Below are 60,948 nucleotides of genomic sequence, written 5' to 3'. Positions count from 1 at the left end.
GAGAAAGTGCGCGAAAACTTTCCAGAGTTCTACAAGTTGCCACTATTTAGTATGACTTGGCCACCAAACTTCTGGGAATGAAGAGACATGGAGATTAAGTTAGGACTCTGCTGTCATAGGACAGGTGATTAAAGGACAGAGCAGCCTCTCTGTATTTCCACCTGTGTAAATGTGCTACATTGCAATAACCTCACACCTGGGCAAGTGCACAGCCTTTTAAAAGAAACATGCTTTACTTGCACCAAACTGATCAGTTTTGAGAGATGGCTATAGCTCTTGAAGTGACTTTTGTGAATGTGAAGCAAATGGTGAGAATGTGAATTGGTCCTTTTTATGATAATATGGAAAGGAAATCTGTTAACTGTAGCAAGTAGTGTTCATGTCCTGATTTTATATACTTGCATTTATCAAAACATTTTGATAAAAATGTTACAGACTTGCATTTTTGAAAAATAAAAAGAACACTTAAAAAGCAGAATCAACTGCTGATTAAGAGACAGAAAATCTTTGGTGAACATCAGCGTGCTATGAAAAACGTCCGTGGCTACTGTAAGAGCTAAAAACATTTGTCAAACACTAACGGGGAAATGACATTTCTGAATACATAAATACATATACATAGATAGAGTGCTATATATATTTTCTTTTTTAATCCTGTAATGTAGGAATTAATGTGCCCGTTTTATAATTGAGAAACTAGACTCAGAGATGCTAAGTAATTTTTCAAAGGACACACAGCTAGATAGTGAGTGGTAAGTCAGGACGTCTGAGTTCAAAGTTCATCTTTTCTGCTATGCTCTGCTTCCTCCTCAATCGATTAAACACATGCCTGTTGCTCTCCTTTTATGTGCAGGAATCTGTGCTAGGTTCTGGGCCTACAAAGGAGCATAAACCAGAGATTCGGCTCTCCAGGGCTTAGGGTCTAGATGGGGGACCAAGGTATGTTCTGAAACAAACTACAGTACAAGGAAGTAAATGGTAAATGTCATGTGGGTGAGGTAGTACACACATCCTAGAGAAGTTCAGTGGAGAAAGATGTGTGTGGGCTGTCTGGGTCAGGGAAGGCTTCCTGGAGGAGGGCACATTTTATTTATTCATTTGCATTTATTCGTTCGTAGCCTACTCTGTGCCAGGCACGGTTCTAGGCACAGGGACAGAGCTGTGAAGATGTGACACCCAATGTCTGTTTCCTTGAAACTTACTCTGTGTGATAGTCAGAAACACACACACACACACACACACACACAGAGAGAGAGAGAGAGAGTGCAAGAGGAAGAAAAAAAAAACAAAAAAACAAACAAAGATAAATTAAGAAAGTAATGAGTGCTATACATTTTTTTAAAAAGTGATTGTGGTACTGGTTTAATTTGTTCTCTCTGAGGAAGTGACATTAAAGCTGGTACTTGAAAGACAAGAATCTATCCATGGACTTACATATACTACCAAATGTAAAATAGATAGCTAGTGGGAAGCAGCCACATAGCACAGGGAGATCAGCTCGGTGCTGTGTGACCACCTAGAGGGGTGGGATAGGGAGCGTGGTGGGGAGACGCAAGAGAGAGGGGATATGGGGATATATGTATACGTATAGCGATTCACTTTGTTATAAAGCAGAAACGAACACACCATTTTAAAGCAATTATACTCCAATAAAGATGTTAAAAAAAAAAAAAAAGAATCTATCCATGGGAAGAGCGGGCACTGGACATTCCAGGCAGGGGGAATATCATCTCCATTCTCCTAAAGAGCGCATCTTCTATGCTCAGCAATCTATTGAATGGTTGGAAATATGGCAGCTATTGCTGCCTAGAGGATTGTGATCAACACGTTCTCAATGATGGTAAGGCTCAGGGTGAAACTCACCTGCGGAATCTGGCAAATGCGGGCGTGTGCTAATGTGCTATGGCAGGGGAACCCGGCCAGAGCGAGCATCGATGACTATTGGTTTTTACAGAGAAGGCATCTGAGATAAGACTAATGACCGCAATAAAGGAGTCTTATCAGCTTCTAGGGTTATTTCAAAGGTGGGTGAATTGAAAAAGTACTGAATGGAACACCTGGGTTTTTATCCCAGTTCTTCCACTATCCACTTCTGTGTCTGTGGACAAGTTACTTTACCTCTTGGACCTCTTTGGTCACCTGTGAGATGGGATTATAGACTATATCATATTCTAGGTCTCTTCCACTTCTCAGGCTTTGCAACTCCATGCTCCCAAGAAAAGTAGCACCCTGTTTTAGCGTTTGTGACATGTATCAATACTTTGGAAGAAAAGAAAATGTCCCTTTTATCTCTCTTCTCCACCGTCTGTGCTCAGAGCCTCAGGAGCTATGGTGCAACATGGTTTAATTTCCTGGAGCTCATGAATGTCTGTAGCATTTTAATGTTATTATATAGGAATATGGAGCTCCTTTGAAGGAAACTCTTACTACTGTAATAAATATTGATCATTTACTCAATTTACATCCTCAAAGAACTTGAGGCAACATAACTATAATAATAAATAGAAGGTTGGGAGAGCCAGGAAGGAGGCGTGAAAGAGTGACAGGGTTCAGCTCACTTCCTGAGGGTCAGAGAAGACTTCCTGGAAGGGGAACCATCTGAGCTGAGAAATGAGTACCTGTGACAGGTGGGGCATGGAAGGCAAGTTTAGGCTATAAGCAGGACGACCATATCCTAGTTTCCCCAGGACGGTCTCAGTTTCTACCTCTGTCCTGGTGTAATTCTCACCAGTGTCCCTTGTCACTCTCAAAAAGCATCCCAGTTTGGAAGATAAATTACACAGTCGCCGTAGCTATAAGTGACACTCTCTCAGAGGCCTGAATCTCCCCATGGCTGACAGGATCTGAGAGAAGAAGAGAGAAGCCAGGAATGACTGTAAACTTGCCAGTTGGTTGCTTGGTAAAACAGAGGTAAGATACAGGAAAAAGTAGCCTGAGAAGGAGTTGTCAACTAGGAGGAAAGATTATGAATTCAGTTTTAGATTGGACAGATAGAGCTGGAAGGCACAACACTGGGTCCAACTCTTCCTTTTGAAGATAAAGGGACGCGGGCAAAGGATATGAGTCAGGACTGGAACCCGGGCTTCTCCCCCGACAGCCTGCAGCTCTAGCCTCTCACCACCATCACCCACCCCCGTCTTGAGCTCAACAGTTTTCCTCCAATATTCATGTCTGCTCGGAACCTGTGCCCTTTTTAGAAATATCTGTGCAAATATAATCAAGCTAAAATGAAGTCACCCTGGCGTAATCCAATGACAGGTGCCAAGGAACGTCGAGGATTGCAGGGGAGCCGCCAGAAGCTAGGAAGGGGCAAGGAAGGATCCTCCCTTAGAGCCTTTGGAGGGGGCATGGCCCTGCCAACACCTTGATCTTGAACTTCTAGCCTCCAGGGCCATGAGAGAATATACTGCTGTTGTTTCAAGCTGCCCGTTTGTGGTGTTTTGTGACAGCAGCCCTAGAACACTGATCTACCATCTGAGCTTCACATGGAGCTGAGAGGCACGAGAACATATGGGGCTGGAGTGCAGAGGAGTGGTCAGGATTGAAAACAGAGCCTGGGCTGGGAATGGGAACGTGGGAATGGAAGCGAGGACCAAAGGGAAGAGAAGAAAGGAGCTCTGAGGACAGACTGTCAGGAGGAAGGAGAGGCCGAGGAGGCAGACGGTGCTGCCTGAAGGGCAGGAAGAGAGCGGAAGTGAGGGAGGAATTCCTGAGGAGGCGGGCTTCAGAGGTTCCCGCCAGGAGAGGCGGGCTGATCCGGCAGTGAGATCATTGGTGACCTTTTCAAGAGCTCCTTTCGAAAAGTGCGGGAGTGAAGAACCTAGGGGTAAGACGGGAATAAAGACACAGACCTACTAGAGAATGGACTTGAGGACACGGGGAGGGGGAAGGATAAGCTGGGACAAAGCGAGAGAGGGGCATGGACATATATACACTACCAAACGTAAAATAAATAGCTGGTGGGAAGCAGCCGCATAGCACAGGGAGATCAGCTCTGTGCTTTGTGACCACATAGAGGGCTGGGATAGGGAGGGTGGGAGGGAGGGAGACGCAAGAGGGAAGAGATATGGGGGTACTTGTATATGTATAGCTGAGTCACTTTGTTATAAAGCAGAAACTAACACACCATTGTAAAGCAATTATACTCCAATAAAGATGTTATTAAAAAAAAAGTGCAGGAGTTAGAAACCACGGGAAGGCTTCAGGAGTGAATGCCTTGTAAGGAGGGATGGCCAGGGGCGATCATTCTTTCTGGGGCTTCAGAATGGAGGAGAGAAATAGGGCAATAGCTTAAGGCGTGGAACGGGGAAGAGGGATTTTATTAGGCTATGGAGGATTGAGTATATTTGTGGAAAAAGGTGAGGAAAGGGAAAGATGACAGATGGAAGCTCTTTTGGTGGGTGGCTACGGATGGCCCAAGGTCACCCATGCAAACACACAGATGTGGCACACCCTACCCACAATTCAGCCACTGCTTGGCCTCCACTGGGGCCTCAGGGCTCCTCTGCTACCCATTCCGTCCACCTCTGGGGCCTTGAGACATCTGCTAGCTGATGGGTTCTTGAGTGAGAGTGGGAATGACGGCAGTGCAGAGACCCTGATGTGAGGAGGGTATGGCTAGCATCGTTGGGTCTCATCTGTGAAAGTGCAGGGGGCAGCTGCCATGGAGGATAGCACACGCATCCACAGGACAGGAGTCAGGGTGGGGGGTGGCTGTCGCACAGCAGGGGGGCCCAGCCCTATCACAAGGGACTCAGCAGCAGAGTCTGCAGCAGTGCGAGCCCGGCAGGCTTCTGGGAGGCAGAGCTGGGCAACACTCCTCTCTCAACCCGCTGATCAAACTACCAGCTCGGACCCTCTCTTGTCACCACCTTTCATAAAAGGAAGCCCCGTAAACTGAGGCAGCTCTGCCTTCTCTGTGCCTGGTGGCCCACCCCCCCATCCCTTCCTTATTTGATGGGGGGCTCTGGAGGGAGGCTAGCTTTTGGCCTCCATTTCTTCTGTCTCAAGGAGGGACTCATCCCTAAGGATGAATCACAGATAGAGCCTTTAGGGGACACAGTGCTGTCTTTAGGAAAGCAAGAGGTTCTGGGATTATAGGGTCAGATGTGTAAATGAGGGAGACACCCTGCATGTCTAGAGGCCCGCGCAGCCCTTCCAACGTATACACTTGACTTAAAGATAACGCAGATGTGGAGGAGTTCACATTGTGAAAAACAAAGGCAAAATGCACACCCCACCTGGTACCCAGCACACGATGATCTAGGAGACACCACACCAGCTGCAGTCCCTCCATGGTCCGGGCCTCCCTTCTGTTAGAGGAATTCTGGGGCTCCAGGGGGAGACACAGCATTGGCTAAATTCTGGGTAGGGTGTTAATATATCTGTGTGTTGCATGGGTGGGCAGGTGGATGCCAGGGTTTAAGTAATTATTGTGAAAAAGGTAGGATTTTGGAGGAAGCCTGGACCTCTTAACTCTATACTCTTAACTCCTTTCTGTCCTCTTTCCTCCCAACACCCCCAAATTGTATGTACTTCACCACGAGCTTCTATTCTATTTTTTTCTGTATTTCATTCACCATGTGTTAAGTGGCAGTGCCCATGGTAAGCGGGTGAGGAAGCATGCCAACCAAAAGGGCCACAGCCACATAGCTGCTAAATGGTGGAATCTGGGCTTGAACAGGTCCATGACTCCAACTCAAGTGCTCTTCCCCCTACACCCTCTGTAACTTCCCGTTTCTAAGCGGAGCTTGACTCCCGGCTGGGCTAAAGCAGCATGATGACGTCTTCAGAACTTCAACATTCGGGAACTTTATGTAAGACTCGGCTGGAACCAGCAAGCCATTCTGAGTCTCCTGGTTTACCCCACAGGGCAGGATCTCCGCTCTGCTCCTGGGTCCTTCCAGTGCTGCCTCCTTGTTGGCAGTGTGGTCAAAGCACTGGGTTATGGTGTCTGGGATCTCACCCCTCCTTGCAAGCAGGCCTTCCTCAGAGATCTAAGACCACGTCTGGCTGCTGCATTCTGACATCTAGGGAAGCCTCCTTCATTATGATGCCCATTTGCTACTATACAGAATATTGTTGGGTGGGAAGGAAGAGCTGAAACCTAGGCGGGGACTCCAGAGATGATTCTCAGACCCACACCTCCAAACTGGCTTCCCAAGGGAACCTCCACCGCATCCTCAAAGGTGAAGGCCACCTGTGGAAGCTATGGTGCTGCCACCATCCCTGCTGCCACTCCCACTGCCACAATTGCCTCTCAACATTCATGAACTTGGTGTCCGGACCCTGCAATGCTATTGTAACAGGCAAGCCACTGCCCATCCCAACTGCTCCTAACCCTATGATTTCACTAGGCAGCGTATAACTTCAAAGCAGCAGGAAGGTGGTCTCTATCTGCTCTCCACTTCCCAGATCTCCCTAGTTCACCTAACTGGCAGAATATAAATTATATCTAGACTCCTAGTTGCAAAGGAGTCTGAGAAATGTGTTTTAAAATTTTCTGGTCACTACAGTACAAGGAGAAGTTTAAGATGGACGCTGAGGGCCAAACCACCGTATATATTGGTGAGAAAAAATACTGAATATTCAAAATAAATATTCCAAAGATTTTCTAAATGCTTCTGGCTTAACGTTTGTTTAATGAAATTTAAAAAAAGTCTTAGGTACCTGAAGATTATGGGCATGTTCACAAGTGCCAAGAGTCCTCTTAACCATCCACAAGCTTACTTTTCTGCACCACTATCACCATTGCAGAGTTCAGGGCGTTTCTCATCCGTTGGGAGATTAGATCCTAAAAAGAATGATCCATTTTCATTCTTTCCATTTTTTCAATTATAGAAACAATACAAGCATTGTTTGTCTGAAAAATATAGTAAAAATACGTCTAATCCTATGTCACTATCACAATAACCACTTCACTCTTTTCCTCTGCATATTTACATCTTTGTGAATGTAATGTTCATAGAATTTTGTTTTGTTTTCTCACATAACATTGCATCATAATTATTTCCCATGTCGTTGCGTAGCCACAATTTTAATGGCCCCATAATATTTCATGAATACAGGTATCATAATTTGCTCAGCCAATGTTCTCTAGTTGAACATTTTGGTTGTTTCCAATTATTTATTACTATGAATAATGCTTTGAAGAGCGTCATGCATATTCAGACAGTTGTGTCACATTCCCTGAAGTGGGACGATGAGTTAATATGTACTGGTTAAAGGGTATCCATTTTTACACGAGTATCAACAGGTTTTGACCAACGTTTCTTCAAAATCACCTCTGGCAAAAGCAATTACTAAATTGTTCTCCAGCAATTACTAAATACAGAGCGTGTTTCTACCTAGCCCATCCTTAGCACCGGTCTTGGGAGCAACTTTTGGCAGCTACCAAAATTGGGGAAATGGTGCCCTTGGCTATGAAGACTCTATTGACATCACTGAATCTCAAATCCCAGAGAGCTGCCTGGGTTGTTATGACCCAAATCTTGGGACCAGGGTGAGGCCAAAGAGGGTGTGCAGCATCTTCAGGGTCTCCTGCACCTTTTCATATCTCAAGGCACAGCTTTTCTGACCAGAGAAGCCTTCTTTGGATAAGGTGCAGTAAAAGTTGATCAGCTCCAGCCAAATCTTAAGCCCAGAACATGCACATTTAGATGTGCAGATGCCATGCTTTCAGGGAGCCTTAGATAAACAGGCAGGTTACTCCCCTACTTTTTGATTACTCCCCCTTCCCCCAGATGGAGAAAGACAATATTATTTAGGTTAGAATAAAACAGTCTGGGTTACACTTTATTTAAGAAGATAGCTTGGGATGAGTTTGAGATCGAGAAGACCAGAGTCTTTAAAGATAGGCAGATGCAATCCTGCACGATTTCACTCTCTTGGCCACTTTGCACCCTACTGTGAGACCAGGCTTCCAGAGCCCCTCCAGCCCCAGGAAAACGTGCTGAAGGCGCCTACTCAGAAGGGCTCCATCCTGGTGACTACTTATTGCCCGGTCCAGGGCAGGGTGGATTTAGCCTCTTGGTGAGAATAAGGAGGCACAAGTTTTGCTCTATGTATTATGTGTTTTCAGTGAGACAGAAAAATTCGAGTAAGTGGCCGTTCTCCTCAACGAAGCAGCCTGGCCCAGCATCTTGAGTTTTCACTTTGTTCCCTCCACGGGACATGCTCTCGAGCTGCACAAAAGGAGGTGCACCCCTCATATCGCGCAGTGGGTCCTCAATTCTAGAACTCCACTCCACCTCCACGTGTGCCTCCACCCCTCCCCTCCTCCAGCCACCATAACTGCTCCATAAATGACGTTCGCAGCAATTTCCCCCCTCCAGGCCTGAGGAATGCCAAAGCTTGCTGAGCAATACTGTTTGCAAAATCCCCGGCTCTGGGGGCAGATTTTCCGCTGCTCCGAATCTCCCTCCAGCCTCAAGCATTGCCCAATCCCTACGGTCCGGCTGACCCTCCCCAGCGACTGCCCCAAACCAGGCAGCACCACCCCAACAGGAGGTAAGACAACTTCCCGGGACACCCCAACGTCTCCTTTCGCCCCCATCCGGTAGCTTGGAAATTTGCACTGGGCAGTGACGTCACACTGGGAGGCGGGTCCCCACTGTCCCGCACACCAATGGTGCGGCTGCGGCCGGCCTCTACTTTCCCAGTGATTGGTGCCCCTCTGCTCCACCCCAGCCCGCCATGGCGTCAGGCGCCGCAGCACCCGGGAGGTGGTTCCCACTTTAAAGAAGTGAAGTTTTTCGCCCCCTCCCCCTCCCCGCCCGCCTCCTGCAGCCTCCCGCGCCCAGCGGAGCCGGCGGATGGAGCTACGCTGCGGCGGCGTAGGGAGCCAGGCTGGAGGGCGCAGGATGGATGGGGACAGCCGAGATGGCGGCGGCGGCGGCGGCTGCAAGGACGCCGGGTCGGAGGACTATGAGAACCTGCCGACCAGCGTCTCCTTATCCATCCACATGACAGCCGGAGCGATGGCCGGGATCCTGGAGCACTCGGTCATGTACCCGGTAGACTCAGTGAAGGTGAGGCGCGAGGGGACTTTAGGGACGGAGCGAGCGGAGAGGAGAGCGCGCGCGCGTGCGTTTGCATCCCGCGCAGGAGCAGCCTGGATGCAGCTCTCCGAAACCGCGCTCTCCTCGGGGCCGCGGCGCCCCGGGTCTCCTGGGTCTCACCGGGAGTTGGCGCGCGTAGCCGGGGCGCCGAGGAGCGCGCTGCGCAGCTCCTTCCGCTGTGCGCCTGGGCCCTGGGGGCACCCCCCGCGCCCACGAGGGTGCCCCAGCCGGCGCCCCGCTCCGCCGCTCCCGCCGAGTTCCCAGCCCGGGCTGCTGGCGGCGCTGCGGCCGGCGAGGAGGAGTGGCGAGCGCCGCTGGCCTCGGTGGTGGCGGCGGGGTTCCCGAGGGAGGCGGCCAGTGCAGCTTTGCACAGTCTTACCACTGTCTGGCCACGCGATCGGAGAGTTTGCGGTCCCGGGTCGTTGCGGCTCCAGCTGGCGCTCCCGGTGTCCAAGCCGTGGCGAGCGGCGTCCGCCGGCCGGTGCCGGGTGGCCGAGGCTGCCCACACGTGCGCTGTCCCGGAGGGACCCGCCGCCGGGAGCGCTAACCACGCTCGCGCCGAGGAACGTGTCCCCGGTCCGGCCGGCCCGGCCACCCGCCCTCCGGCTGTCGAGCCACTGAGAGGCAGTAAGACTTGCAATGACATTTGCCTTCTCATTTTGTTGCAGGGAGGCGGGCAGGCAGGGAGAGCGTGTGCTATACAGCCTTTCTTACGGTTTGTGTAATAGAGGTTCAGTTGGCCCGGTACTTCCCGGGTAGTTTTAAATGCATTTCTGTAAGGAGGCAGTTTTAGCCAGGCGGATTTTGCCTGAGGTGACCTCAGTCAGCCTGTTCAGGATACCGAATGGCTAGGGGATAGAGTGCTGAGGGGGAGTAATTCTAGTACTGACACATCGCACTTTTGTGGGCAGAACTCATCTAAAACACACAGCAACCCTGGGGATTAACAGATGAAGAAACCGTGGCACAGAGAGGTGAACAGATTAGCCTGCCCGGGCTCATGAGCCACTGTATCCTCCGACTCCAGCCTCAGTGTGCTTTGGGAGATTTGGGGACCTCTCCGGGTGGCAGTTATCTTGGAAGGCAGGCCCAGCAGAGTTCCCCAGTTAGCATCTGTATCTTGTTGCTGATGCTGGCCCCATGTGAGTGGCGTGAAGGCCAGAATGTCTAATGCAGAGGGTTTTCCCTGCCCTGGGCAGCTCTCAGAGCTGGCAGTCAGGGGCTGCACAGACACGGGTCCAGAGAGAAGACCATGGGCATTGGCAGTAAGGTGAGCCCAAGTCTTATATTGTGCTGCTGGGACTGAGCCATCACCCCTTCTCTCCCTCCGGCATCCCAGTGGGGAATTAAGGGAATGGTCCTTGCCTGCCAGGGTTACAGAGGCCACAGGGAGATCTTGTCTTTTAGGTTTCCGAAGCTGCTCCAGGAAAGACCCTGGACAGATACCAGGTGGCATTTGTGTAGGAAAGAATCCCTCACATGTAATAAAATTCCCCATGTTTGAAGTTGTTGTCTCAGGCGCCTTGGACAGAGTGTGGGAAAGTTAGGAGCAGGGAGATGTTATTTGAGCGGCACCAGACCCACTGGGTCGTGGAGATGAATGTTCCAGGGACCTGTACCACTTCTGAGGCCCTTGGTCTCTGCTGTGAGTTTGGTTCAGGGCATCATTTTAGTTTATCTTTAGGATTAGGAATAGTCAGTCATGCCTTTTGAGCTCCCTGTGACACTCTGAAGAGGCATTAATCTCACGTGTTTAAATGTTGTGATCTGTGTTTAGTTTCCTCCCTGCCCCTCCTTCTGCCCCATGGACGCTGGTCTGTTTTGATCCATTTGTCACTGTGTACTTAGTATTACTTTCCGTAGCGGTTGGTTTTCACCTGTGACCAGGTTAACGTGGTGTGTATGATCGAAGGAGCTGGTCTTACTGTCCTAGGCAAGTCATTCTGTGGGGCTTGACTGTAAAATGAAGGCTTGGGTTAACTAACCAGGAAGGTTTTCTTGGTTCTGCGATTATAATCCTAGCTCTGAATAACGACCCTTAGGGGTTCTTCTGGTTTTGAGCATGCAGGTTTGGCTTTAAAGCCCCTCTTGTTTTTTGGCTACAACTTTCTTGGATTACTCTTTTCACTTTGCAGCAGGGATGAAAGGCACAGAGTTAAGTGGTATGAGCCCCGCTGTGTGACCCCAGTGAGGCTGTGGCAGAGTGCCAACGTGTGCCAAGACCAGCATGGTTGTCATGTGTCCAACATGAGATATGCGTCAGTCACGGGATTGCTCTACTTGGGGAGACCTTCACTGTGTTCTTCTTAAATATTTGGGAAGATGAAGACTGTGAGTAATTGAATCAGGAGCCCTGGGCTGGGGTTCAAGCCCGGCCCCTAACTTGTTTCATGCCTTAGGCACTGTTCTGTGTCTTAGTTTTGTCACTAGTAAAACGGAGGCTGTGGACCAGTTCAGTATTTCCCATTTTTAACCTGTCCCCCTTTCTATGAACACAGAATACTCACCCTCTTTTTTTTTTTTTTGTGGTACACGGGTCTCTCACTGTTGTGGTCTCTTCCGTTGCGGAGCACAGGCTCCGGACGCGCAGGCTCAGCGCCCATGGCTCACGGGCCCAGCCGCTCCGCGGCATGTGGGATCTTCCCGGACCGGGGCACGAACCCATGTCCCCTGCATCGGCAGGCGGACTCTCAACCACTGCGCCACCAGCGAAGCCCCCACTCGTCCTCTTTACGTTCTTGAAATTTCAAAAAGTTATTACACCTGAAGACAAATCAATGTAAGTTGTATCTTGAAAGGGAAAAAAAAAGTTTTCTTTGATTTCATAAGGCACACAGTTTTAACCTGTTCTTGTAAAGTTCAGTGAGAGTGTTGGATGGGCCTGCTTTTTCCAGTTTTTCTCTCCTAGGCAGTGTGAACCATGGTGCTCAGGGGTGGTCACTTTCATTTCTGAGCCCAGCGAGCTGTTAGGTTGGGTCATTGAGTGCAAATAGGTCAGCCTTGCTAATGCTTCCCACTGTAACATTACATACATTTTCCCATGAAGTCCCATCCCCCCCACCATGTCACCTTAATGATCTGCATTTTTCAAACTGGGTGGTGACCCATCAGTGGGAGCAACATTTTTTAAAAAATTAATTAATTAATTAATTTGGGGCTGTATTGGGTCTTCGTTGCTGCGTGTGGGCTTTCTCTAGTTGCTGTGAGCGGGGGCTACTCTTCGTTGTGGTACGCAGGCTTCTCGTTGCGGTGGCTTCTCTTGTTGCGGAGCGTGGGCTCTAGGCGTGCGGACTTCAGTCGTTGCGGCACATGGGCTTCAGTAGTTGTGGCTCGCGGGCTCTAGAGCGCAGGCTCAGTAGTTGTGGCGCACGGGCTTAGCTGCTCTGAGGCATGTGGGATCTTCGCGGACCAGGGCTCCAACCAGTGTCCCGTGCATTGGCAGGCGGATTCTTAACCACTGCGCCACCAGGGAAGTCCCGGGAGCAACATTTTTAAAAAGCCAGATTGGTGCGAGTACAGAACACGGGCACGTGTGGCATGCGGTAAGGAGCAGTGTCGCTCCATGAATTTCTGCTTGGGTGTGTGTGTGTGTGTTCTCTGAGTGGCTGTGTAAAGTGCACTTCTGGCTGGGGATTATGGACAAAAACGTCAGAAGAACACTGAACCTCATAATCACTAGTGCCTCTTGAGCTCCAGCAGTCAACAGCCTGTGATTATTAAGTGGGTATTTGGAAGACTTTGGGCAACTTTTCTCCTCTTTCCTGTGTCTTCCTCTGTCACTTGTCCCCGCACTGGTGGCATATGAGTACTCACTCATCCATAAAGGGCCAGGCTGCTGGGACCCCGTACTGGTCCCAGGGGAGCGAGCGAGGGGCCTCCGTAGGGCTCTCGCCAAAGGGTAGCCACGACTTGCTCCTTTCCAACTGGGGCTTTGCAGCCCCTCTACCGTGAGCCTCTCCCTGGTGCTCCAGAGGGGCCAGTGGCGTGGTCGCCTAGACCAGCACTTGGGGTGGATGTGAGAACCCCTGATCGGGAGCGCTCAGGGCTGTGGGGAGAATGCCAGGTGGGTGGAGGAGGAAATTCCAACCAGATTAGGCACACCGCTCGCAGACCATGCTGAGTCCTGCGGTGGCGAAAGCCGGGGCAGAAGGAAACAGGAAAGATTTGAAGCGAGGGAACTTCCGCTGACCCTTTCACAGCCCTTCTCTTGTTTTGCTTGTCAGGGAAACTCAGTCCTCAAGCTCTGCTGGGGGAAGCCCTCCTTCCCCGCCAGGGTGCAGCCCGATGGCAGGGCACTGACTGCCGGCCGAGTGGGTTAAGGCTCAGCCTTCTCTCTAGGAGCTGGTGGCTGCCGGGCCAGTTAGAAACCTCGCTTGGCCTTGGGGGTTTCTGTCGCCGGCCCTGCTGAGCTCTGAGCAGCAGCAGCGAGCCAGGCAGGTGCCAGGAGGCTCTGCATTCCTCCACTTCTGACTTTGCTCATCCTTCCTGGTCCCAGCAGTGCAAGCTGACTGCTAGGGTCCTCTGGGGAGGTGGGGGGCAGGGGGCAAAGGCAGCTGCCAGTGTCCCTCCCACCCACTCCAGTGCTTTCGAAACCAAGTACCGTCCAGTAGATGCCATTCTGCTTCGAAAGGGCGTGAAATCCCAAATTGCTCTCGTTCTTGCAACAAAATTATAGTGATCTTTCCTGTCTCCTAGAGATCCCGCCCCTCCCTTCTTTTCCGTCCTCCTTCAGCGGGAGGCGCTTTTCTAAAAGGTGGATTTCGGAGTGGCGTGGAGTCCAGCGAGGAGTCCTCTTGAACTTCTGTGCGGTTGTCTGTGTCATGAACACCCAGGCCGCGTGCTGATGCCCAGGGCTGGGGTCTGCTGGAGGAGTGGGAAAAGGGATCTCAGGCGGTCCCAGATCAGCACTTGGCCCCCATGTGGCCACTTTCTGGCCGGCTGCGGGCCCCCTCTGCCCAGAAGTGGGGGAGAGGGAGGCTAGAGCAAAGGGCTTGGAGGGGAGCCCCTAGGATTATAGTTGGCAGTCAAGGCGGCCTCAGCTTTTTAACAGCGGGAGGCACTTGGGGCTAATTGGGGGGATTCAATTACATCGTTTAAGCCATACAGGGGTGTGCACATGGGGTAGGGGGGTGTGCACATGAAGTGGGGGGGGCGTGTCATGTGGAAGGGAGGGCGTGGCTCTGTGGAGTAGGCCTTCCATAGTTTCCTGGTTTCCGTTGGGCACCTTTTAGCCATCTGTGGCCCTTTCATTGAAGAGGACTTTTGTCCCACCGCTCTTTGGGGCGGTGACCAATCTCCAGACTTGAGTCCCACGTTTCTTCTTTTACAGGCTTGGGTTCTGGACCCCTTCTGACTTTCCCTGACCCACTGGATGAACTGGCTTGCTTGTGTTCAAGGAAGCCTTTGGTAGTCCCTCTTGAACCCCAGAACTGGCTCTTTTCATATCTCCCCTGGTACCCAAGGGGTACTTTCCTTCTCAGAGAGTTTTCTTTTTGTTTTTAATCCTCATTGAGTTCTGCTTCTCCGAAAGTCTGCCCTCCCCTCCCAGCCTCCACCTGGAATGTTTGCTGCCGTCATTTTTCATAGGAGGCTTGCATCCGATCACTGTCTCTTTAACTGCAAACCTGCCCTCAAGCTCCTTCTGGCCACAGTTTCTCACCCTCAGAGAACTATCTTGGGGCAATTCAGGTCCCAGTCTTGGACTTAACCGGTTGGGCAGGACACTTAGCTTTTCTGAGGTCTAGTTCTCTTATCTGTGAAATGCAGACACAAATTTTCTTCCTGCTTTTTCTCACCTGAACCAACTTTCCATTGCTTCCTTCTTCCCTTGTTTTCCCGTCGGAACCCACGGAAGTTCCGCGTAGCAGGCTCCCTTACATCTTCACTGAGTTTTCCTTCCTCCTGCCGGTGCTCTTCTCCTGAGACCCCCACTTCCCTGAAGCCTCTCAAGAAAAGATGGTTCCCATCGCCTCAAACCACATGCCTTGGGGCTGCTGCCCTCTGGCTGTTCATCACCCCCCTTATCAACTGCTCCTTCCCCTTTGAGGCTCCCGCCATCCACTTCCACCAGTGTCCATCCCTCTTCTCTCTCTGTCCCCACTCACCTCCTGCTCTACTGGGATGGCAGGATGGGTAGGGGCGGGGTCCCCTGAGCCTGACTGCATGGACTAGGTCCTGCTTCCCACTTGGGTGTGACCTGGGGCAAGTTGCTTCATCTACTTCTGTGCCCAGTTTCCCCACCTGTAAAAAAAAAGGACAAGATGGTACTGATGTCCCAGGTGGCTGTGAGCGTTGAGTCCTTACAGCGCTTATCAGAGCCTGCCGTGTGTGAGTGTCCCCTAGGTGGGAGCTCTCAGGTTCATCATGGTCATCATCAATGACGTGATCCAGTCACTTTCCGTCGTTCTCTGAATGTTGGCGTCTGGCTCATAGATCGCTCCTCTACCCTGAATCCCATCATCATCCTGAGACTGTCCCCTCTTGGCCACCACCCAACGAACACCCAAATCCCTCCATTCTTTACGTTGCTCCGATCGAGGGCTGTTACCTCCACGGGGCCTTGTCCTGACCCAGAACCTTTCCGCCTCTGAAATCGTGCGTTCAGACGTCTCATAGCCTGGCCACAGCTTTCTCATGGTCACACTGTGCTAGGGCTCCTGTCTCTTCTCTCTCTCCTCTGAGCGCATCCCTGGCTTCCTCAGCCCATCCCTGCAGCCACTCCTGGGCCCGCAGTTTCTCTGGCTTTGGTTCTTCCAACGCTGGCCTGCCCACACCTAATCCCTAACAACCCACCACCCGCTGGGCAGCCGAGCCCTTTGGGAGAAAACCACACTGCTGCCCCGTGTGCCAGGCCTCTGCGGCCCCCAGCAGACCCCACTCCTCCAGCAGACCCCAGCCCTGGGCATCAGCACACGGCCTGGGTGTTCATGACACAGACAACCGGACAGAAGTTCAAGAGGACTCCTCGCTGGACTCCACGCCACTCCGAAATCCACCTTTTAGAAAAGCGCCTCCCGCTGAAGGAGGACGGAAAAGAAGGGAGGGGCGGGATCTCTAGGAGACAGGAAAGATCACTATAATTTTGTTGCAAGAACGAGAGCAATTTGGGATTTCACGCCCTTTCGAAGCAGAATGGCATCTACTGTCCTTTCCCGTGTTCTGGTCAGTCTGCTTTTGTCCTCCTCAGCAGCTGCTTCAGAGCATCTTGCTTCTCGGACCCCCACCCCTCCTTCTCCCAGCCTCAGTGTGGCATCTCGCTCCCTGTTTATAGAGGAACCAGGCCCCCAGTCAGGCTCTCCTGTGACAGTCCTTCCAACTAGCCTGCCGTCTCCCGCCCCTCCCTCCTCCTATCTTAAGGTAAGAGGGTCCTTCCTTCCTGTAAGGGGAATCAGCGGGGGAAGGGTGACGTGTAGGGACCACCCCATACACCTGCATTTGAATCCTGGCTCTCCACCTGGGCCACCTTACTTGGCCTCTCTAAGCTCAGTTTCCTTGTCTGCAGAGTGTGGATGTGAATCCCAAGACCTACCTTACAGGGTTGTGGAAAGAATTAAGTGGGGTGACATGCGTGAAGCTCTTGCTTATTGAAGTTCTCAATAAAGGTCATGGGGGTAGTTATTGTGGTCAGCTGTCTCATGAGTAACCCGGTTCCAGTATCCTTAGCATACCCCCTCCCAGCCCCACCCCACCATGGGTTCCTTCTTAGAAGCATTTCTACGTCCAGTCCGTACTTCTCCCATCTTCAATAACGAACCAACCCCAGGCAGCTCACCTTGAGCCCACGTGCCCTTAAAATAACAAATGTTAGAGAAGGACGGTTGACATTCAGTCTCTCCCTCCTCCCCTTGTCACCCCCCAGCCCTCTCTGGGTTTTTGTGCCCGTCGCTCTGCTGGCACTAGGGTGCCAGTGATCTCCTGGCCTAATAAATCCAGCCATCGTTTTCCTGGCCCCTCTGACGACAGGCAGCCTGCTGGTCTTCCTCAGAATTCTGCCCTCTACCTTCTTTTCTTTCCTCGGGACACGTCTCCATTTCTGCTTGGGTCCTGATAACTCGCAGATGGCATCTCTGTGTCTCTGGTCCAGACTCTCTAGGAGCTAGATAAACAGTTGCCTTGAAGACATGTCCATTTGGCTGTCTTGGTGTCCATCATGGACGTCCTGCCCTCCCCTCTGGCCTGCCCTTTGGCCTGGGCCCCCTCCCTCAGAAAATTGGGGATGGTCTTCAGCTTTTCCCCCACCTCTGCCCCCCTTCCCCTTCTCCCCGTATGCTTCCAAGACCTGTCCACTCCTGCATCTGTAATCCCTCTTAATTTGTTCTCTTCTCCCTCCTACTGCTTCTACCTTGGTTCAGGGGACTCAGCAGCTGTCGCCTTTACAGGGCAGACATCCCTGATCACGGAGTCACAGTTGAACAAACCCTCCCCTCCCCTCACCCACACTCCCCTATTGCCCGGCCCCGCTTTTTCTCCACAGCATGTGTTACCTTATAACACACAATACTGTTAATTCGTACTTATTTATTTATCTATTTTCCTGGCCGTGCCACGCAGCCTGTGGAATCTTAGTTCCCTGACCAGGGATCGAACCTGTGCCCCCTGCAATGGAAGTGCAGAGTCTTAACCACTGGACTGCCAAGGAATTCCCTCATATTTATTATTTATACCGTTTACTATTTTCTTCATATTTGTAATGTTATTTACATTGTTTATGGTCTCCCTCCATTGGAATGTCAGCTCCCAGTGGGCAGGAATGTTTTACTCCTTCGTTCTCTGGTGTGTTCCTATTGCCAGAAGCAGTACCCGGCACACAGTAGGTGCTCAGTTAAGTACTGATATTTGTTGAATGAATTCCCACAAATCCTTCCTAGCTAGTCCTGCACACTCCCAGTTTTCTCTCCTTAAATAGGGAAGAGTAGCAATACCCATCCTGCCCACCTTTCAGATCTACTTACTGGATCTTGGAAGAAAGTGCAGCCAGGTTTGCAGTGAACACAGTTTAAAAAGCATAAAGCTCTCTGCAGGTGCCACGCCATGGTATTTATTATCAAACCAGGATCGTGTTAAAGGGGTAAGTTTAGCCGATTGGAATGGAAAGTCCAGCCTGTTCTCCACGGTGCTGCAGAGCCTGCAAGGGGCCTGAGGGGGTAGAGGGGCAGCCCATTGTCTCAGTTCACATCCATTGGTGTCTCCCCCCACCTGACACTCCCCTAGCTGTCCCCGTTGCCTTCAGAATAAAACCTGGACTACCTCGCATGGCATGCAAAGACCTAGACCTTCTCCCCCCTGACTTAGCCACCGGGGATACGTAAAGGTTTTCCGTGACTCTTGGTTGAATGAATCAGTTGTTTTAAAAAAGATGTGGGGGAAAAAGTGCTTTAAAACCTGCTATGAAACAAATGCTAGTTTTTGTTTTGCTGAGCGTTTGGAATCTCTACTGTATCTTGGTCACAAAGAGACTTTCTCAGCCCTTTTGCCTGTCCCTTTCTTGTGGTAGAACCCATAAGCCTCAGTGAAACCCTGATGAGGCTAGGAATTCATCTGGCCAGCCACTTCATTCATTCCACACTTAACTGAGGCCCCTCCTACCCCGGGCAACAAAAATAAGTCCTGGCCCCTATTTCCAGGGCCTGCTCCCTATAATTAGACCCTGAGCTTAGGTGATGGGACCGGCTGGCTCCCTTTGAGGAGATGAATGGCCCAACTTGATATCTGCTTTCAGATGGGCATGAGGGCTGGGGTGTGGAGTCTGCAGGGCCCAGGCTGCCATCTTGAAGGTCTGGAGTCAGATTGGGAGTGTCACTGGGATGTCTTTGCCTGGCGTTCTTGCGTCGGCTCCTGTCCCCTTGGGAGACACTGGCCCTCAGTTGTACTGTTCCTCCGTGCCCCCCCACCCCCATCTTCTTCCTCACCCCTGCGGTTGTTAGTCATTCTGGAAGCTGAAATTGGTTCACAGAAGGTACCTTTGAGAATCCCCTCACCGTACCCTCCCAGTAATCCCAGACTGCCGGGAAGGGCCGTTGTCTGGTCACTAAGAGGTGTTTTGGTTTCACATTCGTGCTTTCTCTCTGAAGAGAAAACAAAACATGTTGAAATAGAGAGAAATCCCAGCAGCAGCTTGGTTGAAGCAAGAGTTGCATAACAGGTTTAAGAAATGTCTGGCCACCGTGGATCAGGTGAAGGGACTGCCGCTTCGTGTCATGGAGAGGACGTCCTCTGAGGCCAGCGGCCTCCGGATTCATCACACACATCCTGCGAGAGACTCAGAAAGCCATGGTACCGTGAGGTCCGGTGGCAAAAGCCCCTGATGGATCTCTCATTGTAGCGACAGCCTTTGTTCCCTGGAGATGCTGCCGTGGGCAGGGGCTGGGAAGGGGGGCGTGTCTGTCAGACTGGTGCTGGTGTTGAAGCCCCTAGAAAGGGCACTGAACTAGGAGGGGTTGGGGCTGGCCCCATGAATTTAAGTCCCAGTCCTGCCATGCGCCAGCTTTGAAACCTGGACGAGTCATTTCTCTGGGCCAGTGTCTCCTTGTCTCATGGACTGCTATTAGTCACCTGGACTAACATCATCTGTTTACCTACTTGACAGGGCTGTTGAGAAGCTCAGGTGGGATCATGTTTGAGGGCGGCTTTTGTAAACCTCGACAGGCCCAGCTAATGACAGATCATATCAGAGGCAATATGCTTAATGATTAAGAGCCCTTCAAGTTAACAACACGGGCTCTGCGGCTAGACTCCCTAGGCTGGTGCCTGGACAAGTTACTGAAAACTCTCTGTGCCTTATTTTTCTCATCTGTGAAATGGGGATAAAATAGTACTCACCTCGGCGTGTTGCTATGAGAATTATGATACACCTAGAGTGTTAAGAAGAGCGTCAGGGACGTGAAAGCACTCCTTTAATATTAGCTCGTAATATCATTTCTGAAAGGGTTATTTCTTGAATGCCTGGTTATGCTTGTATGTTGCTATTGTAATTGTATATTACAGTATTTTTGTATCGTTTCAACCTATATTCTGTCCCTTGATCCTCCTAGATCTCCTTTTTTTTTTTTTTTTTTTTTGCGGTACGCGGGCCTCTCACTGTTGTGGCCTCTCCCGTTGCGGAGCACAGGCTCCGGACGCACAGCCTCAGCGGCCATGGCTCACGGGCCCAGCCACTCCGCGGCATGTGGGATCCTCCTGGACCAGGGCACGAACCCACGTCCCCCGCATCGGCAGGTGGACTCTCAACCACTGCACCACCAGGGAAGCCCTTAGCTCTCCTTTGAAGATAGGAAAAGGCATGTGCAGTTTCTCATTTCATAGATGAGAAAACTGAGCTTCAGAACAATAACATGCCCTGAAACTTGGGCCTCTTTCTGCTGTACCAGAGTTGAGGAAAGGAATCAGGTAGGAGCAAGCAAGTGAGGTGCTGGGGTGCAGACTCAGATGTTAATGATGGCAGAGCCCTTGAGCTGGGTTCTGAGAGGAGATGATGGGGCCTCAGCTGCATTCTTGGGAGGGAGGAATTGGAGTTGAGGGAACACCAGCAGGAAATCAAAGTGTGGCATGGAACACGGGGCTCTAACGTATAGGTAGGAGTTCCTGGGTCAAGTACTCTAGTATTCAGGGCAAGCGGATGATGACAAATGGTTATTGCCATAGGATATTTTTGGCTCTGTCTGGCTTCTCTCTCTCGAGCAAGTTGCAGCTCTCATTTCAGCAGTGTGTCAACGTTGGACTCAATATAGTAATTTGAATTTGGACTGGCCTGAGGATTCCTTTCCAGAACACAGCCGGAAAATGACCTGTTGGGAAGAGCATTACCTCATAGTTCCTCGGTCTGCTAGGGCTGCAGTGTCCTCATCTTAAATAGGGCAGAGTAACAATGCCTGTCGTGCCTCCGTTTCAGGTCTACTTAATACATCTAGTAAGAAAATACAGCCTGGTTTGCAGTGAACAAACCTTTATACCATTTAAAAAGTATAAAGCTCTCTGCAGGTGCCAGGTTGTGGTATTTATTATCAAACTGGGATCCTGTTAAAGGGGTAGGGTTAGCTCGTTGGAATGGAAAATACAGGCTCTGGTTCCAGCCACTGTAGGATTTGCTACAGCTGCATGGCCTTGGGCACTTAACCTCTCTCCTTACACACAGTGTCTCCCATCTGTTGAATAAAGACCAGGGTGGCCGGCTGCTGCCACCTCTTTAGCTGGGTAATGACGAAGAGCCAATTATACTCTGGGGCGTGCTCAGAAATACATTTAAAATTGATGATGTAGGACCAGTGACGAGCGGGGCCGCATACGGCTGGCTACGGTGATTAAGGCCAGTGATTAAGGCCGACTTCAGGGAGTGAGGGCCCCGTTCATCTCCGTGGGGTTATCGCCTTAGAGGCTCCATTTCACTCTTCAGGTGAGTCTGCCTCTTTGAGTGGCAGGCGTGTGAGGCTGGGGACCAGGGAAGGTGGCTGATCACCCTGCAGTGTGTCTCTGTGTGTCTGTTGATGCTCTTACCTACCTTGGTCCCTCCCATCTCTGTTTGCCTTGGTTGTTCATGGCCACTGACCGTGAAAAGTAAGAGGGGAAGGAGGTAGGACACAGATGCCTTTGTCTCGGGGTCCCTGGTCCTCCTTTCCTCGCACTGCCGACACGGAGGGTTTTGCTTGCTCATTGCTTTGCCCTGGGCCTGACAGCCAGTGTGGAGGGTGGAGGTGGAGAGTGGGCGCTGGCAGCCCGCAGGAAGCTTGCTGGCTGGCTTGCTGGGGATGGGAACATGCAGGGCCCTGCCTCTGGCTTGCAGTGGGGTACTCTGCTCCCCTGGAATAGAGGTGGTCCCATGGGTGTCCTGGGGCTGTCTCCAGCCTGGATTAAAGGAGTGGGTGGTTGGCAGATGATCAGATCTAAGAAGTCAGAGTGGAGAAACGGGGGGAAGGCTTTCTTTTTTTAAAGTATTTATTTATTTATTTATTCATTCATTCATTCATGCTGCACCGGCTCTTCCTTGCGGCATGCGGGATCTTTTAGTTGCAGCATGTGGACTCTTAGTTGTGACATTCATGCAGGATCTAGTTCCCCGACCAGGGATCGAACCCAGGCCTCCTGCACTGGGAGTGCAGAGTCTTACCCACTGGGCTGCTGGGGAAGTCCCGGGAAGCCTTTCTAAAGGAAAGAGGATGCTGGTGTGTGTGTACTTGAGTGTGAGGGTGGAAGGACGAACCTGGGGTGTGTCATTGACTATAGAACCAAGTCTCCTTCCTTAGTCACTCTTTCCACGGCTTGCTTGCTAAATGTTGGCTTGCATTAGCATGATTCATAGAAACATCTCTACCAAGAAAGAGTTAAAAGGCATTTGTAAAAGTGCAGCTTCATCCCCTGGACTTCACTGAATAACTAAATTAATTCAGGCGTGGGAGCATGTGGGTGTGACCACATGTGCTGGGCACTGGGAGCTGGGGGGCTCGACACCTCCGAGGTCACCCCACAGCAGTCCCCCGTCCGCCAGGAGGACAGAGCTATCAATGAATCATTTCCGGAGGGGGCGATGAGCCTCTTCTCATGGAAACCGAACCTCAGGAGCAGTCAGGAAAGGGCCCCTCGAAGAAATAATGTCTCAACATATCTGTATCTAGACTGAAGGAGAAGGAGATGTTAGAACAGGGCTGTACGATTCCCTGTCCCCTAGAATGTCATGGCCTGTCCCCAAGGTACCCCTCCCCTGACACTCTGATTTTGGGCTTCTGCTCTGAGCCGTCTGTCTGATCACAGAATCAGCTGAGAAAGTTTTTGTGGTTTGGGGTCACACTGGGGCCTCCACGTGGGACCTGCCCCGCATTCTGAAATTCTTCTTCTCTCCCCACCCTGTTCTGAAATTTTAATTCACTGTTTCGCCTCCGAGTGACTGCCCGGTGGCATCCAGGAGGCCCAGCCTCGTCCCTGGATGAGAACTTTCACTGCAGAGCTGAGGACCAGAGGAGGGTGAAAACCCAGAAGAAGGGAGGAAAGCTGTCATGTCAAAGGCATTTCTGCTCATAATTGGTTCGTAATTGATGGATGACATGACTGGCAAACGCCAGCTGGAGCAGCAGCCAGACAAGTGGCTAAAAATTAAATAGTCACGTGACTTGTCGAGGTTTAGGGTTTGCCTGAGTAACCTTTTCGGCCCAGGTCACTGTTTGTAGGGTGACCTGAGAGACATGACACACAGTGTCGGTGACCACTTTGCTTTCTGAAGGACAGAGGTTGAGCTGGAGCCCCATACAGGGCCCTGTTCTTGACACTCAGATTCCTATCTCATTCCTTGTCACTTTTTTTTTTTTTTTTTTTTTTTGCGGTACGCGGGCCTCTCACTGTTGTGGCCTCTCCGGTTGCGGAGCACAGGCTCCAGACGCGCAGGCTCAGCGGCCATGGCTCACGGGCCTAGACGCTCTGCGGACCGGGGCACGAACCCGTGTCCCCTGCATTGACAGGCGGACTCTCAACCACTGCGCCACCAGGGAAGCCCTCCTTGTCACTTTTTAAAGGCAGCTGAATAGCTGGAGATTTATCTCCTGCCCTCTCTTTCCTTTGAGCCCTTCTCTCTCCGGTGGGTCCTCCTATAAATGCAGAGGGTTCAGTTCCTGGGGCTTATCCATCAACCTCCAGTGATTCTGATAAAGGCTGGAAGCTGGACTCTTGAGGCTTTTCCTCCTGGTGCCTGTACTAGTCCAGGTTTAGACAGAAGCTCCTGGATCTCACAGCTTCTAAAATCTGAGTCCTGCTTCTCCAAAACACTGGTCCAGTGACATGGGCAAGAGCCAGCCGACCCCAAGGCCAGCCCTCCCTTTCTGTGTCTGCGGATTCCCGTGGCACAGGAGGTCTTTGTTACTAAATCTTCTGGGTGTTTTGAAGGAGGACGTGTGTGGGCCTTTTTCAGTGTCGATAGACAATGCGGAGCTGTTCTCCAGGAGAAACAGTCGGGATAGAAGCAAAGGATTGATCTGGTGGACGTTACGCCATAGAAAATGCCCCGTTGGGATAGGAGTTGTCAGTGAAAGGGTTAAAAATCTAAAATATGAAAGAGAGGCTAGAGAGTTCTCTTTTTACACTAAAAATTGTTTTTCCTTAAATCTTGGCTTCTCAGGCAATCATTGAATTAATGAACGTGTATTTATGCCAGGAAGCGTGAAGCGTTAAATTTATTTCAAAAATGACTAAAGATTTATAGTTAGTCCTTAGAGTACTGAGAATATCCCCATCATTAACTCAGACAGAGAAAGACATATATCATATGATGTCACTTACGTGTGGAATCTAAAAAAATAACACAAATGAACTTATTTACAAAACAGAAACAGACTCATAGACGAAGAAAACAGATTTACAGTTACCAAAGGGGAAAGGGGGTGGGGGAGGGATAAATTAGGAGTTTGGGACTAACAGCTGCACACTGCTGTATATAAAACAGATAAACAACAAGGACCTACTGTATAGCACAGGGAACTATATTCAATGTCTTGTAATAACCTATAATGGAAAAGAATCTGAAAAAGAATTGTGTGTGTGTGTGTGTGTGGGTGTGTGTGTGTATCTATCTGAATCACTTTGCTGTACACCTGAAACTAACACAAAGTTGTAAATCAACTATAGTTCAATTGTTTTAAATACATAAAGCAAGGGCTTCCCTGGTGGCGCAGTGGTTGAGAGTCCGCCTGCCGATGCAAGGGACACGGGTTCGTGCCCCGGTCCGGGAAGATCCCACGTGCCGCGGAGCGGCTGGGCCCGTGAGCCATGGCCGCTGAGCCTGTGCGTCCGGAGCCTGTGCTCCGCAACGGGAGAGGCCACAAGAGTGAGAGGCCCGCGTACAGCAAAAAAAAAAAAAAAAAAATACATAAAGCAAGATGATTTAAATCAGCTTTAGAAATGACTTTTCATTGTAAAAACAATAGAATAACAATGAGGAATACATGGACAAGTTGGAGTGACTCCTAGTTCCTTCTTTGCCTCCAAAAAAGTCTTTCAAGTTTCAGAAGGAGGTAGGGAAGGAGTTAATACTGCAGTTTGTCACAATGGGGTCTGTGTGGGTACAGTTTTAGGTGGTTCTGTTTATCCTTGGAATTAGCACTGTTCCCTCCACAGGCTCCTGAGATTGGGCTGGACAGTGGTGCTTCCCCTGACCTGGGGTAAGAATTCTCATTTTAACCTTCCCGTGAATGTCTCTTCCAAGGTTCTTTTGAATTTTCTGATAATCTAATCACAAGAAAGTTTCTGAAATTCTCTTTCAGACCCTAAAAAATGAAAGTTAACTACAAAGCTGGGCTTTTACTAGAAGTTGCTTTTAAGTTGGAAACAGATTTCTGATCCTCTCTGAGTTGAAGGGACAGGAAGAAGCTTTGTCAGCCCAGAACTTGAACGTGGAGGGCAGGGGGATGATATGAGGAGAATCAAGGCGAAACGGATTCTTTCTCTGGATACACACACAGAACATTTAATTTCCATTTTAGGGTGAGTTACAATTAGCTCCTGATGACCAAAAGCCCACCAACTGAGTGACCCTGGGAAAACACGTCACTTCATCTGAGTCTCAGTTTCTCCATCTGTGGAATGGCAAGATGGAACTCAAACTATATGGTTTCTTAGGAAGCTTCCCGTTCTAAAATTTCCACTCCTTATTTGCATGGGCTGTATAACTCTGGGCACTGTCTTTTGACTTGGAATGTAACATATAGACTTGCAAGCACTTCTGCTTGAAGGAGGAAGCTAGGAAGACCACCCCTGCCCACGGCCCCCAGCTCTGGAATTCTCCCAGGGCTAGAATGCCCAAGGAGGAAAAGAGCTAGATGCCCAACTACCATTTGGGGCCCCTGTTTCCCGGAGTACCTGCCGAGAAATGATCATTTATTTAAATTACTTGAAACCTCCAACTACAGCACTGAAAGACTGCAAACGATTCATTCACACTATTCCAGAAATGCTGAATGGCCACAGCCCCACCCTAGAAGCAAGGAGAGCCTTGTAGCAGATGCTTCTGGAAGGCTCTGTTTATAGCTCTCTGAGTCCTTCCTGCCGAGGACCTTTCATGAGCTCACTACCAGGAAGCTGAGTCATCGAGGGGTCACCCGGCATGGCCACGGTCACCCAGCATTGCCACATTGAGAGGCTTGCAGCAGCCATTCCCCGCACGGTGATGGGAACCCCATCACTCCCCACGGCTTGTGAGGTCGGGACCAAAGAGACTGAAACATCCCATGGAGGGTCAAAGGACTGTCCTCTTTTCAGGGCTCCACATGGGCTCTGTGCTGTGCTCCTGGTACCCAGCTGGCTGCAATGACAACACCTTTCTTGGGGCCTCTGTTCACATCCCACCTGCCACTACCCGTGCCCCCAGGTGGCCCCCTTTTCCCATGCTTCACCTGCGTGGCTCCCCCCAGGCTTCCGGTCCCTGCTTCGAAGTCACTTCCAGAACCCCGCCCCAAATCTAAACTAGGATCCCTGCCTTTACTGTCTCAGCACCTTCACCTTCTCCCTTGCTTCAGGACATTTAGAGTTTGAAAGTTTTTATTTGTATGACTTAAAAAAAAAAACTTATATTTATTTATTTGGCTGCACCGGGTCTTTAGTTGCAACACGTGGGATCTTCGTGGGATCTTCATTGAGGCGTGCGGGAGCTTTTTTTTTGTTTTTTAGTTGCAACATGCAGGATCTTTAGTTGCGACATGTGGGCTCTTAGTTGCGGCATGCGGGATCTAGTTCCCTGATCAGGGATCGAACCCGGGCCCCCTGCGTTGGAAGCGCGGAATTTTCACCGCTGGACCACCAGGGAAGTCCCTATTTGTATGAGTTTTGGTTTGCTCTTCCCCTCGCCTACTAGATTCTAACCTCCTTGAAGGCAAGGACTCGCTGCCTGCCCCCATCCCCAGCACCCCTAGCAGCGCCCTGTTTATGTTGTAGGGAGAATTTGTTGGTCGAATGACCCAGTTTTACCAACGCGAGACTCCTGCGGTCTGGCCACTCACTCTCATCCCCGGCACCTATCTTCTTCTCTCCCCCTGGAAACCCTTCTCATCAGTTGACTTTGGTTTAAATCATACACTTGAGCTCTGTTTCCAGGATGAGGGTTTTCAACGGCATGAAATCTCACCCAGGATTGAAGGTTCCTGCCATTCTCTTAGGCATCCAGGGAAACTTACAAATAGCTCCCCCAAAACTTAGGAAATAATTTGTACGTGCAAAAAGTCGTATTATACATGCAAGTGGATTTTGGAGGCTGAGAGGCGAGTCTTCAGGATGCTACCTTTGGTGTCTTTCCCCTGATACCCTTAGAACATCGAGCCTGGTGTTTCTGGTGTTTTGTCATCTTTGTTATTGTCTGGTATATGAAGGAAGCAGAAGAACATCCCCTCCAGCTGTGACCTGGCCCCGCCTACACGTAAATCACCCAGCATTTTGGAGATGATCTGACAGCAGCATTTGTGGGAAATCTGGCTTCGGACACATCTGGGACATTTACCCAGGGCCCATGCTTAGCCCTCTAGTGTTCCCTGAACTCTGGAGCCTGGCTCTCCTAGGGCTTATATCCTGGGCTCTTATCCTGTGTGTTAGATCCCAGCAAATGTGAGATGCGTCACACTGTGGGACATAGATCCTCAGTAAGCAGATAGATAGCTGTTTGGGGAGGAGAGTATATCTGGGGCTTAACGTGCTTGCTTTGTGTACACCTGTGGATGAAATGCAGCGTACCTCTGAGTCCTTGACTATCGTTATGGAGTGTCAAAGCACAGTGCTGGGGCGCTGAGATCACAACAGATGAGGCTGCCCCTTCCTTCGTGTTTCTCTCAGACTTTAATGGGAGACAGGCATGCAGACGCATCACCTGATATAATTATAAGTAGAGGAATGAGCAAGAGAAGGCTGGTGACAGGGCAGCTTTGAAAAGGCTTTTTTTCCTGTGGATAACAGGCTCATAGTGGGGCTTGCTTTAGAAGGTATGGCTTCTCTGGCGGACGTGGAAGCCAGTCTTGCAGAAGCTGGCAGGACCGCACTTGACTTGGGAACCGTGCACGGGACTCGCGAGGTGCCTGGCTCCCTGAGCCTGTCCAGGGTGGATCCAGGAGGGCTGTCACCCACAGCTCCCTGGCTCTGATGGCAAGGTAGGGCCTTGGAAACACCGGCATCATCACCCAGTCTCTCACATACAAACGTTTGGCTGGTTTTCGACAGCTACCTCCATGCCTGAGCAGGTGGGGTATGATATCTTCCTGGCATGATATCTTTTGGGCTGACACAGGCCAAGGGTGTATTAGACAGGGACACACTGCATCACTGGGGCCGGGGGCCAGCATGTGGAAAAGGGTGAGCATCCCAGCTCTGCATCTTAAGCCTTTCTGCCTTACGTCAAAGCTTTGCCTTCCGTCCAAGAGCCCCTGGGCTGAACTTCCAGGTACTTCCTTCCAAGGCAGGCCTTGGAGCCAGGGATGTTGCTGTGTCCAGGCGATTATGCTCTGCATTTGAGCCTCTGGTCGCCTTCGCCAAAAACAGACAAGAAAAACAAAAATTGTTCTCCCAGCTGTGCAAAGAAACCTCAGGGAACCATTGGATTGTGACAGGATTTCAGACTGTGATTTCAGAAATGCATACGGAGTGAGCTGTCGATTAGATTGAGGATTGTTTAAGAATTGTGGTTAAAATACACATAACATAAAACTCGCCATCTTACCCTTTTTTCAGAGTACAGTTCAGTAGTGTGGTATATCGACATTATTGTATAATACAACCGTCACCACCATCCATCTCCAGAACTTTTCTCATCTTTGCAAACTGAAACTCTGTCCCCATTAAACAGCATCTCCCCATTGTCCCCAGTCCCCTAGCAACCACCATTCTACTTTCTGTCACTTTGCATTTGACTATTTCAGATACCTCATGTAAGTGGAATCATACAGTATTTGTCTATTTTTTTTTTTTTTTTTTTTTGCGGTACGCGGGCCTCTCACCGTTGTGGCCTCTCCCGTTGCGGAGCACAGGCTCCGGATGCGCAGGCTCAGCGGCCATGGCTCACGGGCCCAGCCGCTCCTCGGCATGTGGGATCTTCCTGGACCAGGGCACGAACCCGCGTCCCCTGCATCGGCAGGCGGACTCTCAACCACTGAGCCACCAGGGAAGCCCCCAGTATTTGTCTTTTTGTGATCGGCTTATTTCACTTAGCTTGATGTCTTCAAGGTTCGTCCGTGTTGTGGCATGTGTCAGAATTTCCGTCCTTGTTGAGGCTGAATAATATTCCGTTGCATGGATAATGGCACCTTTTGTTTATTCATTCATCTGTGGATGGACACTTGGGTTGCTTCCACCCCTTGGCTATTGTGACGAATGCTGCTGTGAACGTGGGTGTACAGATATCTCTTCGGGACTCTGCTTTCAATTCTTTTGGATGTATACCCAGCAGTGGGATTGCTGGATCGTGTAATGATTCTATTTAAAATTTTTTTTGGAACTTCCATACTGTTTTCCGTAGGGGCTGCACCATTTTACACGCACACCAGCTACACACAAGGGTTCTAACCTCTGCTGGAATCCTTTTTTTTTTTTTTTAATACAGGTGTTTTTAAGCTGCGGGTAGTCCTAAGGTTTAGTAATGTAGATTTGCCTCCCCCCCCCAGATAAAACACTCCCCTCCCACACGTTTTGTTTTTTAAAAGACTCTTTATTGGTTTTATAGATTTAGAATGTTAGAGGCCAAAAAGGACCTCCTTAGAGATCATCTATTAACTCCATTTATCCATTGGACAAATATTTGCAATTGTAATAGATGGGTGAACAAAACGCAGGAAATCTTCCACCTCTCGGTTTACCCGCTGGTGGAAATTCATGTTGATGCCCAGCTAGGCGAACCGATTGCTAGGAGTTCCTCAGGGATTTGGTAGCCAGGCTGGATGGGAGTTGAGGTCTTGTGACGCTTGGAACAGGGCTCTCTCTGTTCTGTCATGCTCACGTTTAGTTGCACGTCTTGGGGGGGATCCCCCAGATCCCCCGTTCGGGAGAGTGAGACACACTTGGATTTATCCCCAGAATCCGAGGGACCTGAGAGCCGGCCCACACCCACAGGTGGAACGCGGCAGAGGGAGCAGACCCCAAGCAGGGCGCCCTGTGCCCGGGCCTGTAGCTCAGTTTGGCCCCAGCTGGCTGCCTCCCTGCAGTTCCGAGGGTGGTGGGTCCCTGAGAGCTGGGGAGGGCCTTCACTACCACTGTGGTGACTGCACGGGAGTGGGTTCCAATCAGCCGTTTCAGGGAACCTTGGCACTTAAGGGCTCTGCCTGGCCCTAGCCCTGGACTTAAGCACCAGGTAAAGGTCTCCAGAACTGCCCTGAGCCCTTAGTGAACTTTCTGCAGCGCTTTCCTCTGGACCCTTTGCACCAGTGTAAATTGACACTAGATTTTCCCCCACCTCTAGCTCCCCTGATTGTTACATAATCAGGAATCATGTGAGCAGCCGGTTCCATTCATTTAGAAATGGGGAGCAGAGAAAGGTGACTGTGCAAGCGGGGTGGGTGGGAGGGATGGAGACCCTTAGGGGCTGTTTTGTGCAGATCCCTCACCTCCCTGGGCCTCAGTTTCTCTTCTGTTCGGAGGGTCAGCGAACTGAAGGGCTGCCGGGCAGTCCTGACAATCAGTCAGGTCGTCTAGTCCAAATATGCAGTGATTGCGGGGGCCTTGCTTCCAACCAGGGTGGATCCCGGGGGCATCCTCCCCAAGGAAATGAGCATCTTATGAAGGAATTAGAATAAAAGTGACATGACATCTTCCTAGGAATTTGCTGTTTATCTCCCCCTCACCCCCATAAAAAGGATTAATAGAAGCACCAGCAGCTGGACGCTTCTGGTAGGGAAGCATCTGGGAGAGATTCAGTAATTCGCGGAAGGTGCAAAGGAGCAAAGGTGCAAGAGAGGAAGCAGCAGAGCTGGGATTTACATCAGGTGAGGCCCCAGAGCCTGTTCAGCTGACTGTCGTGGGTCTGGACTCCACTGGAAACTGGAGGGCTGCTCCAGGTTTGTCCAGCCTCTTTCTGGTCAGAGGGGATTGGAGTAGGGCTTCCATTCCTGTCCCTTTATTATGAGATTGTAGGAATTGTGGCCTGGAGTCCCCAGTGCCCTGTGGCTGGTGGCTTCCTTCCAGGACCCTGAGCTCTGTTGTGTGGTTAATGGCCTATCCTATTCTGTAGTCTAATGATTCCGTTCAAACCTGTAATGAGATCCTTTGTGCCCAATAGCCATTTATGAGCAAGCAGGGAAAAATACCCTCACCTTCTAGGCAAGATTAAGCTAGTTTTGGTGGTAGTTCTTAATGATATTTCAAAGCCATTTGTATTAACACAGGTGGTAGTTTAGGGATCATACTCGCTGGAGCCCTTCTACAAAAAGTTGCAGTGATGCTAACATTTACTACCTCCTCTACGGTGCTAGGTGGTCGATGTGCTCGTGTTTGCTCACTTATTCATCGCAGGAAGCACGTGAGGTAGGGGTGTTCACTGATGAGGGAACTGAAGGGCAGAGAATTTTAGTAACTTAATGTGTACAGCTCAAAAATAGTGACGTGGTTGAGGACGGGGCCATCTTTGTGTCCCCAGGTCCTAATAATGGCGTCTGGCATGTTGTAGGAGCTCAGTATGTGATGGTGGAGTGAATGGATGAACTTCAAACCCCAGGAACGGTCTGAGCATTGGGTGGGTGGGTGATCGAACGAGGTTTCTTTGAGATTCCATGATTGGGATTTTTAGCAAAGTACTGTTGAAGGATGGTCAAGTGGGCGGGGTCCGGGAGTCGGAGTGCTGTCCAGTCTTAGTGCAGTGGCGACTTAACTCTGGGAGCTTGGGCAAGTCATCCAACCGTTTCCTCGTCAGCCAAGCAGAATTGGGGGAGGGCTGGATGGGTGGGAAAACTCTGACATCAAACAGAAGCCCAGAGGGAGGAGCCCCTCCACCCCATGCAAAACAAAACAGATGTTGCTGGAGCTTGGGGGGGCTGAAGTAGGTAGCAGGGCTGTCCGGACTCTGCTTCTCCTGCATGCAGGAGATGCGCTGGTGCTCCGGGGTGGGGGACCTCGTGTGTTCCCTGGGCGCTTCCACGTGGACCCTCGTATTAAGCCTGCTCTTCAGTGCGGTTCTGTAATGCTTCAGCGAGTTTCCCCAGATGCCAGGAAAACAGAACACTTTGGAGAGTGAGGTGTTTCTCCAGTGCTGCCTCTGACGCCTTTTCCTTACTTGTAGGTGGGGTGTTTTTAAGCCAGTGACATAGACAAAGCTGCTGAGTCAGGGGAGGCCCCGGGGAGGCCAGGTGAGTGAAATTCTTCATTGAAAGCAGCCTGACCATTGGCGTATTCAGTCTCAGCTTTTGCATACTGATAGAGTGCGGGGGGTGTTCGTGGGTCAGGATGCCCTTCCTGCCCACCTGGGTGGGCGAGCTCCTTTCCAGGACGGAGGTGGGTTGGTATTGAACCGGGTTCTATTACCCAGCTCTGTTTGAGCCCAGTGTCCAGGCTGACAGCCAGAGTTGGGAAACAGTGATGCTGTGTGACCTCCAGGGGACGGGTCTCCATGACTGACTCTAAGTACCACCTGGACATAGACACCCCCGCCCCCCTCCCCAGGACCTGCATGGACTTAAGCAGCAAGGATTTAGGTGACTTTGACGCATCAGGGCTACTCCCTCTTTAAAAGGTCCGGCACGTGAGGTGGTGTACGCGTGACTTAGCACAGTCATAGAAGCAGGGCACATCAGAGACCAGGGAGAAGCTGGAAGTCATAGGTGACCCTTCCAGTCTACCTTTCCATGAGAGGTCCTGTAGCCTGGTGCAGGCTAATGGTGCAGTCCTGGAGCCAGACCGTGTGGCTTCCGGTCCTGTCTGTACTCTGTGACCTTGGGGCAAGTCGCTTATCCCCCTGTGCCTCAGTTTCCTTGTTTGTAAAACGGGGATAGTTAGCTGATATCTAACTTTATTATAATTATTTTATTTATTATATTATATATAATACATTATTATTATAAATATTTTATTATATTTATATTTATTATTATTATTATTTTGTGGTATGCGGGCCTCTCGCTGTTGTGGCCTCTCCCGTTGCGGAGCACAGGCTCCGGACGCGCAGGCTCAGCGGCCATGGCTCACGGGCCCAGCCGCTCCGCGGCATGTGGGATCTTCCCGGACCGGGGCACGAACCCTTGTCCCCTGCATCGGCAGGCGGACTCTCAACCACTGCACCACCAGGGAAGCCCTATTTATTTATTATATTTATTTTGTGGGTATTGGCATTGGGGCTCAGAGAAGTAAGGCAGTTTGCCTAAGGCCACATAGTCCTTCATGCTAGATGTGGGACTTGAACATAGGAGTCCAGCCCTGGCTCGTCTTACTGGAGCCAAGCAAGGTGGGTCAGAGTGACCAGTGGTCCAGGCTTCCCCTCCACCCAGTGCTCTCCCGCCCTCTCTGTCTCCCAGTGAGGTCTCCAATCCCACCCATGAAATTCCAACCCTGTTACCTGGAATCTTGGGAATTTGCCCACCTGTAGAGCAGAGATCATTTAATCCTTTGGGCGGGCCACCAACTAGGTACTCTGAGTGTGTCCTAGGTACCTGGGGCCTGAGCCAGGTGGATTCTTTCATCCCTCCCTCCTGCTATAGAATTTTCTAGAGAAGGGGAGGAGTGAGCAGGTTTGGCTCCTATGATGAAGCAATGTGGGAATGGCATCCTTGGAGCCACAGGCGAGGAGGCTGTGAGCTGCTGCCTGTGGGTGGGAAGGCAGACTCCGTGGTTGTGCTGTTACAGTGACCTTGCAGCTTGGGAGCCAGCTGCTGGCCCGTAATGGGACCCCATGGGGAGGGCTTCTGTTGCACAGGCCTGGTCCCTCCTCCCAGATGCCGGAGATCCCAGCCTTCTTGCTTACCGTGCTGCTCTTTGTAGCTGCTTTGTCAAGTGCGGGGCGTAACCATAGAGAACACTTGACTGTAAAGTAAATTCCAAACACCTTAGCAACCTATTCAGACAGAGCCTCCTGGAGTTCAGCCGCCCTCCCTCTCCATGCACACCTTACTGCTGCATCCCCTGCACATACGCCCTCCAGCCAGAACCTCCTCCGTTTCCCAGACCCACCAGCACATTCACATCCCCCTCAGCCCGAATGTTCTCTTCCTTTCGATGCTCTGTTTGCTTTTTTTTTCAGTCAAAGTCACACGTGCACCTAGTCAAAAAGGCAAATAGTGTGGAAGGGACTGTAATGACAGCTCCATTTCTTGCCAGTTGAAATACCATCCCCCTTTCCAGGTGCAGCTCAAATGGCCCTTTTCTGCCACCCTTTCTGGGTTGGATATGCTCTGGGGTCTGTGGCCTGTTCCCAGGAGAAGCGGTGTTTGGTGCTGTGGCTTTTTCCCTGGGAGGCTGAGGAACTTGGTTTGGGTTGTCTTGGTGGAATATGTGTTTTCTACTGACTGCATCGTGGAAGCTCTTCACTTAGTCCTTTTTAAAAAAAAAAAAAAAAATTGAAGTATAGTTGATTTACAATATTGTGTTAGTTTCAGGTGTACAGCAATATATATATATTTTTTCAGATTCTTTTCCATTATATAGGTTATTACAAGATATTGAATATAGTTCCCTGTGCTATACAGTGGGTCCTTGTTGTTTATCTATTTGATATATAGTAGTGTGTATCTGTTAATCCCATACTGCTATTTATCCCTCTTTTCCCCTTTCCCCTTTGGTAACCATAAGTTTGTGTTCTGTGTCTGTGAGTCAGTTTCTGTTTTGCAAATAAATTCACTTGTACTATTTCTTAGATTCCACATATAAGTGATGTCATCACTTAGTCCTTTTGTCCCTAGAGATAGCAATGCCCCCTAAGCACACCCTTAATGGGCCTGAAGGTTTCAGGGTTGCATCCGGAGAGCATGAATGACAGATGGCAGGGATCCTTTGCAGTCCAGGCCCAGCACCACCGAGGCAGCAGGTAATCAGGAACGTCTGACGGTGGCTGGTCTGATGAGAAGAGCAAATGTGACTTTTGTGAACATTGGACCCCGTGGGAAATAAGTGAAAAGGCAGAGCGGGCTTGAAGGTTTGCTCTCCCATGTGTGAACCCACTTCCTCCCACCCTCCCCCAACATCGGGGCCACCTGAAAACCCTGGGAGGTCTGGGGCTTTCTGTAGGCGAGGCAGGGACGTTGACACAGGCCTGATTTAGCTGGAGGTGTGGTCTCACCCCTCTCATCTCTTTCTCTTTTCTCTCTCTTTTTTTTTTTTTGCCGTACGCGGGCCTCTCACTGTTGTGGCCTCTCCCGTTGCGGAGCACAGGCTCCGGACAGGCAGGCTTGGCGGCCATGGCTCACGGGCCCAGCCGCTCCGCGGCATGTGGGATCTTCCCAGACCGGGGCACGAATCCGTGTCCCCTGCATCGGCAGGCGGACTCTCAACCGCTGTGCCACCAGGGAAGCCCCCCTCTCATCTCTTTTCTGTTCACCTTTTCTGCCTGGTTCTCCAAGAGCTGGCCCTTTGGCTGCTTTCATATAGGGGCTCTCAACAGGGGCTTTCAGAATGCAAAGGCCTGGTCCTCCCGTGCACCACCCGTCTTCCTGCTCCAATGTACAGCCGTTCTCCCAACAGACCCCCCTTTTTTGCGGATGGGGAGAGGCAAGGACTGCTTTTGAGGACTCATTTTCTCTTGCTGGCTCCTAAATTTTCCTTCTGATTAAAAATCAGAGACACAGTATATTCTCCTTATGGATATACTTTTGCCAACTTGGGAGATGTAAAAAGACACGATTTGGAATTTTGAACCTGGGAATACACTTTGATGTGCCTCAGAGTGCCGCGAACGGCATGGTTCCCCTAGAGGATTTTCTGCATTGCTCCGTTCCTGGTTAATGTGGTGCGGGGGTGATGCTAGATGCTGTCCTCATGCCTCATTTTTTATGATTTCCGCGCGTGCTTTCAAAGGGCCAGGGCGTGATCGCTGGAAGCCCCACCAGGAGTCCATCCCCTGTCGTGAGCACCATGAGTTCGTGAGTCCTGTCTGAGTCAAGATGCTGGCCATTTTGAACTGGGAGCGCTGAAAGGTTGACTGTGCGTTGGCTCCCTTGATGTGGTTCGGGTTTCTTCGTCTGTTGTATGTCCCTCCTGAGGCTTCTGGAAGGTGCGATGAGGGCTTTCCAAGCCCTCGATGGGGTCTGTGGCTTTGCTCCGGAAGGCAGTCCTTTCCCCCCAAAGCACTGTGCCAGAAAAGGCCCCTCCCTCCTGGACCGCGTGTGAACCGGTTCTTGGGCGGCCGTCTCTCCTCTGGGCGGCTGTGCACGGGCGCTGTAGCGTGAGCGGCAGACAGACCCCAGTGCAGCTGCACACAGTGTCAGGGATGGGCTGCGGGTGGAAACGCGCTGCCAGGGAGGCCTTGCACCCATGGGTGCGTGGCTATGGGGCTTGGAAAATAGGGAGGGGGCTGGGGGCAGGCCCTGCCGTCCAGCGTAGGCATTTTACTGTGGTTCGACTTAGTGATGTCAGTGCTACTTGGAAACAGTTGGCAGATGGGAGGGAATTCAACTCGCCAACGTGACTTCTAATTCTGAAGCAGCCACTGGCGGCAGATGCTCACGTTGTTTGGCATTTTCCTAGCACTTTCTCGGTGCTTGAACCTTATTTCCTTTCTCTGGGAGGAAGTCTGGAGCCGAGATTCCTGGGCGACCTTCTGAAGCGCAGCCTTGTTCCCTCTGTGGGAGCTGTGGCTGCCCATGTGATGTTTGTTCATTCATACCCTGAACTGGGAGCCCCAGGCACGCCCCTCCCCGTCTCCCTCCCCATCACACCTGCCTCAGGGGAGGATCGTGGCAAATGCGTTTGAATGGATGGCTGAATGGATTTCACACTATCTTTTTCTGGTCTTGAAAGTGCCACTTGTCATGGGAAGTTTTTTTTTTTATCTTATTGCTTGGTTTTTATTTTTGAGAAATTCGGAAACAAAGATTGGGAATCCCCAGCCGTGTCCAGGTCAGGTGGGAGGACAGTGGCCAAGGGACGCCGCAGCGGCTGGGGCCAGGCTGGCTTGGCCTCTGCAGGATCCCTGGGGAGGTCCGAGGACTCCCTGCCGGACTCAGCTTGCCCTCTTCTTTCTGGTGGGCCCAGATCCGTGACTGCTTATCCATGTGCCCTTGGGCAAGTCCCTTTTCCATTCTGGGCTCCAGTTTCCCAGCAGAAAAGGCAGGTGCTAATAAGCTAGATGTGCTCTCTGCCCAGCCCTTGCAGCTCCTGTTATACGATCCTTCGAGCTTACCTGGGGCGGAACACACATTTTCCACTCCCTCCCCGCCCTCTCAGTGCGAGAACAGGCCAGGACTTCCCTGGTGGTCTAGTGGTTGAGACTCTGTGCTTCCACTGCAGGCGCGGTTAAAAAAAAAAAAAGAAAAAGAAAGAGAGAGTACAGACCTACAAGGTAGGCTTGTCCTGTTTTGTCTTCTTAGGGGAGAATTTAAGGAAGGGGCTTGACCCCTCCATTCCGGTCTTGATGGAGTTGGTTTAAAATTTGGATCCCTCCTGTAGAATTACTGTTCTAGAGCTAGGGGAGGGGGGTGGGGGGGGGTAGGGGGGGATTGCTTAGGTGAGGCAGTGAGTGGCAGAACCAGGCCAGAGACCCAGGTCTCCTGATCTCGGGGCCCATGCACTATCCTCCATCCCGTCCCTTTGAGAGCAACGGCAGTTATGCGAGTTGATGTGGAGTAAAAGGCCCCAGCTCGTGCCACACGGGGCTCGTCCCGCTCATTTGTCCCTCGCACGGCCCCCCACCAGGCCTAGTCTTCCAGGCTGTTCCCTGCAGCCCATGCTCTGCAGGGGCTGCTCCGGGGGTCCCTCTGACTCCTAGAGCTGATCTCTGCACTTCCTGCTTCCAGGGTCCGTGCCACTGGCTGCCGCTGTGTCTTCTCAAGTGAGTTCTGCAAGGTGTGACTGATTATTCAGTGAGACGAGGCTTCCAATTGCCAAAGACAAACCTTGAAAAAGTGCCTTGAAACAGAGCTCAACAGTCTGCTTTCCTGAAGGACTTCCCAGAGTTTATTGTGCTAATTAATGTACATTATGAATTTCCAAGAGGGGAGAATCAAAGTGCAAAGAATGGGAATTTATTATAAACAGGAGAGCTGGACAGCTAGGTAGGAACCGAAACTCAGGACATGAATGGCAGTTGGTGAAATTCTGTCTCCATTTTCTTGTTTTTTTATTTTATTTGATTTTAATTTCTGCTTTTTCTCTGTGCATCTTCATTCATTCATTTTCTTTTTCCTTCTCTCCACCCTCACACCTTTTTTTTTAATTGTGGTAAAATACACATAACATCAAAGGTACCATCTTAACCATTTTTAAATGTCCTGTTAAGTGGCGTTAAGTATGTTTATACTGTTGTGCTGCCGTCACCACCATCCATCCACAAAACGCTACATCTTTTGTTTTTTAATTAAAAAAATTTTTTGTGGCCGCGTGGCTTGCGGGATTTTAGTTCCCTGACGAGGCCCAGGGATTGTGCCCCCTGCAATGGAAGCACAGAGTCTTAACCACTGGACCGCCAGGGAAGTCCCAGAACTCTACATCTTGCAAACCCCGAATCCTACCCTTTAAACAATAACTCCCCGTATCCGCTCCCGCCCAACTCCTGGCAACCATCATTCTACTTTCTGTCTCTATGAATTAGAGGTCTCTAGGACCTCGTATAAGTGGAATCATACACTATGTGTCTTTCTGTGATTCCCTTATTTCACTTAGCATCATGTCCTCAGGGTTCACCCATGTCATAGCACAAGTCAGAATTTCCTTCACTTTTAAGGTGAATAATATTCCACTGTGCGGGTGGACCACATTCTGCTTGTCCATTCATCTATCGATGGACACTTGGGTGGTTCCCACTCACCCCTAACTTTTTCTTCTTCTCTAGTCCACAGGTAGATAGAAAATGCCTAGCCCTCAGTTGTACATTTTATGGGCAGTGTCACAGAAAAAGAAAAAAAAGAGACTCTATTGATTATCTCCTCTCCAGCCCTGGTCCCTGCAGCCTCGCTCTCACCTGCCCACCTTCAGCTTCTCTCAGGCTCCCTTCTGAGGATGCTTTCATGACCTTACAGATGGGTCAGTCCTGCCCCCTTTTCTGAGCTCTTTCTGACAGTCCGTATCATTCTCCTCTTACTTCACACTTTCCTTGTTTATTTCCTCTTCGTCTCCTGGCTCCCAACCCCGAGTGGGTGCCCCCTGCAGGCTGATTGGAGAAATGAAGGTGCTGCAGGACCAAGGAGGTGCTGGCCCCAAGCCTGGCTGTGGTGGTTGACGTGGGCTGAGAGGGGGCTTCCTGGGTCCTCAGCGCTCATGGGCCACTTGCTTCTGTTCCGGGCGGGGGTCATTGAATATGGCCTGCCCACCTGGGTAGCCCACCTCCCCGAGAACAGAGAAGTCCACTGAAGTCCAGCTGTCCTTTTCCATAGGATGATATGTTTTGGTTCAAATTTATTTATTCCAACTGCCTCACCCCTCCTATAAAGAGGGGGGAGGTGAGAACTCAACCCCAAAGTTCCCTTGTAAGTCTCCGTGAGCCGGCTGACATGAGCAACTTTGTAAGGCAGAGACCACCCGTGCCCTCCGGCCCCTGCCCGCCGTGCCTTCCCATATATAGGGGGCAGGTAGGAGGGGGGACAATTATCGTTGACTGCACTCCAAGCCAGGCGTTTCCTGAGGTTACCTCACAGTCTGCCAACAGCTTTCTGGGGGATTTTTCCATACCCCAAGATTAAGGAACCTGCTTGAGGTCCCAGAGCGGGGATGGTGCAGACCAGCGATGTCGGCTCGGCCGGCTCCAAAGCCCTGCCACCGTGCGCCCACTACTCCCTACCTTCGCCTCTCCACATACACCGCCCTCCCACACAGCCCTCACCGCTCCTCAAGCGACCAAAGCTGTGTTGATTACTGCCGGGGCCGGGTGAAGAACGTCATTAGAAAGCGTTGGGGCCTAGAAGGGGCCTTTATTTTTTTTTTTTTTAATTTTTTTTTTTTTTTTGCGGTACGCGGGCCTCTCACTGTTGTGGCCTCTCCCGTTGCGGAGCACAGGCTCCAGACGCGCAGGCTCAGCGGCCATGGCTCACGGGCCCAGCCGCTCCGCGGCACGTGGGATCTTCCCGGACCGGGGCACGAACACGTGTCCCCTGCATCGGCAGGCGGACTCTCGACCACGGCGCCACCAGGGAAGCCCTAGAAGGGGCCTTTATTTAGCAGTTCTCCGAAAGTGTGAGTGAGGATCAGGGTCATCTGGGGAATTAAAAAAAAAACTAAGCCAGACAGAGGAAGACGAATAATCATATGATATCACTTATATGTGAAATCTAAAAATTTTTAACAACAGATACCAGTGAACTTATTTACAAGACAGTAATAGACCTACAGACATAGCAAAGTTGTGGTTACCAAAGGGGAAAGGTGGGGTAAATTAGGAATTTGGGAGTAACATGTGCACATTACCATGTATAAAATAGATAACCAACAGGGACCTCCTGTAAAACACAGGGAACTATACCCAATATTTTGTAATAGGGAAAATAAAATTCTTTTCCCTGTAAGGGAAAAGAATCTGAAAAATAATATATGTATATACACGTATATACATATATGTGTGTGTGTATATATATATATAGAGAGAGAGAGAGAGAGAGAGAACTGAATCACCTTGCTGTACACCTGAAACTAACATGACATTGTAAATCAACTATACTTCAATTAAAAAAGAGTTTTAAATCAATATGTGTTGGGGTGGTGCCCAGACAGGTATTTTTAGACATTTCCCAAGTGACTCTGATCATTAGCCGCTGTTTGGATCCTCCCCTTTGCTTTACGGTTGAGGGCACTGGGGACCAGAGAGGTGAGATGCCACAACCAAGGCCACTTGACCCTGTCAGAGCCAGTGAGGGCCAGGAGCCAGTGTCTCACTCCAGTCCTGTGTGTTCTCTCGCACTGCCACACCCCTGCTTGCGAGGGGCTGCTGGGACCGAGGAAGGCTGTCCTCCGTAGGCTGGTCTTGCCACCCCAGGCCAGAAACCAGGAGGAGGCGGCACAGGCAGCTGCTGCAGACCTTCCCCGAGGCGGGTCTGTCCTCTGGGAATGGGCCTGGCAGGAGCCACTTCTTAGTGACAGGCCCCAGCTAGGCCCCCAGGGACAGGCTGCCTCTGGTCCTCTTGTGGCTCAGAGGCTCACACTCTGGGCTTGAGAAATGCAGCCAGATGTGAACTTTTCATCAGTAAGGAGAGCTCTAGATATACAGGGTGATGGGAGGGACAGGTCATTACGGGAAAGCATGCTTATATTTAGGGGAGGTGAATAAGAGACATAGTACTGCTTCACCCTCGTGGGTATCCTAAGTTGCACGTGTGTGTGTTTGCGTATCCGTTCATTCAGCAAACATTTATTGGTCCCCCACTGTGAGTTAGACACTGTCATAGGCATTGGAGATGTGCTGTGACTCAGACAGACACAACCCCTGCTCCATGGAGCTTAGAACGGTCTGGAAGGCCAGGTACTAGAACCATATCACTTAGCCTCTTGACGAATCCTTTATTGTTATTAACCGTAAGGATAGTAACAGACATTTAATTTTCTCACTCCTTCTCTCAAAAGAGGAAGCTGAAACTTAGGTTATCTGCCTTGTCCAGGGTCACACCGTAAGTGATGGAATCAGTTCTGTCTGAGAGCAGAACTTGCCTTCTCGGCCACCTGGTTGTACCATCTCCTGCATCAGGCTCCTGATTTTTATCGGGGGCAGTGACAAGAGAAAGCCAGGCGAAATATGAAGCTTCATTTGCTCTAAAGCTTGAGCAATTTCAAATATCCATTAGAATGTAGTGCTAGAGGACCTCTGCCGTCCCTGGAGCACCAGTTTTGTCTCTTCCAAAGGGAGCACTTTGCGTTTCGTGTACTTTATTTTCTCTGGCCAGCAGTGCCCTTAGGAACAAAGCACAGGTTTTGTAGCCATGAGTCAGCGACCCTTCTGGTTGGCACACTCACCCACTTCTTCCTCTGGTCTTGTTTGCTTATAATGTGTCCTCTATTATCAAGTTGCCTAAAATCCTTTTGAAACGGGTTAGAATAGAAAACACTTAAACAAAAAGGTACAGGGACACTGACCCTGTCCATTCCCCCCCTGGGAATGTGGGACCCAGGTGTCTGGCGGCTTCCTCTGGCTGAGTCAGGGGGCATTTTCACCAGTCTGTGGTAGAAGAAAAGAGGGGAAAGTCGTATTTAATAAAGCTAAATTGAACTTAAAGGCCAATTTTATAGTCAGAAGTAGTCTTTACTTTTTTTTTTTTTTAAAGCATGAAAGGTGTCCTGGGACTTCCCTGGTGGTCCAGTGGTTAAGGCTCCACGTTTCCAGTTCAGGAGGCATGGGTTCGATCCCTGGTCAAGGAACTAAGATTCCGTGTGCCGCGCCGCAGGGCCAAAAAATAAAACCACCACTAATTTGGTTTTCATGCTGTTCCTCTGAGCCCTGGGGTTCCTGGTCGGGGGGATTTCTGCCTTGAGGAGTGAGAGGAGGGGACAGAACTTTTTGTCCCATTTCCAGTCAGAGAAGCTCTTTTATTTTATATATTAGTTTCTTTATGATTTTGTTTAGAGGTAAAAGGGTATTCCTACAAAAGTTTGGAGACCCTCTGCTCTAGACTCTGTGTGTTGGGTGGAGGGGAGTGGAGGAGGGAATGCTGCTTTTGCAGGACTGAGCCAGTGTGGTACAGTTACCCACAAATATTTCTTATCTACTGTACTGGTCAGGGCTCTTCAGAGAAACAGAGCCAATAATGTGTATATGTGTGTGTGTGTGAGTGTGTGTGTGTGTGTGAGAGAGAGAGAGAGAGAGAGAGAAATTGGTTCACATGATTGTGGAGACTGGCAAGTCCAAAATCTTCAGGCCAGGCCAGCTGGAGACCCAGGGAAGAGTTGATGTTACAACCAAAGACTGGAGGCAGAAGTCTTTCTTCTTTGGGGGACATTAGTTTCTTTTCTCTTCAGACCTTCACCTGATTAGACGAGGTACACCCACACAACGGAGGGTAATCTGCTTTACTCACAGTCTACTGACTTTAAATGGTAATCTCAACTATAAAATGCATTCACAGCAACATGTAGACTAGTGTTTGGCCATAATTGGAGCCAGCATGGGTACCGTGGCCTCGCCGGGTTGTTGGCATATAAGATTCACCATCACACCTACTCAAGTGCCTGGGGAATGTGATGGGGATGACAGAGATGGGGAAAGTTGGTCTTTGCCTCCAGGGGGCAAGACTATACTTAGGAAGAAGTTAAGAACAAGACCATCTAGTTCAGTGCTAACTTGTATAGATGAAACGTAAAATGCATTTAGAGGAGATGAGGGGGTGGGTGATGGAGGATTCCAGGGAGATTTATGGTTGGGGCTGAATGGAGCTTCCACAACACAGAGGCCTCAGATAAGTGAGGGCACAGAAGACTTTAGAACCGGAGTGGGAACCCCTGGATAATAATGATACTTCTATTTCAGGGGTCCCCACCCCCTGGGCCACACAGCAGGAGGTGAGCAGCAGGTGAGTGAGTGAAGCTCCATCTGTATTTACAGCCACTTCCCATCACTTGCGTCACTGCCTGAGCTCCGCCTCCTGTCAGATAAGCAGCGGCATTAGATTCTCATAGGAGCACGACCCCTATGTGTGAACTGCACATGCGAGGGACCTAGGTTGCGCGCTTCTTATGAGAATCTAATGCCTGATGATCTGAGGTGGGGCTGAGGCGGTCTCATCACCCCCAGATGGGACCGTCTAGTTACAGGAAAACAAGCTCAGGGCTCCCACTGGTTCTGCATTACGGTGAGTTGTAGAATTATTTCATTATATATTACAATGTAATAATAATAGAAATAAAGTGCACAAGAAATGTAATGCGCTTGAATCATCCTGAAACCATCCCCCCCACCCCGATCCTTGGAAACTGGTCTCTGGTGCCAAATCCCGAGGCCCAGAGAGGTTAAGGGATTCATCAGAAGTCACACAGCTTCCCAGTGGCCGGGCAGGTGTTCCTACTCCAAATCCTGCCCCTCATTTTTACCGCCTTTGCTGGGCATAGTGAAATCCATGTGAACGTGTGTGTGTGTGTGTGTGTGTGTGTGTGTGTATGTGTGTGTGTGTGTGTAGGGGTGGGGGATTACTCCAGAAAGGAGAAGAATAAAAGTTTTCTTCACCCAGAAATCCTGTGAATCTACAAAAATGGCCTGTTATTTTCTCACTCTCTCCCTGGGTCTTCCTCTCGCTCCTGACCAGCCTCATTAACCCCACTCTTTTCTTCTCTCGCCCTCCCCCAGACACGAATGCAGAGTTTGAATCCAGATCCCAAGGCCCATTACACAAGCGTCTACGGAGCCCTCAAGAAAATCATACGGACTGAAGGCTTCTGGAGGCCCTTGCGAGGCCTCAACGTGATGATGATGGGCGCGGGGCCGGCCCACGCCCTGTATTTTGCCTGCTACGAAAACATGAAAAGGACTTTAAATGCCGTTTTCCACCACCAAGGGAACAGCCACCTAGCCAACGGTATTTGCAAGCATTTGTCTGGAGTTAGAAAGGTCTCTCCTTCAACAGACCCTTCCCCAGGGTTCTCCTCCCTGTGACCCAGCAGCCTGATGCCTCATCTCCGCCACGCTTGCTCATGAATCGAGGACTCTAGATATGTGTGTGCACACACACCCAAACACACGCACACACACACGCGCACGCACTTTTTTTCATTCCCCTCCTTCGCTCTCTGAAGCCCAGGGAGAATCAGTGACAGAGGTGTTTCATTGTTGAGTGGGTTTTGCCTTTTTGCTTTTTTTTAAAAAAAAAAAAAAAATTCAAAAGCCATTAATGATCAGATCTAGGGGAGAAAAAAAGAAACAAAAAAACAAACAACCCTGAATAGAAACAAAACTTTTGAATGCTGGATTCCAAAAAAAAAAAAAAAAAAAAAAGGTTATCTGGACAGCTTCTTTGAGACTATTTAAAAACTGGCCCAACAGGTCTCTACAACGTCAAGATCTAACTAAGCTTTAAAAGGTCAAGAAGTTTTATGGCTGACAAAGGATTTGCTCCTGCGCAGAGGACCTTTCCCACCTAAGCTTCTGGGGATTGGGGAATTTCGCCCCCGTTCTCTTCCGTCTGTTGCATCTCTCTGCAAGCAAGGGCTGAAATCGTTTTCTTTTGTTGTTTTGAGGGAACCAGGAGGGTGGGGGGTGGCCTGAGCTGGCCGCAGGCAACTGTTTTATAGGCTTGTCTTACTGGGTCCTGCCAAGTGGTTATTTTCGCCTCCTGTGGGTTTGGCTTTTGTTGGTTTCTGTTTGGGTTTGGAGCGAGACTCTGGCTAGTGGCATAAGGAGAACTTACTTTAACAAATTTATTTTTCAGCAACAGAGAGGTAGATGTGACTGGCAACAACTTTCTACCCCTTCTCTTTTTTGTGCTACTCAGAACCAGAAAGCATCCCTCCCATCAGCAAACCCTGGTAATAATGACTCCAACCTGGCTGGTTTGCAGACATTGGTTTTGCTTTTTCAAAATCGGCCCCTAGTTGCATTTGTCCGGACCGTCACCAAGATCTGCACTCTTGATGCTGTCCTCAAGTTCGTGGCCTCAGGGCCCTCCTTTTGCTGAAACTGCCTTTTTAGCTCCTTGGTCTCTGAGCCCCTTGAAGGCGGTTTTGAACGGAGCCCAGTTTATGTCAAGTTCTACCCAGCACTGTTATTGCTTCACTGTGGTGTGTGCTTTGGTCGCGTTTTGACCTTTCTGGGGATGATCCTAAGCGTGTGGGAGGGAGGGAGGGAGGGGGATAGATATGCATTTGTGAAGCCTTAGCCTGTGTCCCTCATTCTTCCCACCTTTTAGCAGTTATCTTAATTACTGGGCAGTGTCACCCACAGAGGGAGGAAACCCAGAGCCAAATGCAAAATTCCAGGCTGGAATCTGGCTTTCGAAGTTCCTGGTTCTTGAAGCCAGGCCAGAGGAGACCCTCAGATGGGCTCGGCCATTTCTGAGACACGTCATCACTTTGCAGACTCACCCTGGAAATCTGCCATATGCAGATCTCCCTGACGCCCTTTGCCCTTGGCCATTTGCTTTAAAAAATGCCTGGATTTTATTAAGGAATTTTCTTAAAGATTTCTCTCTCCCCGCCCCCACCCCTGTCTCTGCTGTATACATGATATCATCCCCTTCCATTGCCCCCAGCGTAAGGGCAGAGTGGGTTAATCTGTAGACAAAGGCCAGAGATGCGAGAGAATTAAAATCTCTGTGGTGGAAAAAGCCACCAAGTGTGTTTTCTGGTAGCATCCAGTGTTGGCAGGTCTAGCCTTTTCCTAGGGAAAATGAGGTTCTGCAGTATTGAAATGTGAGTAACGGTGCCTGTGTTACCTTCCTCATTTTTATCCAGTATTTTCCATGATCACTTTAGGGTTTTAAGAGTCAGTGCTCACCTGGGTGGAGTTGGTAGTGAGTTTTGCTTCTTAGAAAGCAAGGTCCAGAGTTCCAGGAACTTCCTCAGAACCCCTGGTCCCAGAGGGTAATTTTCTGGAGTTTGTTTTGCAGGGATAGCTGGGAGTATGGCCACCCTGCTCCACGATGCGGTAATGAATCCAGCAGAAGGTAATGTTTCATGGTCCCAGGGAGTGGCAGTAGGGGATGCGCAGAGGGGCCGGAGCAAAGTTGGGGGGTGGGGACAGAAGGTCGGGCAAGGGAACTCCTGGTCCCCAGTCGGAATAAGCAGGAGAATTCGTACCATGTTCTCAAAGGCCTCGAGAAGGCACGTGAGCATTTGAGCTCTGGGATTCCTGTTCGCTTAAACAGAGCTACACAGACCAGTAGCATCCGTGTCTCCTGGGAGCATGTTAAACATGGTGATTCTCAGGTTCCACCCCAGACCTACTGAACCAGAATCTCTGGGGGTAGAGACAGGATATCTGCTTAACAGGCTCTCCTGCCAATTCTTTTGTGTGCGTTTGCACTACTCTGAAACCTGTGTGTGCTCACGTGCGTACACATGTGCACACACACACACCCCACTGGGCCCTCGTTAACCATTATCAACCATAGACGAATTTAGAAGGAACCTGTCAGGCCATTCATTAGGGCTTATGTTCAATTTGCTTTTTTAAAAGAAATTTGAAATTATTATGGAAAATTCCAAACAGGCGAATGTAGGGAGAAGAGTATGGTGAACCCCCATGTGTGTATCACTCTACTTCATAAATTAATATTTGGCCATTTTGCTGTAGCTGTCTTCTCCCACGTTACCTTCTTTTTTTTTTTCCTTTGGAATTTTGGGAGCATTATAAAGCAATTCTTAGCTGTTCAGACGAGTTCTGTCAGCTTTTTCAGTATCCTCGCGTCCTCAGCCAACTTGGGTCTGAATGGTGAGGAGGTTTTGGACCCAGTGCTGGGCATACCTTCAGCTGGGTTATTCTCTGTGTGAGATGTAGGACTCTCTCCCTTTTCCTCCTCTATCTGAAAATGGTCCCTTGCCAGAAGGGAGAATCAGAGGTTAAAAAGTGCAGCATTTTAAATCTTGCATTATAAGTTTGTCTGGTTTAAGGTTACAATTTATTTGCTGTCAGCTGCCTCCCATGCCTTAGCAGATAGGAAACTTGTTCTGACTTTCAGGGATGTATGGGTCAGATTGGGAGGTGGGCTGCTTTTTCTGTGTGTTTAAGGCAATTCATATCAATGAGCAGTAAGTTAGCCCATGTCAACCAGGCAAGAATTTTATTTCTACTTTTTTTGAAGGAGAGAAAAATGAGGTTCAACTCCACCCTCCTCTCCTTGACATTATATCGTTTTAAGGACTTTATTTCTTTAAAAGTAAAGCACACTGTACGTGTTTATCTTGCAATGCGTGGGGACAATTAAAATTCTAAGTATTTGGCCCATGTCCTTTGACCCGCCAGTTACTTTTGTGTTAATAAAGCCAGGGTCCTCACTGGAGTTTGCCATTGAGCTTGGGCTGATATCATTCTAGTGTCTCTTCCAAGAGCACTGAGACCCAGAAGCTAAAAACACTGTCAGAGGTACAGACCACTGAGAATAAAAGACGGGACCTGTGTCCAATAGACGTACTGGGACGGAAGAGGGCCGAGGAGCCAGGAGCAGGGTTTAGATTTCTCAGCGTGTGTGAAGCCCGAGGCAGCTAGGGCCTGGGGGCTCAGCTCGGGGAGTCTCGTCTGAAGTGGCTGCCTGGTTTGGGGGCCACGTCAACCAAGAGTCAGGCAGGAGAAACGTCAGGAAACAGCCACCTCCTGGCCCTGGATCCCGGAGGCAAGTGTTTAAACGGGATGCCCTGGAGCTGGCCCTCGGTGGTTTCTCGGGCTGGGGCTGGGTGTGTGCTAGCTCTCTGTGCCCTGTTACCCATGTGTCTAAACTTGCTTGTTTCTCTTTATGGCTTGGCTTCCCATCTCACTCCGACCTGGGGTGGGGCTAAACCCAACCACCCGGGACCCGCCCACAGTTGTGAAGCAGCGCTTGCAGATGTACGACTCGCCGCACCGGTCGGCCCTCAGCTGCATCCGGACCGTGTGGGGGACGGAGGGCTTGGGGGCCTTCTACCGGAGTTACACCACGCAGCTGACCATGAACGTTCCCTTCCAGTCCATCCACTTCATCACCTATGAGTTCCTGCAGGAGCAGATCAACCCGTACCGGGGCTACAACCCGCAGTCCCACATCATCTCAGGCGGGCTGGCCGGGGCCCTGGCTGCAGCCGCTACCACCCCTCTGGACGTTTGTAAAACCCTCCTCAACACTCAGGAGAACATGGCCCTCAACCTGGCCAACGTCAGCGGCCGGCTGTCGGGCATGGCCAACGCCTTCCGGACGGTGTACCAGCTCAACGGCCTGCCGGGCTACTTCAAGGGCGTGCAGGCCCGCGTCATCTACCAGATGCCGTCCACTGCCATCTCCTGGTCCGTCTACGAGTTCTTCAAGTACTTCCTCACCAAGCACAAGCTAGAGAATCGAACTCCGTACTAAAGGAACGGGCTGTGGGAAGTGATGCCAGAATCTTTGATGGTGCAAAGACTTTCCCTGACTGCTGCCCTTCCCCTGCCCTCACACCAAGATTCCTGGGGCAGGGTGTTGGCAGGATCTGCTCTTTGACGCCTTAGAGAGAGGAGAGGACGGGACAGCCGCTTACACGACGGCCGTCCGTCCGCAGGGACATCCCAGGTGGTAGAACGTGTCGAAAGACTGACAGGGGAGCGAGAAAGTGCTTTTTCTCTTCCTCCCCCCCCCGCCCCCCGCCCCCGAGAGCGATGTAGCCTTTCTGCTTCAGTATAGCATCTCCTCCCCTAGAATCGTACGTAGATCACCCAGGAGGGAAGAAAATGTGGAGTGACTGAAAACATTAAAGAGGAAAAAAAAATTATGTATATAGAAGTTCCAGTACACAGTCTCACATAGATGGATAATGTTTATCCTTTATTTTTCTATGTAGAAGTTTTGGGATTTGCGTGTGTGCCTGTGTGTGTGTACAAGCAAGTGTTACAGCTGGGAATATAAAGCTGTTTAAAAAAAAAAATAGCTGAATTCTTCCATCGGGTTAAGTCAAAAGGCACCAAAGTAATACGTTGCTCCACGTGGCCTAAAATTGTGTTGAGCCCCCCCAGATGGAAGTTCCACTTGAATGTAAAATAATAAATATAAGGTTTATATTTTGAATTTTCTTTTCATAGGGGAAAATGGTACGTTGAAAAACAAGTCAAAATAATGCTATAATACTTTTAGCTACTTTTTTTTTTTTTTCTTACTCAATCAGTCACCTTCATGTGCCTTTTCCCTTGGTCTTTTCCTAGAAATTCCAGGACCAAAGATCTGGCCCTGGGGCTTTTCCTCTTGCTGTGTGCTCGCCCTCACGCACACGTACTGGGCGGCAGCACGGCTCACACTGGAGCACAGTGGCCCCAGTGGAATTAGGGTGGCTGGTCTTACACTTACTGAAACCATTTCCTTCCCTTGTGGGTGACGTGAATGTATGCCTCGCGGGGCCAGCACTTAAAAGCCCTTGAAATGCCAATGCTTGGCCACTTGTTGGGCGGGCATGTGTGATAAATCCTACCTTGATCCTAGGACTTAATTCTCCAACAGTCTTAACCCAGGCACTTCAGGTATCCTTGTCTGTGTGTGTGTTTGACTAAATCTCCTGATCTCCTGTGTTTCCCTGTGCAGTTTTAGGGGTTTTACAAAACACAGCAAGCATATCTACGGCATTTGTCTGTACACCTGCCCATCACAAATTTCCACCTTAAGAGCCTCTCACCGCGCAGGGACAGGCCAGGCTCCCCAGCCCCGCTGCGCAAGGGACCCGGGCCCTCGTGCTCAGTCAGGACGCCTCTCGAACCATCTTTAGCCTTGCTTGATCCACGCCAGCTGGGAACACGATGCCTTGTTTCCTGAAATGGCCTATCTGAGCCAGATTATCCCTGAGAGCAAACGCAAGCCTGTTTCCTCCAGCCAGGCCTTCCCAGGCCTCTCTCCGAGGGAAGACCCAGTGGCTTCACAGTTTCCTTTAGAGCTGTCTTTCAAAATGAGCAGGAAGTACGTGTGTGTTTTCCTTCTGGTCGGCCTGGTCCTGACCTTGACCCTTTGCCCTTCGCCTTTCGCCCTTCGCCTTAGGCACGGTCCATGTCTTGCATTCTCACTGAGGCTCAGACCCGGGCTCCTTCGGATGCCGTGACTCCTGGGATGAACTCAGGTGGTGCTGGGACTTTGGCATCTCAGAACATCGTGTGCTGTGCCTCTGGGAGTAGTTTGCAGGTCCAGGACAGCAGAAACCCATGTCAGGCAGCTCCCACACGTGCCCCGATGAGCAGGGGCTGGGGGGCCTGCCTGCTGACCTGTCCCACCTCGGAGTTAGCCCACCCCCATCCCCCGGTGGAAATCAGTTGCAGCGAGCTTCCCCGCTCCGTTGCAGTTGCATCCCCACTCAGGGATGCCAGAAGCCCACGGAGACCAAACTGCTGGGGGAAGTGTTGACATCTCTAAACATATACCCCGTCAGTGTTACATTTTGCAGATGGAAGAAAATCTAGATCGAATTCTAAAATAATTATCCAACCACCCCTTTTTGTCCACTTCAGATACACCACACTGCTGCAAAATATTCCTTATTTCTTATGGGATTTTGTTTTTCGATGGTATTGAGGAAAGAAACGGCTCACTTCTCAGGGAGAACTCCTTTGGGTCAGGAGAGATAGAGTCCAGATTTCAGAGTCGGAAGGTCTGATCCTGGCTTTCCTTTCCCAGTGTGTAGGGATCGGCTGGGAAATGGGGGTGATGCCACCTGTCCTGCCTTCCCCACTGGGTCTTCCAGAGGCTGAACGAGCGATGTATCTGAAAAAGCTTTGAAAGTTGTGAAGCGCTAAACAACTAGAAGTGGTCTTGAATTCTGGGGGAGGTAACCACCGCCCCCCGCCTCACCCTGAGCTCCAAAGCTTGTCTTGCTGCCCCATGCAGACTGCAGCCCAGTTGACTGTGACTTTGACTTGGCCAAGAACGAAATAGGAACATGTTCTCCCCATCCCCCAGCCCTGGCGATGACCAACCTAACGTAGTCAGTCACGGCACAAACTTGGTCACTGGTGTCTTCGGTGTCATTGGGGCGTCATCTGCCGCCCAGCAATGCCACTTGAGTACAATACTCAATAACAGTGACTTCTGTCCAGACCATGATTTGTGATCCAACCCCTCATACATCTGAGTTTTACTTTTTAGAATTAAAAAATTGATTTTTTTCCAAATGGGATAAATCTTCAAGCCATGACTTTTTTTTCTTAACTTTGGATCGAAACTCGCTAGATACTGGCCTGCATCCTTTTGTGTGGTTTCTTTTTCTTTTCTTTTTTTTTAAATGCTGATGTCTTGTTCCAAGAGCTGTCCTCCAAAGTCCCCCCCCCCCCGCAAGGCTGCACTGGCAACACGTTGTTATGCCATTAAGGTTTTATTTAACTTTATTTAAGGATGATTGTTCCTGTTCAATACAAATGTACTGCTGCTTCCCACCTGCGAGACGCACGATGTATGTTGCTAGGGTGGGCCAGTGTCCTTTCTTAAATTCCTGTCGTAAATATCATGGTTTCTGCCTCTTGATTGTCACCAGTTCCTGGAAGAAGGGGAGAAATGTGTGTTTCTGTGTGGGGATATTTCTGATATGCTGCTACAGTTGTGACACTGGAGCTACAGAAAATAAAGCCTTGATCTTTGAAGTGTTGTGGGCTCTTTGGTGGGGATGTTGAAATAAGAGGGAAGTGGATGGAGAAAAGGAACCTAATTCATGGAGCTTGTGCCGCCTGCAGTCTGGTGCATTAAGGACCAGGATCTATGGCTTCGGTGGGAAGTGCCCCTCAGCCCTCTTATCAAAATGGAAGCAGGTGGCCAGGGATGGTCACGAGAGATGATGGGGCAGGGCTGGGAGCCTCCATGGCTTTGCTCACTCTGCTGGGGAGGGTGGCAGCTCTTCTATCCTTGTGGGATCATGAGTGTGAGAGGCTGCCAGCACCTGGGATGCCCAGCCCTGGTGCCTGGCACGCTCATGCCTGTTTTCCCTCTCTCATCCCTTTATGGAGGCTTAATCAGGGTCCCTCTACACGGAAGACCCCGAGGGGGACCAGAATCCACCCATACTTCCTAAAGAGCACAGCTTAAACCAGGAACTAGACCTATTCTGGAGTTGAGAATGGGGCTGGGGTGTCTCGGACCCCTTTGAAAAGCCAGGGACAGCTCTTGACTCATCACAGTTTGGGAGGTCAGAGCGCCTGCTTTCAGCATAACCACCAAAGACTTTAGTGAGGGTGGGGAGTCAGGGTTGAGGTCAGGCTTGAGAACCAGCCATGGGCAGCGGTGCCAGGAGGTGGGCAGCGGTGCTGATCAGAGAGTGGAGAAGGCTTTAGGTAAACTTCCTGCTTTGCACTTTTACCAAAGGCCAGCACTGTGCTTCTCAAAGCTGCCTTGTGGCTTGTTGATTGCCTCCACTCCGGACTGGAGGGCATCCAGTGCGTATGTACCCATTCAGCAGATTTCTCTCCCTGCCCCACGGAGTCCACCTGCCAGCAAGTCCAGAGCACCTCCCGCGAGCAGAGCACCGTGCCTGGCGCCCTGGGGACACGAGCCAAGTGTCAGTGGTGTTCCCACCCTTTCAGGCCATACAGTCTAATAGAAGAATATAAGAGAAGACATCAAATCAAGACCCACCAAGATGGTAGTGGAGGTGGCCGTGGATGTAAAACAGTAACTTGATAACCTTTAGACCAGGCTCCACGAGACACTTACTAGTCCATCCAATCCCCAGCTCTGTCCCCACTGTTGGTGTGCCATCTTGTCCTGCACCAGCTCCCCGGAGCTGACTGGGCTCATTTTTTCCCAGCTTCGAATTCGGTCATGTCACGCTGGTAGCTTGAAATCAGCAGTGGTAGGGATGTTTACACCACAGAAATGGGCCAGTGCTATAAATCCGGGCTCTTTCTTTTTGAAGAGCCAGCTTACCTGTCCACTACTATGGGCACATAGCATGGGGCTTGGTGTGTGATATTCGCTGAAGTTTCACTGAGTGAAAGAGATGCTGGCCGCACTTTTTGTCTTCGACCCGGGGTCCCCTCTAGTTCTGGAGCTCCTGGTTCGTCCTACGACAGAGACCATCTTCATCACTTAGGAGCCCTTTCCAGCCCATCCACACTCTTTAAATTCCAGCCCAGAAAATCCATGAAGGGAAGGGCTTCCCTTTCCTCCCGGGCCAAGCGCTCCATTCTGTTCCAGTTCTCACCTCTTCGGGGAGAGACTCCACTTCTGCCCGCTCGAGTGACCTAAATGCAACAGACACCTCCGAGAAGCATCTAAGAAGCCCAGGGTTGTCCAAGAGATAGACACGGCCCCTGGGAGGGGTGGAGGGGGGCTAGTACTGCTTACAGAGAAATGAAGGCTTGGCTCTGGTCTAAGGCAGAATGCATGCATGGCCTAAGAGTTCGGGAGAACAGCTGGGTTGAGCCATAAAGGCCTTGTAGGAGAAACCTCGGTGCCGAGCTGCAAAGGTGAGCTTTGACCGTCATCTGACCTTGAATCGGTGGATAATGGGGAGTCATTAAGGGTCTCTGAGTGGAGGACTCCACGACTGGAGCTCAGCTTTCGGAAGAGTCATCTGGCAGAAGTAACAGGATGGAGTGGAGGTGGGATACCAAGGAGGCCGGGAGATGGTCGATTTGTGTCACAGTGAAGTTGCCCAGAAGAGAGGTGACTGAGGGGAAGGCAGGGGACACTGGAACAGCGTGAGCGTGGCTGATGAGCGTGTACAGTGGAGCTTGGGGCGGGGCGCGGCTGCAGGGCAAGGTGAGGATGGGCTGGCTGAGGGCAGTGGCCGCGTCGGCAGGAAAATCTGGCTGGCAGGAGGAGCAGGTGGCGGAAGAAGTGCCTCGTCTCTAGAACCGTTGGGCTCCCCTCGGTCCCCCTCCTCCCTGGGCGTGCTCGACGTGAGCTGAGCTCTTGGCCAGAGCTTCCTCTTCACCTCCCACCTCCCCCCCGCTTGGTGTTGGTTCCTCGCCCTTCTTCGGGCCACACCCTGACTACCTTCTTTGTTGCTTTCCGGGCCTCCTAAGGATGGCTGCTTGAGAAGGTTTTGCCTTTGGAACTCCTGGCTCTCCACCCCTCTTGGTGCTGATCTGCCCTCACAGCTTCACCTGGCCCCCCTGGAAAGATGATTCCCAGATGTGGGAGATGGCGCTCCCACCTCTCTCCTGAGCTCCAGATCTAGGTGTTCAGGTGCTGGCTGGAGATCTCCCAGATCTCAGCTACTGTTCTCCTAACCCCAAGAGACTTTGGCCCCTCCTGCCGGAGGCTTACCATGTTCCTTACGTTATTACTCCCTTACTGTGCTACTCACTTACCCTGCTACTCCCTTACCCTGCTACTCCCTTACCGTGCTACTCCCTTACCCTGCTACTCCCTTACCACGCTACTCCCTTACCCTGCTACTCCCTTACCCTGCTACTCCCTTACCCTGCTACTCCCTTACCGTGCTACTCCCTTAGCCTGCTACTTCCTTACCCTGCTACTCCCTCACCATGCTACTCACCATGTTACTCACTTGCTCAAAACCTTCCAGGGCTCCCCAGTGCTTATTGACTTTAAGAATAGGCTAACCTGCATATGGCAGTGCCAGATTCAGGGAGTAAAGAGAAAGAGAACAGCTAATGGACATATGAGACCCTGAGGTCTTGATCTCATGAACAGGGCAGGACAAGAACCATGTGCAATGCTTACATTTAATAGTGAGGAGAGAAATGGGGACCAGGAGAGACTGGAGTGGTCAGAAAACTATGAAGATAGCCAAGAGGTGAGGAGGAGTCATCCATTCGACTTGGGTAGGTGTGATGTAAAAGCAGTGACAGTCATTTACAAATTCCCAGATTGTCTCTCCTTGCTCTTGCCTTCTTTGTCCCTGGTTTGTCTCCCTTCCCCTTTACTCTTGCCTCTTCTGATTCCTTGCTAAACCCCACCTCCCCCAGGTTCAGCTGCTTGCCCTCCAAGCGCCGTTCCTAATATACCTGACAGAATATTCCAATAGCCACCTAAGACAATAATCAGGCAAGTAATCAGAAATGCCCGTCACAAAAGTCAAATCTGGAAGCAAACTGGATATCTATCCAGAAGTTAAATGATTTATAGAGCATCCGAGCTACCCTGGTGTTCTAGTGGGAACCAAGGAAGTTTCATCAGGAGTCCTGGGTCAGATACATTGTTTAAAATGTGGACTCCCCAATACATTTAGAAAATTCGAGAATACTTCCAAGCTTACTCATTTCTCTAGCCTTTCCTCCTAAAAGTAACCTTACTTTGGGGAACACGTAAGCCCCCTTTTGTGAAGGGGTGGATATGCGAGGGCATATCCACGGTTTAGAATTCCACTTTAGTTTCCTGTTGACATGGCTTCTTTAAGAAAACCTTTGCTCATGTTTTTATTTACACGTGGCAGCCGTGATCTTTCACTTTCTATAGCAGGTGGGACAGCTGGGGAGAGCCACCAGCACCACTGCTGAGAGGACACAAGTGCCACCTTAGGAAGGATAGCCCAGCCTGTGTCTGCTGTCATCTGAAAGTCCTATGTGAAAAGAAAAACTATAAAATCAAGATCACACTGGAGATGTTTGGGTCTCTGACCCAAGGCAGTTGAAGTCCAGGCATTGCCTTAGAGTTCTCGTGAATTTCTGTTATCAAGGACTTACTACTGAAATCACTTACTACAAAGCAGACCCCACGTGAAACCCAGAGTGACAGAGGCATTGTGGACACCTGGGTTCTTTGTCATTGTCACCCTGGCTTTTGGTGGCTTCCTTTAAGAGAACAGGTGGTTTAAAAAGAATAAATGAAGGAGTTCAGTCCTGGAGTCTGCCCAGCATCCTGCTTTCAGCCTTAGGTGTTTCTCTTGCCCGGAGTGGGTGGAGCGGGGCACGGGGGAAGCGGAGAAGTTTCACTACATCTACCGTTGTGACCTGGACATCAGTGTGCAGTTTAACACAGGAAGTTTGGAAGGGAAGAGAGAACAAAAGAGTTATAAAGCTGTTCTAGAAGACCCAGTGTGGAAGTTTTCAGGACTGTACCAAAAAACATGTTCTGACCTCTATGTTACTTGCCAAGTTTTTGCAGAAGGGAAGCCTCTGGCCTTGCCAGTGAGACCCTCCTACAAGGCATTTAGTATGAGATGGAACTGGAATGAATGGCTAAATCTACCTGTGAAATACCCTGACTGGCCTAGGAATGCCCAAGTGGCCCTGACTATTTGGGATGTGTTGGGCCAGGAAAGGCAGTGTCTGTGGGAGGACCAACCGTTTCACGGTTTGGAAAATATGGCATGTTTTGCCAGGGGATGCATGACTTGAAAGTCTGGCCTAACGTGGAAGCAGATGGATCAGAACCCACAAAAACTGCTGGCAGAACAAGCAGTGCTCTCTCAGAAGATGAGGTGAGCAGCCTTGCCAAGTTACCGCTAACATCAACAGCAGATAAGCAAATAATGTTGGGTTTGATTTCCGGTTTCTGCAATGTGGAAGACTAAGATAAACTGAAAATCCTCCCACAACAAACAGCTAAAAGTATGAAGTAGCAGTAAAATAGGTAAAACAATTTAGGAAGGTAAGCCTTGCCAAAGATGAGTTTGCAATCTACAATTACAAACCAATGAAAGCTAAAGTCAATAATCATGACAAACAACTGGAATATATCCACCAGAAATTCAGATAATGGAATATTGAAAATAAAAAAAAACTATTTAAAAATAAAACAATAATATAAAAACATAAATCAAAGAATAAAACACAAAAAAGAGAAAGATTATTTACTACTATAGCTATATAATGAAACTTAATACTGGTTAGAGTAATTCTTCATCTTTTTTTCTCCTTTCTTCAAACTCAAGTGTTTGTTTGTTTTTTTAAATAAATCTATTTATTTATTTTTGGCTGTGTTGGGTCTTCGATGCTGCGCGCAGGCTTTCTCTAGTTGCGGCGAGCGGGGACTACTCTTGTTTGCGGTGCGCGGGCTTCTCATTGCTGTGGCTTCTCTTGTTGCAGAGCACAGGCTCTAGGCGTGCAGACTCAGTAGTTGTGGCACATGGGCTCAGTAGTTGTGGCACGTGGGCTCAGTAGTTGTGGCTTGTGGGCTCTAGGGCACAGGCTCAGTAGTTGTGGTGCACACAGGCTTAGTTGCTCTGCGGCCTGTGGGATCTTCCCGGACCAGGGCTCGAACCCGTGTCCCCTGCATTGCCAGGTAGATTCTTAACCACTGTGCAACTATGGAAGTCCAAACTCAAGTGGTTTTATAAGCCGGATTTACAAAGCTGCTGAGATCAATGTGACCATGATAGAAAAACCAGAGAAGGAAAGTGAAAGAAAGGAATATTACAGACGGTTCTCACTTATAAATATAGATGCAAAATTTCAGCTGAAAATTAGCAAACTGAATCAAGCAATTAAAAAATACATCATGCCCAGGGACATCCCTGGTGGAGGGAAGAATCCACTTTTCAATGCAGGAGATGCAGGTTTGATTGCTGGTGGGGGAACTAAGATCCCACGTGCAGCGGGGCAACTAAGCCCGGGCGCAGCAACTAGAGAGAAGCCTGCGCACCGCAATGAAGATCCCGCGTGCCCCAACGAAAGATCCTGCATGACGCAACTAAGACCCAATGCAGCCAAAACTTAAATAAATAAATAGATATAAAAAAATACATCATGCCGAAACAGGATTTATTCCAAGAATGTAAGAACAGTTTAACACAGAATATCTATCAGTGTACATTATTACTGCATTATTGAGTATTTCAGGGGTCCCCCAAGATGAGATGATGGAATCACAGGGCTCAGAGGCAGTTGTAATCACAGCTAAGATTTATTATAAACAACACAGTAAGAATATACAGCTAGATGGTTCAGTAAGGGAAAAAGATATAGGTGAGGTCTGGAGAAATCAATACACAGGCTTCCTACGCTTCCCCTTCCCAGCCCAGGAAGAGACACACTTGAGTATGCTTCTTTCTCCAGGAAGAAAAATGAAGCCTTTTGGAAAAGCCCATTTGAGACTCAGAAATTAGGGTTTTTACTGGGGGTCTGGTCACACAGGCATTCTCTGCCCTCAAGTACCAAAATTCTAGCCTCCGAGAAAGGAATCAGGTGCTCACCATAAATCACAATATACAAACAACCTAGCCACAGTGAAACATCTATACCCGTTAGAGAATGTTTCAGCAGTCAAGTTCTCACACCTTAGCGGGAGCCCATCGTTGCAAGCAGGTTCTTCTAAAGATAGCAGCTTCAAGTCTGCTATGTTAACTATCTCCTGCACATTAAATTAAAGGAGAAAAGTAACATATGGTCGAAAGAATCCCCAATCTTACCAACTTTTTGGTAAGTTTCAACAAACATTCATCATACAAAGTTTTGGTAAAATAAAATAGGACTGTCTTAACCCGATATAAGAAATATACCAAGAAATGATAACCAACATCTTACCAAATGGTTAAGTGTAAGAAACATTCTCATAAAGTCAGGAACAAAACAAGAATGCTTCTACTACTGTTCCGATTAGACACTGTACCAGAGTTTCTTGCACCAGCCAGTACAAGAAAACAGTATACGTAGAGCTAAGAAATAAAAATTATTTCCAGATGAAAATCACATAGAAAAGTCAGAACTATTAGATAAACTGTTAAAATAATGAGTTGAGGGCTTCCCTGGTGGCGCAGTGGTTGAGAGTCCGCCTGCCGATGCGGGGGACGTGGGTTCGTGCCCCGGTCCGGGAAGATCCCACATGCCGTGGAGCGGCTGGGTCTGTGAGCCATGGCCGTTGAGCCTACGCGTCCGGAGCCTGTGCTCCGCAACGGGAGAGGCCACAACAGTGAAAGGCCCACGTACCGCAAAAAAAAATAATAATAATAATAATAATAATGAGTTGAGAAATGTTGTTAGATACAAGATTAATAAAGAGAAATCAGTTATTATTCCAACATTCCTATTATTCCCTTTTTACCAATCTAAAAATACAGTCTTTAAAAGATATTTTCACTAGCAACAAAGACTACATGAAATTTAGAAATAAACCAAACAGAAAAGGTATAGATCTTCATCTTGGAAATCCAACAATATCACGCCTAGAATTCTACACTAAAGAAACTCACTTTGGGCATAAGGCGATACATACAAGTATATTCACTTCAGCCTCGATAATAACACAAAAAATTGAGCTTGTTGGGAGAATAAATAATAAACTGATTTACTCATACACTGGGATACTATACAACAGTTTAAATGAAAGCATTTGAGCCATGTAGATTAACATGGATAATCTCAGAGACAGAATTAAGTTTTTAAAAGCAAATGGAAATGAAGGAATGAGGGAAGTCTTTCCAAATATTTGTGGTTTTTTTCATCTTTTTTAAAAAGTGTGAAACAAATAAGGTAAACTGTTAACATATGTTCAGTTTTGACAGTGAATACATAGATGTCTATTACATTATTCTGCATAATTTTGTTTTGGTTCAAAATAAAAATTTAAATACATACATACATCATTTTAAAACTCAGACATTTAACTTGCCAGGACTTGGAAAACAATAAATCTATAGTCAACGAAGGAAAAAAAAAAGAATAAATGAAGAGTGGTCTTGGGAGCCTTTGCTCCTATTGTTTGTGGGTGTGAGATATAGATTCTGGCTTCTGCTGAGTAGTGAGAATATGCTTTCAGAGGATGCCTCTAGCTGGGTTGACAGGTGACAAATATATATCTCAACATTCATATTTTGAACTTCATGCAATCAGGTGAATGAAATACTGCAGCAAATCTTCTCCCTTTGCCTGATTGTATCTGTGTAAAGTTTGGAATAAAATAATGCACAAATTTTAATGAAAATAATTATGGATACCACCCATATGCCATTTTTTTTCTGTAATGCTGGGCTTCACAAAGTTTTAACGGGTGTTGCTTTATAGAAACCACTTTTATAAATTGGAGTATAGTTGCTTTACAATGTGTTAGTTTCTGCTGCACAGCAAAGTGAATCAGTTATATGTATACATATATCCACTCTTTTTTAGATTTCCTTCCCATTTGGTCACCACAGATCATTGAGTAGAGTTCCCTGTGCTAAACAGTAAGTTCTCATTAGTTATCTATTTTATATATAGTAGTGTAGATATGTCAATCCCAATCTCCCAGTTCGTCCCACCCACCCCTTCCCCCCTTGGTAACCATACGTTTGTTCTCTACATCTATGACTTTATTTCTGCTTTGCCAATAAGTTCATCTGTACCATTTTTCTAGATTTCACATATAAGCAATACTAGGCGATATTTGTTTTTCTATTTCTGACTTACTTC

At 49.6% G+C, this 60,948-nt stretch overlaps 1 protein-coding gene across 4 annotated transcripts; it reads left to right on the top strand.

Moving 5' to 3' along the window:
- Window positions 1–8,702: 8,702 nt before the first annotated feature.
- On the top strand, window positions 8,703–52,342 carry SLC25A37 (solute carrier family 25 member 37). Of its 4 annotated transcripts, none has more exons than XM_079926108.1 (5): window positions 8,956–9,029; window positions 43,570–43,612; window positions 44,383–44,611; window positions 46,637–46,693; window positions 48,549–52,342. In XM_079926108.1, exons 3-5 carry the CDS (start codon window positions 44,389–44,391, stop codon window positions 49,067–49,069), a joined length of 801 nt encoding a protein of 266 aa, XP_079782234.1. In that variant the 5' UTR covers window positions 8,956–9,029; window positions 43,570–43,612; window positions 44,383–44,388; the 3' UTR covers window positions 49,070–52,342. The 4 variants fall into 4 exon arrangements, with proteins under 4 accessions (XP_079782232.1, XP_079782234.1, XP_079782233.1 ...); XM_079926107.1 differs by lacking the exon at window positions 43,570–43,612 and adding an exon at window positions 32,269–32,335 and having other exon boundaries at window positions 8,998–9,029; XM_079926106.1 differs by lacking the exon at window positions 43,570–43,612 and having other exon boundaries at window positions 8,703–9,029.
- The last annotated feature ends 8,606 nt before the right edge of the window (window positions 52,343–60,948 follow it).

This window comes from Stenella coeruleoalba (genome assembly GCF_951394435.1).
Source record: "Stenella coeruleoalba genome assembly, chromosome: 7".
Lineage (NCBI taxonomy): Eukaryota > Metazoa > Chordata > Mammalia > Artiodactyla > Delphinidae > Stenella > Stenella coeruleoalba.
Note: the sequence above shows the minus strand (reverse complement) of the source record. Positions and strands in the feature narration are given on the sequence as shown.

Coding starts and splice junctions, on each gene's coding strand:
- SLC25A37 (XM_079926106.1), top strand. CDS start 8,814: ATGGAGCTACGCTGCGGCGGCGTAGGGAGCCAGGCTGGAGGGCGCAGG. Junction 9,030..44,382: donor ACCCGGTAGACTCAGTGAAG/GTGAGGCGCGAG, acceptor GCCCTCCCCCAG/ACACGAATGCAGAGTTTGAA. Junction 44,612..46,636: donor GAACAGCCACCTAGCCAACG/GTATTTGCAAGC, acceptor TTTGTTTTGCAG/GGATAGCTGGGAGTATGGCC.